This window comes from Amia ocellicauda, chromosome 4, assembly GCF_036373705.1.
Source record: "Amia ocellicauda isolate fAmiCal2 chromosome 4, fAmiCal2.hap1, whole genome shotgun sequence".
Lineage (NCBI taxonomy): Eukaryota > Metazoa > Chordata > Actinopteri > Amiiformes > Amiidae > Amia > Amia ocellicauda.
This window is the reverse complement of record NC_089853.1, coordinates 39,779,448-39,849,277: the sequence shown is the minus strand read 5'-3', so window position 1 is coordinate 39,849,277 and position 69,830 is coordinate 39,779,448. Positions and strand designations below refer to the sequence as shown.

Here is a 69,830-nt window from a genome sequence, read left to right as displayed (position 1 = left end):
TCATACAACTCCCTGTAGAAATCCCGCACCACTGTCTCAACAGCCTCTCTGCCCTCCACCTCTTGCCCCGAGGAGTCGATCATGGAGGACATTGCAGGCCGCCTCTCCCTCGTTTTCTTGAAGAAGAAGCGGCTGCATTTCTCATCGTCCTCCATGATGCGGACCCTGGAAAGGACCTTGATCTTCTCTTGCTCCTCCCGATAGAGGGCGGAGAGACTCAGTTTGACCCGAGCCACCTCCTCAGCTAGGTCGAAGCCTCTGAGCTGTAAAAGACTCAGGCGCTGGAGGCGGGCGTTTAGATGGGAATATCTCGCCCGCCTCTCACGAGCTTTCCGTTTCCCCAGCTGAATGAAGTAGCCCTTGGTCCTTTTCTTCACCATCTCCCACCACTCTATGGGAGAATCAAAAAGGTCCTTCAGGGTCCTCCACTCCTCGAGGCGTCTGCTAAAGGTCTTAATAACACGAGGGTCATCGAGCAGGGAGGTGTTGAGCTTCCAGACCCCAGGCCCCGACTCCCGTGTGCTCGGGATGAGCACCTCTGTCGTCAGGAGCCTGTGGTCTGAAAAGAAGACCGCCTCCGAAGACATGGCGGTCCTCTCCAGTGGCTTACTGAGGAGGACGAGATCTATCCTGGAGAAGGAGGAGCCAGAAGAACTCACCCAGGTGAACAAGGGGACCAGGTCCCGACCTGCGTCGCAGAGTTCAAAGTCCTCCACGAACGCAGCGAGGTCCCTGCTGGATCATTCGTTGCGTGGCTTACTCCGGTCTACATCCCTCAGAGCACAGTTGAAATCACCTGAAATGATAACTGGTAAGGTGCCGATCAGGAGCAGGCGTAGCTGAGGACTCTCTCTCTCTGGCTGGTGGGGGCATAGACATTGACCAGCCTCAATACAGCCCCCTTGTATTTAAAATCGAGGCTGGCCAGTCTGCCCGCCTCTATAACCTTAAATGTTTTAACCTCTATGAAGGGGTTTTTCAGGAGTACGGCAATCCCGTCCGCTCGGGACACATTGGACCCCGACCAGAAAGATTCTCCTAGGGTCCAAGTGTCCCGGAGATCTTTATATTCCTTTTGGAACGGGATGCCGCACTCCTGCAAACAGATAACATCCGCCTTCATTCCAGCCAGAGAGTTTAGAACATCGGTCCTCTTTTTCACCTCAGCAATGCTCCTCACATTTATTGATATAATAATTAATGCCATGATGGCTGTGAGGGCAATTACCCGCTCCGTAACAATCATGTAAAGAAACCTTTCTCTTCCCCACTCCTCTCTTCTCCCTCACCTAGCTTAGCGCTAGCACCCATCATTTCAATCATTTGCCTCACCGCTTGATCCTCTAGGAAGACTATGGGGGGGGCTTGGCTCCCGCCACCCAGTAAGGCTGGCGAAACTCCACTGGGCTCAGGGCCCGTGGTGCTGGAGGTTCTCCCTGGTTCCTTTGTGGCCGAGGCCCGACGAGCAGATGGCAGGGCAGAGGCTTTGTGTACAACTGGGGAGAAAACTGTGTAGACCCCGCTAGTTGTTCTTTTAACTAATGATGGGGGAGGGGGTGGTCTCTCCCTTCCCGGCTGTTTGCCACCGCAGGCCTCCTCCCCCAGCGCCAGTGACCTTGCCATTACGTCCCTAAGGTCTTTATGGGAAAGGACACTGGCGCCGACTCTCGTCTCTTGAGGACCTGCGGCTCTCCCACTACTGCCAGGAGGGCATACCTGACCCCTCCCCTGGGAGAGTCTCAGTTGTGGGGCAGGAGGAATGTTATTTCTAGGGGGCCTCTCATCCACCAGGCTGCCCACTCGGGGCAGTGGAGAAGGCCCACTGCTCTCCTCTCTGGAGTCAGAGTGGGGCGTGTAGAAATTAGAGGGAGAGGTCTCTGCAGCGGGGGAGGAGCTGGCAGGGGGGGGGAGAATCTGCAGAGTGGATACTTTTATTCATCATACCCCCCCACCCATGCTCCTCTTTTCTGCTCTCCTCCTCTTCCCCGCTACCACTGTCCACTCCCCCTCTGCCTCCACTTCTGACCCAGAGTCAGAGAGGGAGCCTATGAGACTCCTGAGGACTGTTTCCTCTCTACCCCCATCTTGGGGTATCACCTTTGGAGGAGCCTCCACTTGATTCTCTCTCTCTCCACCACCCCCGAGGGCCCGCGCCCTATTTGCATAGGAGGAGGGACAATTCCTGAAGAGATGCCCTCCCCCACCGCACAGGTTGCAGGCCCTCTCCTGCTTGCAGGCCCTGGTCAGATGTTCTCCGCCGCAGACCTTGCACTTAACAACAGTGCAGGCTGCGGCTAAATGACCCAGGGCCCCGCAGTTCCTGCATAATTTGGGCATGCCATGGTAGAAGACAAGCCCCCTATTTGCTCCTAGTACCACAGTGCTCGGCAGATGGTGTACTCCGCCAATGGCGGCCACTTCCACCTGCAGGCGCACCTGCCACCGCCGAGCACCGGTCCAGACCCCGTCCTCATCATTAACTCTCCTGCTTTCAGACAGGATCTCGCAGTGTCTCCTCAGCCATACCTCTACATCATACTCTGCCACTGCTTCATTATAAAACTGGATAGTTACTATTTTAATCTCTCTATCAGTCAGGGCATCGACCACAAAGTCACTCAGGGGCATACTATCTTTTTTTTCTCTATATAGATTCCAGAAACTCTCCAGCACTTGAGGGTTCTTAAAACTCACCTCAAACACGTCCCTAGGTCCAGGCAGTTTAACCACGCAGTTCAGCTCAGAAGGGGCAAAGCCCAGGCCCCTCTGCAGCACGGACCTGCTGAACTCCAGCTGGGTGAGGGCCGCGGTCTCGGCTCCAGCCCCACGGCTGAAGCGCACCGCATTATGGCGCCTCACACCGGCGGTTCGCTGGGCCATGCTGCGCTTTCCTACCTGGGAGAAGGGTCAAGGGCAAGTCCACCTGGCTGGGGAGCAGCTTCCACCTCCGGGGCTCTTGCAGGGAGCGGGCCTTGCGGGGAGAAGTCCGGGCCCTGGCTGCAGGAGGCCTCCCTCAGGGACGTTGCCGATCGGCCTGGTCGGTCCCTGGGATCCGAGGCCTCTCCTGGATCCTGGCTGGTGACGTCAGCAGGGAGCAGTCCTGGTCAGGCCGGGCTCCGGGCCGTCTCGTCTGGTCTGGCCTGATGGATCAGCTCCCTGCAAGGAAAAGAAAGAGACTGTCAAATACAGTTCGATGCCCCCTGATGGACAAAGGTTTCTCTCACTATTGGAGGGAAACCCGAGTCCAAGATGTCTAGTCTAGAAAGGTCCTACAATATCTGTGTAAGGCCTCTGGTTTGAAGCCAATTTATTTAGCACTTGGCTCTACATACTGGCCCTGTCAGACTCGTCTCTGGAGTCGGGCTGTGGCCCAGTTAGCTCCTGCAGAGTGCTGAAATCAGCAGTTTCACGCTCAGACCACATTCAGTGTGTTTCAGCTCCACAGCCCAGAAATAACTTTCCTATCTGTCCCAGCTTCCTGTCAGTCCATCAGTCAATCACTCTGTCCATGGTTTAATAAAACACACCATGCCAAGACAGAGTCCTTCAGTCCTCTCATCTCCATCTGATAGTGTCAGACACCAATCACATTGGTTTAATTTTCTCCCCCCCCCCACCTCAGGTGCCGTGTCCAAAGTGCTTGTATTTGGAGAAAGAAAAGGCAGTGCTACAATGTTATCACTCCCACTCTGACATAAGAGCTTCATCGACTAGACAAGTGTCTTTTTGAGACGATGCCCTTCTCTCTCTCTCTCTCTCTCCCTATTGTCTCAGCCTCCTTTCTCTCCTGTATCAGACTAATCTCAGCTAACACTCTCTGTCTCTCCTTCTCTCTCTGTCTATCTCTGGTTCACTGTGTGTGGCTCAGCTCTGTTCTCAGCAGTCTCCCCCCAGGCTGTTCCACTGATGTCAGATCCCTGCCCTCTTGGTCCTTGTTGTGTATCATGGATCATTGTTCGTTTCCCACCAACTTGAACTGCATTTAACAGCCTTCAGTACCCCTTCATTGTTGCTGTAACAGAAATGATAAAAACAATACGGCTTGGTATTCTTGCCAGAGGTGGACCCATCCCTGCTGGAGGAGCTGCCTCCCAGTATTGCAGTATTGCCCACATGTTTCTGTGCAACCCCCCCATTATATATACATCAAGTTGACACATGTGCAGGCAATATGAGAAATGAGAACCAGGCGGCCCCCAGTCCCCCCTCCTCCGTGTCTGAGGCAGGCCTGGTGTCTCGGTGCTGGGCGGCTGTCTCAGGGGCCCATCGCTCATCACTGCAGATGGGCAGAGCAAGGGGTGAGGGTCCGAGGCCACCCCTCTGGGGGGGAGCTCTGGGTAGTATTTTTTATCAGTTTCATCTGGAAGGATCCGTACATTAATATTGTGCGGGTTTTTTTGGGAAAAGTACTAGAAACATAGGTAGTGTAAGAAACCCTACATAGCCTCTGAACCGTACTGTTAACGATGGTAAAACTGATGTGGCTGGGCCTTATTGTTTTGCTCTCTCCCTCCCCCTCTCCTTCTCTCTATCTATCTATCCCTCACTTCCCCTCTCCCCTTCTCTGTGGGCAGGGCGGTGCGGAAGGACTTCATCGTGTCAAAGTACGTGGAGCGCCAGTTCTCACGGCGGAGCGGCAGCTCCCCAGAGGCCCTGCGGCGCAGCCTGCAAGGGGCAGTGAGGAGCCGGGAAGTCTTCGCTCTGCTGCAGCTGTACGCGGAGAGGGTGGACCTCAGCCAACCGCTGCCCAGCCCTGCACAGGTACCACCATGCCACACGGCAGTGCACAAGACAATAAACTGCCAGCCCGCTAACTTTACATTGTGTCTGCACATAGAGCGCATACCTGTTAGAGTGGAGTTAAGAATATGTGGATATAAAATAAGGAACAAATAGGAGTATGTGTAACGAAATACAAAATAAACACCTGCTGTGTGTTGTGAAAGTATTGAACAATGGGTAACGGTGCAGTCCGTTTTAGATTGCATAGCTGTTTGATGATGTCATTGCGTAAATAACTACCTAACTGGTTACATGAATGAATGCATGCTTTGCTGGTAGCTGACTGGTCAAGGTGCTCCCTCCCCCTCCCCCGTCACTGTGTAACCCTGCAGACTCCTGATGTCACTGCTCTCCTCTCCACAGGAGCAAGGGGAGGCAGCCCTTCACCTGGCCGTGCTATTGGCTGATCGAACCTCATTGCACATGGTGGACTTCCTGGTGCATAACTGGTGAGGGTGGGGGGCTGGAAGGGTGTGAGTGTGTGAAGGAGGGAGGGTGTGAGTTTGGGGGGATCAGAGCTTTTCTAGGCAGACGGGAAACCTGAGGAATCGTACCCCCTAATCACAAGCAGGAAGTCTTACAGTGCCAATAAATGAACTGTCCCATCATATACTCTGTAGCTGGTTGTTGTTTTAATTCAGCAGGGATATTCGGCCGTCCTACACTGTAGTGGAAAAACACACAGCCGTAGCGGTCTGTGATGAGCAGAGCTGTACAACTACCCCATGACTCATTCTCTGTGGTTTCATCAGAGCCATTCTGTTGCAAGCTTTGTAGTCTTAAGATGAAATGTGCGCTTTTATTGCCCCTCTCAGACATATTTACACCGATGCCAGCACTGAGTGGAGGCATGAATACAAGACAGAATGTGGAAAAGTGAAATAAAGTGCAGTGAACGCTTTCTGTAATGCCTTCAGACAGTCTGGGCAATTGAAGCAGCTCAAGGGAGAAATATTAACGTTGGAAAACAAAATGTTACACTGGCCCTTGATCTCGTGCTTTCAGCCGTTGGCTCGGTGCTCAAATACTGCATTCCTTCTGTGAAAATATGTGCTGTTTTCTACTGTGGGAAACAGATCTTAGATATCAGGCATCCCCAGGATAATGAAAACGCAACAGCTGCTCTGAAAGCCAATTTTATTATTCTTTTTTTTTGTGTGTGCTGTTTTTCATCTGATGAAGACAGATTACACCGAGGCAGCTGTGTATTGGTTACCTGCCAAACCATATACCGTGATGGTGCGGGGGGGAGGGTCTCGGCTTACTAGGGTCAGGAAGGTTACCCCCCCCCAAGAAAATATTAACAAATCTCGATGGACACGTCCAAGAGTCGAGGAAGTCTGTTTACGTTGGCTGTCCCAGTCATGGCTTCTGTCCACTGTGTTGCAGTTCCAATCTGGACAAGCAGACCGTCCGGGGAAACACTGCCGTGCACTACTGCTGTCTGCACAACAAAACAGAGTGCCTTAAACTGCTGCTGAGAGCCAAGGCCAACACACATCTCAGTGAGTACCTGCACACAGCACCGCCACAGGCCTTAACGCTGTAATTTCCCTCCCCTTGAGCTGCCCTTGCACCTACACGGTCTCAGTGAAGACACACACGGGCAGTGGTGGGTCTCCAGAGATCCCAGTTGGTGGGGAAAAAACTCACTGCCCCCTGCTATCCCTCCATCTGAACTTCCTGTTGAGTTGCGCGACACATCGGCTGTTCAGATTCTCAGCTTGGAGGTTTGATGTACTTGAAGTGAACCTTCCTTTGTCTACCTCATAAAAAAACAAAGAAAAAAGGCAATTGCTGAGCTAAACTCATTTGCTATGCAGCTGAATAGAGAATAGTGATAAAAGTGATAGTTATTGTTAATTGCTGCAAGGAAAGGCTCATTTGTGAAAATAGCCAGATTACTTGTATTTTCCGCGTTGCTTATCAGTGCCGGGCTTTGGGATAATTAAATGCTAAATGACGCGTGCTGCACCACCACCGATGCCTCGTTATCTCCAGTGTGCGATGCGCTCTCCCTGCATAAGCGGGAGATCATCCCGGACTTGCAGAATTCATTCCCATTTCGGTCCCACCAGCGAGCTGCGCGTCTCTGCAGCCGTTCTTGCCCTGGGGGTGACAAATGTAGCACTGCAGTCTTGTGCTCGTTCAAACTGGTCTCTGGTCCGGGCTGGCTATCCTCTGGGTTCACCCCTCAATTTGTTGTTTTTATTATTATTATTATTATTATTATTATTATTATTATTATTATTATTATTATTTTTGTTGTTGTTGTTGTTGTTGTTATTATTATTATTTTGTTTTGATTTGTTTTAAATTATACTCTGTGATCATTTTTGTACAGAAAACGAGGTGGGAGAGACTGGCTTAGACATCGCTCACAGACTGAGACACACTCACTGTGAGGAGCTGGTAAGACACTGCTCAGCTTTCTTTAACCAAGTGTGTGGTTGTTTTTGTAGTTTCTTTCTGGGTGGGGTGGGGTGGGATAGGGTGGGTTTCAGGTCAGATGTAGAGTTGTGACTTTGAGTTATCGCAGGGTGGGCCAGAGTCAATCAATACCAAATACCAGCCTAAGACCTGTGAAGAGAGTTACAACTAGACCAACTGAGCAGTTTAACTGATTCAAATGGGGAATCAAGTGCGGGATAGAAACCTTACGGGCCCTCAAAGACCCGACCCTGCCAGCGATGCATGAGGGCAACTGGGTGACCCTCTCACTCCTGTCGCCCCCTGCCTCTCAGATCCAGCAGGCCCAGAACAACCAGTTCAACATGCACCTGCACGTGGAGTACGAGTGGAGGCTGCGGCAGGAGGACCTGTACGAGAGTGACGACGACCTTGACGAGAAGGTGACCCTGAACCCCCGACACCACAACACATCACAACACGGCTCCCTCATCTCCCTCTCAAATCACGATTTCTCCGCAAATCGATCAATACTATGAAAAACCCTTTACTGCTTTTTCTTTTGTCTTTTCCTTCTGTGCTCAGTGACCCTCAGTCGCACCATCCCCCAGGTGAAAGAATGAACCCCATAAAAGCAACAAAATGTATATTAGCTCTCTAGATGGAGTGAAAAAAGGACAGAGCGATGTAATTGGGATTACAGTAGTGAAGCTAAGTGGCCTTCAACCCCCAGTCCTAGACTATACAACTCTAGCGTGCGCTTCAAACTTTACACAACAAATTCAGCTTCCCGAAGTCTTAACTTGAACCTCCCCCAGCTCATTCCTTCAGTTAAGGTTCTTTAGTGCCTTGAGGTCAGAGTAGCAGTTACAGGGAGACTGCTGCTGTGCTTTAAACTGAAGTGACAAGCCACTGGCTGTGAGGCAGTGATGTGCCGAGTGTGGACTCTGTGCTGACCCTGTGCTCCCCCTCTCCCCCGTGACTGCTCCGGGCAGCTGGGCCCTGTGAAGAAGGAGCGCTCCAGCCGGCCGTTCAGTCTGTACCAGACCCCCAGCTCGGACCGTGCGGACCGGGGGGCCTATGCCGCGGTGGGCCGCCGCCTGGCCGGTCTAGTGCGGGACACCCGCCGCGAGATTTACGCCCTGCCCAACTCCCACACCCGCAGCCTGGACAGCCCCCCGCCTCCCCCGCCACCCTCTTCGCCCGCCCCGCCCCTTCCTCCCCGGCTACGAGGTAAGGCCCGCTCCGCTCACACTCCTCTGCAGAGGTCAGAGGTCAGCTGCTCTGCTCTGATTGATCCTCGCTTTCTTTTTTAGGGCTTCTGTTCTCGTGGGTCTCTATCCATCCATGCTGGTATAATTCCGTAGCTTGCATGTTGGAAGGGTCAGTGTCTGTGCAGCTCACCTCTCTGTCCAGCTCCCCTCTCCCAGAAATCTGTGTTTTCTCCCCTTTCCTCTCACTGCACAGCTGCAGTCACTGCATTAGAGGCAGCACTGCCCATCTCACTCATTTTACATTTTTTTTTCTTTCTGTTCATTTTTTTTGGTGTGGTTTGTTTGCTTGTATGTTTCAGCTCCAAACATGCCCCCACCTCCTCCTCCGGTCAGCCCACCCGACGCTCGGTGCGATGGTATGTCCAGCAAGAAGAGGACCCCTCCTCCACCTCTGGTCATCCGGCACAAGCGCACTCTTTCCGAGCCGTCCCCCCAGGTTCCCCACAGCCCCCACACCCCGCGCCACATCTCCCTCGGTAAGGTGCCCGGCCACCACACACAGGGTCCATTTCTCTCCTCTCCTCTCTGTGATAGGTGGCTGTTTATCTAGACCTGTTCAACCACTTCCCTCTCTCCTCTGTGATTGGTGACTATATTCAGGTGAATTCTCTCCTCAGCTCCCTGAACCAAAGCTAACGCCCACTGCTGTGTAGCTCTTACTTTTCATTGTGCTATTGCACCTTGAGTGTGTATAACATTGCCTTGGGGTACCGGAGACATCTGAGTTACCTGAGAGTGTGTAGTTTCAAAGGTTATAGTGGCTGGGATGGGGAGATTCTGCAGCATGCAAGAGAAAGATCTATAAACATATATATAATAATAAAGCAGAATAAAAACATGAATTTAAAAAAAATGATAACTGGAACAAGGTCTCTGGAGTTTTTCCCAGTAAAAATATAATTTGCTTTCCCTGAAAGGATGAAACACATACTTTTTTTCCTCATTTTTTTCCCCCTCACACTGTTATTCTGCTGCAAATGGGTTTCTGTCAGCCTGGGGTTATTGGGTGATTGGGTTATTGGGGGCAGCGTTTTCATCTCTGTTCATCCTGGCGCTGATAAGGACTGAATCCGCCTGGCCAGGGCCTCTGTGAATTATGCATCTGGGTTTTCACAACCCAGGTTTGGCTTTCACCTTCAGCACCATTCAGCAGCTGCAGATACTTTGTGTTTCATCTCAGTCACTTGTGCTAAGATAATACCCTCCATCCACACTGCAGTAAAACGCTGGGCCAAGCACGCACACTTCCAGTTACCTGACACTTCAAAGGCCGTGCTGTGAAGCCAAGCTACTATGAAAGTCATGTGCCCTTCTGCCAAGTTCAGATTGTGCTGCTTGGCTCAAAGGCATCCGACCTTCATTTTAGACTTCGGTTCCCGTCGGTGTGATGCTAAGGCTGTGATTTCATTGTTTGTTTGTTTTGTTTTGCTTCCAGATTATGGGATGCCTGTCAACTCCAGAGGCTTCGGCGGTCCTGAAAGCTCATTCCAGAAATCTGGGTGAGTTTCCTGTCAGTGAGCTTCTGAAGCTGTCATGACGCTTGGGAGTCATAATAGTTCAAGTCAAGATTTTTTTTCTTCATGGTTGTCACAGATTTGGCATTTCCATGGAGTTTGACCGAGTAGCACTTGATATGGTGTTTTTAAATACATTATTTACTATACTATATTTATTAAAGTACAGGAAGCCACCATTTGCTTTACAGACCCTGCTTGTCATGTGGAATGTAGTCTAGATTACTTCCCCATATTTAACTTAGTTCAGCTATTGTGTAAGATGCTTATTTATTTATTTACCAGAAATGTACCACCAGCTTCAAACTGTGAATCTGCATCTGTTGAAAGTCACTGTGTGGTGCTAGAGAGGTCATGTCCCTGGTCTCTCAATGTAGTGTTTTGTACCTCACTGAATATTGCATTACTGCACAAACGGAAAAGTTACTCACATTGACCTCTTAGAAGCAGTGTCTCGCCAAGAGCAAAAACATTGAATGGAATCATTATTTGTGTAATTAACAAAATGGGGCTGTTTTTCGCTTCTAATACTATTATTTCTGATTGCAAAATATCTGTTTTTAGGATGTTCTGAGCAGTGACTTTGACACATCTAGACACGAGTAATGCATTCACTGCCCTCTGGTGGGAGGTAGTGGTTCCATTCGTGTTCACATGGTACAGAGAAAACAATCCCATTGCTGGGAAACGTGTCTGAACTTCTCTCTAGAATAAAACAGAGTTATCGTTATTAAGAAAGAAAAAGTCTGTCCTATTATCCTTATCCAACCAATTTTAATTTCTTGCACAGTTTTCCTGCACTAAATTCAAGTAGAAAAACTGGAACCTAAAAAGGCTGAAAACCATCAGATTGCAGGACGCCTCAGTGGCCGCGTGTGTCCAGGGCTCGTGACACCTCTGACTCATTAGCAGAGACACAGTAGCACTGCTTCTGCTTCCTGTTCATTAAAAGCAAATGTTCTGTTTCTCCTCAGCTCAGGGTCCCCAAAGTACACTGTGTCTACTCTCAACTGCCTGCCCGAGGTGCCTGAGAAAGGTACGGCACGCCCGACTCTGCATTTATCTACTTGGGTTTTGGGGAAGGGGGAGGGTTGTGTTTGTGGATCCTTATCATGTTTCCACAGCAGAGCTCACTGTAAGGGTCGTAAACAGAAAGATCAGAGCAGCACAGCTTATCAATCAGTCAGTCAAATTCAGATATTTACATACTTCACCCCAACTCCATTATTACTATTATTTCTTAAAGATTGTATAACTTCATTTATAACTTATACAACATTTTATAGAATCACGTAGCGAATGTGTTTTCCTGTGGCTCTGTTCTGTCTCAGCTGATGGTGTCCCTTCGCTGTCTCTGTGCCAGGGATCCACTGTAGGGCCGATGCCGAGGGCCACTCGTCTCAGTGGATCTACCAGACTCCCCAGCCCAGCAGTCGCGGCCCCCCTCCCAGCTCCCCCCCCTACCGCGGCTCTGGCCCTGAGCCCAACGGAGCCTCGCATGTTTCCACCCCCCACCCCCTGCCCAGGAGTGCTCTGGTACGGTCATGGTCTTTGGAGGGGGGATCCCCCCATGCAGGAACCTTGTGTGCTTCTCGGCCCATGGCTTCCCTGTGTGGTGTCATGGGGGGGTTGGGTGCAGTGCTGATTCAGCGAGCTGTGTGTGCGTGTGCTGTTGTGTGTCTGCATGATTTCTTGCATCAGTTTCCCAACCTTTGAAAGCCTAAGTCATCCCTATGTCTGGTAGGCAGGGTGTAGGACTGGTCAAAGGGTGGCATTTGTTTTAAGAGCATTATTTAAAGTGTATCAATGAAGTTACAATTAGGGTTACATTTTGGTCCGGGTCCCAAATCACTTCCATTTTATGGGGCTCAGAGTGCTGCTAGGTCTTACAATGGGGCAGGTAACCTACTGAGACAGTACATTGGTTTTCAGGGAAAGTCTCTCCTTTCTGCACTGCAGTGCTGTATCACAGTTTAAAAAAGGGATTTGACACTTTATTTAGGTGTTAAGCCAATTTGTTGTCCTGTCTTCTATAAACTGAAGATGTGGATGCTTAAGAAAACATACTATCAGAGTTTCAAGTTCCTGTTTACTGACTTGGGTGTAGGTTTCTGAGAAACAAGCCGACTATCTCTAACTGATTATCTAACTAGCATCCTCCCCTGAGCGCACCTACAGCTTCCAATCATAGCCCCTCCAGCTGCGTGGGGCTTCCCCTGGCTGCTGCTCGGTGTTATTTACATGAGCTAATGCTAGTGTTTGCTTTTTTGTTGTTGTTGTCCTGTTTTGCTTAATTTGTTTCAATCCCTTTTTAACGGGTACTTGTGCCTTCCCCAGCCAGGGGTCATATAGCACTGGCTTGCTTGCCCAGTTGTAAAACCCACCAGGACACTGCAGTCCATAAGAAGTCACCATATTGACCTTGGCTTCTGTGCTTCCAGATGAAGCCCCGGGTGCGGAGGGCGAAAGCCATCTACGACTGTGTGGCCGACCATCACGACGAGCTGACCTTCAATGAGGGGGAGGTGCTGGTGGTGCTGGAGGAGGAAGATGCCGATTGGTGGGTAAGTATCCCTCACACCCCGCCACGGTGACCCCTGGCATCAACAGAGAGGCAAGCTGTTTTTTAGACGGCCAGAGGCAAACCATGACCTGATCTGAGCTCTGTTCTAGCCAACTAGCCAAGGTAGCCAACTGCTGTAGCATATTCCACTCAGCAGAGGGCCTCCTTTCCTAAAGACTACAACTTTTTTCTTATTCTTTCTCTACATTCCTCCCAATCCTGTCTTCTGCCATGCTGACTTTGTCCCCTGGTGTGCATTCTTTCCTCTGTGCTTCTCAGACAGATGTTTTCTTAGTGGGCTATCTTATCATTTAAATATCCCTCCCCCCCAAAAAAAGATAAATAAATGACCAGACCAAACGGAGCAAGAGCGTGTGTACAGCGCCGCGCTGACTGTGCTCGGGCCAGGGGGTGGTGAATCATTTGAGAGGAGAAGAAGGCCGCACAGCTGGGAAGCGTTTGGAGCTCCTCTGTTCCTGTCCGCTTTCCCCATGGTCTCTGAACCCCCCCCCCAGCCCCCCGCCTGATTAGAGAGCCGTGTGTGTGTGTTGGTGCGATTATGTGCTTAATGCTAATTCATATTTGAGCAAAGCAGACAAGCAATAATTACATCAGCCATGACTTCGAGTTCTGTAATCAGTCCTGCCAACATGAATACACACATTGTTTGTATCTTGGCAGTAAGATTTCAGTGCTGAAATATCTGTATTTGTTCCCCGTGTTGCAGTGCAGGTCTCTCCGGAGCTTCAGAGCAATAAATCTCCTCTCCTCTCCTTCTTATTTCTGTACTATATAACCTGAGTTTTTCCTGGAAAATCGCTTTGTTCAGAATTCCCTACAGATCAGAGTTCGTCGACTTAAACCATTTCTGGGCAAACAGTGGGCTGATTGCAACAGCAGACTGAGGGGCCATGAGCTAAACATTTTCCAGGAACAAGAGACGACTTAACTTTTTTTGGGGGAAAAAACCCTACTGTAAAATCATGTCATGTCATGTCATGTTCATTCAGTCATTAGTAATGGAAGCTTTAAATTGCCTTTAGAGATGCTTCATTTGACTGCCAAAAGATTTGTGTCTGAAGCAATTCATTGTCTTGTGTTTTGTCAGAACTCATAGTGAAAAAGTCTTGATAGCCACAGAGGCCTTCGTATCAGGAAAATACGCTGCGTTGTATGTCCGCTGTGTGGAGTGTGTTGTGGCGCTGACCGCCTCTCCCACTGTTGTTCCAGATGGGCTACGTGGAGGGGCATCCTTACAAGAAGGGCCTGTTCCCCGCCTCGTTCGTCCAAATCCTGTCTGAATAAACGCTGGCAGAAGACCTGGCCCCGCAGCATGACCTGTGACCTGTGATCCACGTCAGCAGCACGGAAAAACTCTGCTCCTCCCATTTGACATGAAACTTGACACGTGCCCTCTACTCTTTTGTGCTCAGGCACGGAAACCATAACTACACAAAACGTTTTGTTTTTTTTTATGAGGGGGGGGCAGGTTCAGACTTCTAACATTAAAGAGAAAAGGAGAGTTCAAATCAAAGGTACCGTGGGAAACCTCACAACTGGATGAATGCAGTAGTTCTGCTGTGTGTGTGGGGGGTTTCCGCATGTGCCCAGAACATGGCAAAACAGTGGCCGGTGTCTCTCACCCTGCTCCGAGTGATGCATGATTTGGTGTGAGATGGCGTGTTCTACCTTCAGTTCTCTGAGCGAATCCTGTCTGTCCATGACGGATTACCACACCTCTCAAAAACCAGAAAAGGAATCGACGCAACCCGACAAAGACCAGAGACTGGGTGCTGGTCGTGCCGTTGGCGTCTGCAGGAAGTGTGACTAATATGAGGCATCATCATGTCTCGGATCAGTTTGTTTGATTGTCGCATTGTTTAGCTTTAGTCTCGTTTTAGTCTGTTTTTGGGCAGTGGGGGTTGGAGGGTAGTCACGGCCAGAACAGAGTGTTTCTAAGAAATTCCTTTAAATAAGAAAAAAAATAATCATCCATTTTAGAGCGAGCACAACAGTAAGATGCGTGAATGAATAGAGACAGGCCATATCAGGTGACGATATGACGAAGGATCTTGTTACTCAGGTGGGAATCTCCTGACGGTTTAAATATCAGGGTCAATACAGCTGTGCAATATCTTGTTGGCTGTTTATGTGTACAGTGCGTGTGGATGTGGTGTGAGTGTGTACAGTGCGTGTGGATGTGGTGTGAATACAGTTCAGTGTGAGTGCTTTTTAGTAAGATTTTCAGTCCACACTAGGCCTGAGGAACCAGTACCGTTGGCATTGTAGCACAGTCAGCTATTCTAGACCCATCTCTCCCCCTGTGAGTGGCTGAGCCCTCTCTGACAGCACACGCAGGAATTAGTGATGAAATAAAAATAAATAAATTGCACACCGAAAAGCACAAATAATCCAAAAAGAGCAAAACCAATATACAGAACTGTCAGTCAGTCTGTCAGTGTTCAGTCCTTTTCTCCTTCCCAGAACAAGAACCTCTAGACAATCACACTGGTCTCAGGCCCTGGAGAGTTGTAGCATTTTTTTTATTTAAGATGCATATAGAAAATATTGGATTAACTGGGTTATTTTTCTTGTTGTTTTTACATTTGTTTGTTTAATTGCTTCCCCAGTGTTTTCGGCATGTTTCTGTGTGTGTGTGTGTGTGTGTGGCAGAATGATCTACAGTATTTTTGAGGCAGTATTGGTCTTCACTGGGTGTAAAAACACAGGCTGGTTTAATCTAAATACTTGAAACTTTTCACAGATACTGTACGGCATCCCTTCACGATGTCTCGCGCATAAATTATCTGCTTTCCAATATCCCATCTACCTTCTCCACGTACAAACCGTACGTTTATTTTTGTAACTTGTAAACTACTCACATTAGGTAGCAGCTGTCCTGTCTGTGTGTGGTAATTGCTGTAACATGTACATGGAGTATTACAATAATAGACATCACTATTGAGGTTTTGCCATCACTATTTTCTTTACCTGAAAGCAAGAGACAGGAGTTGTATAAAAGTTCATTTCAGTTTGAAATAATTTGGCATTGCAGCAAGTTTTTCTCACCTTGCCTTAATTACTTTCTGTATGTACCTATATTGTTTGTCTGTCTTGTTTATGGTACCTGATATTTTATTTTGAGAGAAAAAAAAACAGCAAAGTATTATATATACCCTGTGCAATTTTACTTTTTTAGATTTCATTTTTTATTTTTGAATGATTTGTATTTTAAGATTGTTTTAATAGCAGAACGCAGTTGTGAAAAATGTAAATTCTTCCTGTATGTGTGTCAATATTATTATTATCATAAAACAGAAATAAACTATTACACCTGCAAAGTTGCCTGCAGACTGAAGTTGATCCCTCAAGGTATAAATACATTCCTCAAATCACTAACCCACTGATTTTATTCTCCATCTCCAACTAAATAACATAAAAAATGTGGTGAGACTCAACGCACATTCAAATCCATTTGAAACTTTCGTACCATATGACAGTCGGTACTCTCTCAACCCGTTTGCATGCTGTCCCATCTCTGTGCACCTGCTCTTTAAAGTGAAAACACACACTCGGGCCGAGTGACAACTCAGAGAGACTTTGCTGTAAAAGACACCGCTGTAGTGTTTAGTGTGTAATGTTTACGTGCATGTGTGCAATGCAAATACCCTCACACATTTGCAAGCTCAATGTATAGCATCGCCCAAAATCCACAGCATTTTTCTAGTGGTGTGTTCTCGCTCTCGGGGCCACTGTGGTTTGTGAGGGAGGCCGATCTGACTTCAGACATTTCCTGCAGCAGCCTTAAATGAGCCTGCAGTATCACACAGGAACTTCTGCACAGTTCACACTAACAGAATAAACACAGAATGTCAGTCCATCTATTATTCTTCATCAGTGGAAAAGTACCATATTTATTCTGATACAAAGACCACAGCAGCAATTTCACAGGAAATCGACCAGATACAAGTTTTTTTCTTTTTAATCCACATCCACACAGGGGTCCTAGTTCACTCTATTGCATTTGCCTCCCACCTGCTCTCGGCTCCAATTCCTGAAGTTTCATTCTGGGTAAGGCTTGCTGGTGCAACACGCAGAGTAATAAATGTGAATCAATAACAACAACCGTAATAATTATATATTTTATTTTTAAAAAGATCATGTGAAAACAGCTGCCTCAGCAAAATCCACTAGTGTATGTGTCTGGCATGACCATTCTTCTTCTGCATTTCCAATTTCCTTCACTTTGGGGACCGTCCCACTATCCTGTCTGGAATAGATCAGTCCTTTAACTTCACTTGTGGTTGACGAATCCAGTGCGGGCCGGCCGGGGTCACCATGTCTGTGACAGTGTGGTTTGACGGAGGCAATGCTACAATTCATCCCAAAAATACCTTGGCGGGGTTTGCTTTCTCGCTCGTTGTCCGGTTTGTGTGCTGCATGCCTGCTCTGCTGCTGTGGAGCTTAATAATGCCCTCCTCGTCCAGCCTCTTAATGAGGGCCGTCTCAAAGTCCGCATTGTGGACTCCAGTTTTCCGGAAGGCCCCGGCGAATCTGTTGTATTCCCAGTAGTGGTTCCAGTTGCCATTCGGATCGGCGCCATAGCCAAACACAGACACCTGTGGGGGGAGAAGGAGGCGGGAGAGTGAGTGGGCAGGCAGATGGCATAGTTTAACACCAACCTCATACGACGCCAGCAGGAGAGAGAGGAGATAGGCTGGGAATTACAACCAGCCCTGTGATAAGTCACAGTGAAGCCCAATTTACACCTCCAGCCCAGCTAGTGAACCGGCTTTCCACATTACAGACAACCAGCCCCGAAAACAGCTGCCTGTCTGTGAGGTTTCTGAGATTTAGGAATCCTTTCGGCTCCCCACACCCCACACCCCAACGCAAACATTCAACACCACAACCCTGGGCAGGCTAGTGGGCTGTTAGGCCAGGTGTCTGAGTGGACCACTCACCTGGTCACAGGTGTGCAGGGCAAAAATGATGGCCAGCATGCCCGTGGACGGGTATCTGCCATGGTACTGCGTCCAGTTGATGTGCACGTACTTAAAGAAGGCTGGGTTCAGCACAAACACCTGTGGGTCAGAGCAGGATTCAGGGCAGGACAGACAGGGACATGCAGTCTTCTGAAGTCAACCCCCCCCACAGCAGACAAACATTTAAATACTACACCACGTGCAAGAGGCAATCCCCGCCGCTGCCTTACCTTGTCCTTGTCTGCCCATATCCGGTCTTTGACTCTCATGTAGGTTCTAGAGAGGAAACAAAGCAAGCTGTAATTTATATTTAGTATCGGCTGGGTTCACATCCACCTTGAAAGCTGGTGTCGCCCCCTATCGCCTCACGCAGGCACAGGCTACGCGTTTGATCAATATAGGCAAGTGAGTGGGCCTGGTTGTGGCAAGAGATGGACAGAGGGACAGACAGACAGGGAGATAGAGGGAGAGAGGGACAGGCGTACCTTTTGATGTTGCCTGTAGACAGCGCACTGGCCAGCCACTGCAGGTCCAGCGGTTTGAAGGGCAGCAGGACCAGGTGCACTCCGGCCTTCAGGTCCACCGCGCTTTCGGGGTACATGAAGTGGTGCGTCGTCTTGCCCCCCACGTCCCTCTCGTACCCACGTGTCTCAGCAGTATTCATCCTGGGGGGGGAACAGACAGAGACTTCAGAATAGGCGAAAGCATGATTGTGCTCTGCAGCTCTGTTCAGGAGAACACACGTGTGGTCACTTAACTCAAGTGCCCGAGCACAGAGTGTTAAGGTGAGTATCCGATGCCACATCAGACCGCATGGTTATTAAAACAACGTTGTTCTTCATGACACATGCAGTTTCTGAAAGCACACACATACCAAATCATCTCCTCACCAATGACCTGACCAACACCACCCAACAGCACCTCTGATTCTGATAGCCCCTTGGCCACAGACACGCCCCCATAGAAAAGATAAAGGCATGTGGTCACACCTACCGTATCACGAAATCATGGGAGTCAATCAGCTGACCATACTGGGACGCCTGCAGGTTCGCAGAGTTTCCGACTACGGCGCATCTACGGCACTGAGTCCAGTGGGGGGGCTGGAGGCCGTTGCTGGATAGAGGAGTGGAGATGACCTTGAACAACTTCCTTATGATGTCGTCCATGTCCACCTCATCCTTAGTAAACTGCAAAGCCTAGTGGGGAAAAAGGGAACAAAAGAACACCATGACTCTATCCCACATCTCATTTATTTTCTGCCACAGAACAACGTTTCCGAAAACAAGAACACACCAGACCGTTTCTTCAGATGTTGTGTCTGCCGTCTGATGGAAGCGTGAAAGAACAGCAGGGGTGGCAGCTGTGGTGCCTACATGTAGGTAATGAAAGTCACAGGGGCTTTAAGGGAATTCTCAGTGGACATGGGGAGCTAGAATATTTTTTTCTAATCCCCTGCAATGACTAACACATTCTGCAAAAAAGACCTACAGCTACAGAAAAAAAGCTGCAGAGTTTAACATGCGTCGGCCATATGGATTCAGTACAGGTATTAGAGTGCACAACGGTCCTGCACACAGCTGCAGTCCCACTTTGTTCATCTGAAATCCATTTCGCAGCAGTTCTGCTAAAGTGAAAAAGCTGCAGACCCTGAGGGCTGGAGCCCCCTGCTGTAATATGTCCCAATACCACACATTCCTCAGTCAACATCCATTAAGAACACGCTTGCTTGCCATTTGTACGTGTATTCAATCATACTTATGAATTTGTTTATATAATTTATATTTGTTTGATTGTCTAGGGGGTGGTTAGGGTTAGGATGATCTCTTACCAGCCACCACTGCAGGATATCGGGGGGGATCCTTCCATCTCTGAGGTAGAGCTGCTGCTGGCTGTCGAAACGCTGGTTGAACCACCCTGACCACCCCGGGTCTGTCACACAGGTGGCACAGCCGCACGTGGCGCCAGTCTTCGATGTGGGGGCCTGTGTGTCTGCCTCCACCAGCCTTGGAAAAACTGCTCTGTCTTTCTGCATGCTGTGAGCAACCAGCGTGAATATCAGGCCTCCGCACAGGACAACAAACAGGAAGATTTTGTTTTTCCACTGCATGGTTTCCTGCTCAGGGTCAGCAGACAGCCCTGTCTACTCTGGCCTGGATTGCTCAGCAGTAACAGAGAAGAACCCCTGGAGAATCCCCACAGAGTTTTGGGTGTTTTTTTTTTTTTTTTCTAGATTCCAGGAGATGCCCCACTCGGTCGCTGTCCCCGACCAGCGAGGAAAATTAACAGATGAGTTTCAAGTTTGTCTGAGGTGTTTCCTTTTGTCTCTCGTAGATTAATAAATAAACAGCAAGTGATTATCATTACCCTGAGTGGCACAGAAAATTATAAAAACAATATATATACAATATTAAAAGAGACCTGGGCTGTGGTGCTACTACGTCCTGCGTAGCTGCATTCCATCACACCACAGTGGTCTGCTGTTTTTTCACGTTTCAAAAGTACAAAAGTAGAATAAAAAGTACAGTAAGCAGCCAAGTCACATTCTGAAGTCCGTATCGGGTTCCAGTGCACGTGCCTCAGGTCTTGAGGAAATTAAACCTGCTATCCCCCAGGCCTCCCGTCAGCTGTGCTCCCCATGGTTCACTCCACAACACTCTGGCGCTGGTTATCATGGGCCACCTGGCTCCTGCAAAACAAATGCAAAAGCAAAACCATGAGCAAGCTGAGGAAACACCACAATATTACGGAGTTGTGATCTTAGGTTTAAAAAAACCAAACAAACAGCAATTTAAACTGATCATATATATGATAAAACACTGCCCTCCACTCCACAGCTGCGAGTGTTGGATGCAGGCTGGGGATCCTGATAGCCGACCACTACTGTGTCCACAGCTGGATTTGTACTCAATCTTTCATTTCAATGGACATTGTTTTTTAATTTCTTAATCAAATAATAGGATCAGGATGGTAAAAAAGAACAACAACAACAACAACAACAACAACAACAACAACAGGCTTGTTTTACAGACGCAATGCTTTCCTCTGTGCAGATCAGTGGGGGTCCGGACACAGTGCATGTATGAGCCCCCCGCTCCGTCAGATTGAGAATCGCACACATACTGCCTGCTGTGTGACAGACCGGGCCCGTGGTGTACCAGACCCCTCTAACGTCTTGTGTGTTTTTCCCTGTCTCCGGTCATCCCTTTATGGGGACAGCCTGATAGGACCTTCTGAATTTGAATCACCTGCCATCTGTCAGCATGCTCCCATTTTATTCATGAAGCATCGGTCAGGCCGAGAGTGAACACGATCCTGTTACCATGCGGGGCGACCACAGGCAAGTCAGCATCTGTCACCCACGGCCCGAAAAATACATCCCTGTGCGTTTCCAGTAGTACAGATCAGTGTAAGAAATACAGAGACATGGTAGCATTCCTGAGAGAAACGAATCCTCAGATGACCTGCTCACAGCCCGCCAATCACTGTATTACAAATTAATAGGCAAATCAGTGCAGGGTCCTGTTATGTATAGATATATATCAATATATATATTGTATGCACAATCATAAGGAAGTCTATGCAGGTCTCTTAAAGCATGAATGAAAAAATAAGTAAACGGATAAATAAAACCAGACAAAGACGGACGCACTTCCACATACCCCCCCAGGCTCCTGTCCCCAGCTGAAATCAATATCCAGCACTTTAGTATATAGACACAGACATATGGAGGAGAACTACTCAGAAGAGCCACACTGCTACTTCGCTAGATTGTTCTGTACATCTGGAGCCAGCCCAACTCCAGAACTGCATTGTCAGCACAAGAGCGGGAGAGAGAGAGAGGGAGGGAGGGGGAGTGTGGGTCAGCAGGAGAGAAGGAGACGAAGGGAGAGGGAGAGGAGGCAGGGAGATCACAAGTTACACAGCACAGCAGCTTCAGCCCCAGTCTCCCTCCACTGGGATGAGTAACAATTCAGTTATCAAGCCCCAGGAATTCCTCAGCAGGAGAACTGGAGGGGTGGAGGGGGAGGGAGAGGGAGAGGCAGAGAGGGTCGTGAGGTCAGCCTGGGAGACTTCCATGGAATCAGCTGACATTCAGCTGATCGGGAGAGGGGAGCTGCTGATTGAGGACGGGCTGCCAGCTGCTGCTGTGCCAGAGCTCTGCTGGGCTACACTGCATCGCCCTCTTGCCGATGCATTCATTATTAATTCGGTCTGCATTCATCACTGCTATTGATTCAACAATGATATGCGAGTGTGTATATACATTACAAACATAAACTAAAGCCCCGAGTTCATCAGGCACAAGTACAAGCACTAAAGCCTTCATGCGATGACCTCACACTAAGTGTCGGCCCAAGGAACCACTGGTATTGTTCTAATAAGCCCCAAGTTCATGCACTGGGTCCAAAACAGTGAAGGATATATACTGCACATACCTCCCAACAGACCCCAACTCTGGACCTGCAGAAGCAAACCCTCGCAGCCTCAATGTGATCAACGGTGTCAATATTTAGATCTGCCCCTGCTCTCCCATTAGCAGGTCCATATGACAAAGGCCCTGCGAGACATGTCTGTCTGTCTCACGTTACCAAAACTGGAAACTGCAATTTGAATCAATCAAGCATTTTTTTAATCAGCGGTGTCTCCACTATGCAGGGAGGACTCCGCTGACACGGCAGCTTTGCAGTTTAAATCGCGCCGTTTGCCCACACCTGGCGTTTGTTTACATAGCAACAAGTAACTCAATTACCTTTGCCTCTGGAGAAATTATACTGCAGCGCGGTTTCACACAGCTCCGTTTTTATAACAACACTTTCTTTCAGTGGCTGTTGAAAATAAAATAAAAACTTCATCAATAATTTAAAAAAGCTTTTTTTGAAATAGCCAATTTACCACTCTGAAATGCCATTAAATTATTCAGGTAGGTATAGGGAAATAATAATATTTTAATAATATAATCATTTTTCTTCTACAGAAATACAATTTGTACTTATTTTTTCCCCACTTATTTTCCTCTTATGTTCTCATTACACCAAGAATTATTAATGCGTGGTATAAAACGCAAAGTCACGCAGTGATTGAGAATGCGCTGGGCATCAATAAACACCCAGCCTGGCAGCATGAGCGGTGAGCCTCTGACCTGTCCTCACAACACACGTTTCATGCGTCCCTTGGGAAAGACCCTGCGCTGCAAACATGCTTCTAAGCCAACACGGTAGGGGATGCGCCTCCGAGTCTGAGGTTTGAGCAGCAATGCGAGGTCACGCCAGTCCAGTGCACTAGCTAGTGTCCAGGTCAGAGGTAGCTGGTCAACAACAGTTCCAGTTCTTCACCCTGAATTTCAAGCACACCTGCCCCACAGTTGTAAAACAGGCATGACTGGACCTTGGAGGAGAGAGCGCGTCAGGTACCCATAGACACGGGCCTTGGCTGAATAACGCTGTCCGAGGTGCAGACAGGTACACAGAAAGCTCACACTTTCCCACAGATCCCTCAAGCCACTCCCCAGACAAACCTTTCAACGACACACAATAACCCCCCCCCAGCCCCAAGCCTGACACAGAGCAGCAGCAACACCACGATGGTGCTGGTAACAAGCCATTCGCTTCTCATTTCCGGTGTTATTTTTACACCCAGCTGCCGTGTTTCCACAGACTGTACTGCACTCCTTCTGTACCTGATAGTGAGAAAACAAGCTGTGTTTGTGCATGTGTGCGCCTGGGTCCCTGTGCTTGTGTCTAATCGTGCCCCTATATGCGGCAGGATTTAAAAAGCTGGTGGTGTGACGAGTCACTTGCTCATGACATTCACACCTGTGAGCATGTGGCACATGTGAAACCGTGCAGAGACCTCATTATCTTCTGGCACTTCAAGGTCACTGCACTTATCCAAACCACAGTGCTCATCCATCTCAATGGCACTAGTTCTTGTGTGTGTGTGTATTACAATTTCAATATTGTAATGCTGTTGTTGTTTGGTAGTCCAGCACTTTTCCATCCACGTGATTCTCCTGGCAGACTTCTTCTGACCTCTTGACCAGGACACAGAGGCTGTCACTCAAAAGCCACAATAACACACCTGGAGGAGGAAACTCCACATACATTCTCCAAAGCCTGAGGTTAACCCAGTGTCAGACACAGCACTCAAAATCAAAAATGAAACAGAGGTGTCAAAGTTGACTTACATATTTATGATTTATTTACACAACAGCTCTAACTGTGCAGTGTAGTGCATCAATGCCCGTTTTTTTTTATTATTGTGTCTTTGGCTTTGGTTTTTCTTTCCACTGTATGAACTGACAAAGCTTTAAAATATAGCAGTCTCACACTCAATGCATGAGACAGGTCTGTTTACAAACTACCAGAGTCTTCCTGAGCCCTGAGGTTTATTTACAAGTGCAAAGAAAATACCAGTTAAGCCTCACACTTTGTTTTTTAGGATAAAGAGCTTTACATCTGCTCTAGATGTTTAAATAAACATTTCAAAAATGTTTTTTTTAAAACAAAGCTAAGGAAATCTCAAAATGCTGGCACAGGAGAAGGGAAATCCGGAGGTTTATTGAAATACTCGAGAAAGAGAGTGCTTCCATTTAACATTTCAGAGAAACTAAGGCATGGGGTGTGGAACCGACACTGAATAAAGGCAGGAAACTATTTTGTTACCAGAACAACTTCTTTCCGTGAAGTGCGTTAGGCAAAACAATATTTCAATTTGTTTCAGTACCAGTTGTAACTGAGCTACTTTAAATAAACAAATTTGTCTCCAGCCTTTTCCCACTTAGTTTCGTGTATCGTAATAATGGGGATGGAGAGCTGGGAATCTCTCACATCCCGGACACTGTGACCCACGTTTCAGTTCAGAAGACATTCCCAGTATTAGGAAAGGAAACATGTTCATCGCTTTAACTTACTGTAATATATTTGTATTAAGACAAACGTCCTCAGTCCGGAATAATTAACCTGAAGGAACTTGAAAACCTCGTAACAGTTATTATCATTATTATTAGTCTGGTTGCTCGTTTTTCATTTGCCTTGTTAGTGTTAGTAGTGACTGTAGAGTGCAGGAGCGCTCATGGCTTTAAAGAAAAAACAATCCTCCCAACTCTACTGCACAACACACACACATCACCTCTGCTTTTTACATGTTATTCCATATATGAAATGAAATAAAAAGCACAGGTGATGATTTGTATACCACGTCCCTCATTGTGGATTGTGGATTATTTTGCGTTTTTGCGCTTTTGGTACCGTGTCGGTTCGGCTACGTACAAAGAGCGTAAGGGATAAGACAACAATTAAAAGTTACATATGTTTCATTCTTTTATACTTTATTCATGTCTGCCTTTCGCTCCCTCTCCCTCTTTCTTTCTTACTTTGTCTCTCTCTCCCCCTCCTCCCCCCCCTCTATAAATAACAACGCAGCTCCCTTATCTCTAGATCTTAAATAAGACATGTTTTCCAACACAGCTCAAAACAAACCCAGTAGAAGTCATAAACCAGTACTCACACTGGGACTGGGAGTTCAGGGCAGCCGGGACGCAAGTGAGGCGCTGCGACGGCACCGTCCGACCGACAACCCGCCTCCACGCCTAGTATTTACCAGCGCGGCGTGAGTGCGACGCGGTATGAGAGACAGCCCCCCACCTCTGTAGCGGCAATCACGTTAATTGTGCGTGGAGGAGAGATCCGTGTGCTTTGTTTCTGCTGGTTGTACTGTGGCTCCCCTTGTCCGGTTATGTAGGCTACACGCTGTGGTTGTATTTTTTAATTGAGTAATTACATTAATTAAAGGGGAATGGAATGTTCTCGCGCGATGCGTTCTGTAGCTGGGGGGGGGGGCTCTATGGGCACTATATTGTCCTCGTCCAGTTACCGGACATTTGCTCCTGAAAAAGCAGCCCCCCCCCCTCCACTCCGTAACGTCTCTGACTGCAGGAGAGGGGCGTCGTGCGAACATCTGGATTGCATTTCAAGCTCTCAATTCTGCAGAGAAACCGGACGCCCTCTGCAAAACGACTTACTTTTGAAACTTGCTTGCCTTCTCACTTTCGTGCAACATATAGGCTGAAAGGGGGAAGGGAAGCAAGTTTGAAAACTAGCCAGCATAATCTGTTAGCCTTGCAAATTAATTCGTATTAAATGCATATTGATCGATTCTTTTTAATGCTTCCTATTTTGTAGACTTTTCTTTGATCGTTTTCCAGGTCTCGAACTATAAATAACGCACCTATTTTTGCTGGTGGCTCAGCACCTTTGCTGAGTCTCTCCGTCACCTCCAAATTATTTTATTGCCATTATACAATAGACATCTTATTGATTGACTGTGGTCCTGGGGATTCCTTACTCATCGGAGTTCTTACAGATGTTTACAAGAAAATTGGTAACAAGTTGTCCAACTTATTCGTTCACTGACAGAGCACTGCGCTGGATGAAAAAACAGAAGTGCAACAGATCTAAGGTTTTGGGGAAGTGCTGATCTTTGAATATGTGCTTTAACATTGTACAAATTATGATGTCATATCAAAAACCTGGGGAAAACAAACCCAACATCACATCATGTGAACTGAAACTGAAAAGTGCTCTTGTAAGGACTTTTTAGACCCTTTTCTATGTGCAATCTCTGAAGAGCAGCTTCAAAACATTTAGCAAGAGGCCAGCAGTGTGCCCCAATAAACCACCAAATGTTCTCCAAAGATAAACCGCAGCTGCCTTCACAGCCCAGGTGAAAATGCCCTGTAAAACAATGCAAATGAAATCTCACTCCAGAGTGAAAAGAAAGAAGTTAGCAGTGCAATTATGTTTTTTTTTCTGTTTCTGTCTCACTTTTGATTGCCTAAGATTCCAGGCCTACATAGGTCAGTCACACCATTAACTTTTAAAATTCTTTTACGCTGATGCGGATGTTGACCTTGAGATTCTGTCATTTAATTAATGCAAAAAGAAAGAAATGGACCGCTAGCTGCATAGGAAATCTGTAATTGATCAACAGCAAGTCTGACACTCCTGGAATGCCCTGAAACGCGATCCCCTACAGGGCAGAGGAAGCTGTATTCGCACAGACACAGTTCACCACACAACACAGCGACAGGCCTGGAACTGGGAGACATGTGTGGCAAAGACATGAGTGCAAAGACATATATTTTAAAAGCGACAGAATTTCATATGCAGTGGTGCAGTATAACTCTGGGACATGTTTACATTGTTGTTTTTGGTCAGGTTCTTGGAAAGTATGTTTGTTTGTTTGGATCTGTGTGGTGGCGGTTGGACTGTGGTTCAGTTTGTAATTTGGTGTTTACGATTTTAGCATGAGAAAAAAGTTGCAGGAAGTAGCCACTGGTCCCCAGTTCTGAGCTGCACTGGGAAGGTGCTTTAACCGCTGCTGACCTAGTTCACCGCCTTGGGAAGGTCAAGGGAGCTCTGCCCACGCTGAGAACCAGAGAATAATCCCAGCAGCTCCCTAGCATGAAAGCAGGACTGAGGTGGTGTCTCCCAGCCATCCCAAAACAAACAAATGGCTGCCAGCTGGACTTAATTACATTCTTTGTACTCAGACTTTCACAGGAAAGCACTTAGGAGCTCAATGCAAGCAAGTGGGCAAACAGCTCAGCTAGATAAGTCAAGGCAAGGCTCTGCTGATCTAAAAGATGTGGGGTTATGCTTTGCTTTAAAATAACAAAACAACAAACAGAGTTTTCCTCTGTTTTGCCCCTCATTTGGTCAGGCTTGTGTTAACATTCCGAAGAGCGCTCTGTTCGTTAAAACCTAACGGTGACAGGATTATTCATCAACTAAAACCACTCCCATAGTGTAGGAAGGCTCCATAGGCTTGCAGACACTACCAGGTTTCCCGCCGTTCACTCCTAGTAGGAACAGCCTCCAGGAAAAGGTGAACTGCATGTACTCCAACTTGCTACAGCATCCCGTGATGAGAAAACAAAGGACTGAGGCAAAGTGCACTTTTGTGGGGATGCACATTAGACAATGTTAAGAGACGATTTAAATCGAGTGTAATGTTTTCAAACCACATCTTGTGTCGGCCAGGAAGATGATTTTCATTTGAATTATTGTTTTTAAAACATGTACAAGTTTCTATATTTATATTAGTTTTGCGGGGGGGAAGGGGCTGAATGTACCCAAAGTGACCCAGTTAAGCCCACGTACTATATATGCCCACTTGCTCTTAAAATGTAATTGTTTTTGTGATATTGACTTAAAAGGAAGAGCGCCCTTGAAAAGCCTATTAGCACATGGCTTGAAAGCAGAATAATTATTTAATTTCTTCTACCAACAATAATAAACATGGTCTAAGTTGTAAAAAATAATACATTTTATTAATATAAAGATTATACATGTTTACATTAACTCTATAAAAAATATTGAGGTTCATTTCCCATGGATCACTGTTGTTCTTAATAAGCCCATTAAGCCCAGAACCCATTGTACCTCATATTCTCAGAATACATCCTTTTCATTCATGAACTACTTACCTTATTTTCATTATGGGGACAAAATGGGTAGGCATCCCAAGTATAGGGATTCAATAACATGATGGAAGCTTGCTGCGAATTTTGTGCGGATCACGGATGGACAGAGAAGAATAATTTAGTATTGTTAGAGTACAGTATTTTGAGTGCTGTTTTTGCCAAAGATCTCTGACATGGGACTGCCAAGAGTTACATTTCTTGACGGTCATGCCTTAGATATTTCCCTGGCACTTGCGACCAAGGCCAGAAAAAATCTACCACAAGTGTTTAGATGAGAGATTCATCTTTGATTTAATACTCACTTTATTGCGAAGCAATTCACATATCTATAAGAAAACATGTAAAACTCGGTGGGCTTAATTGGGTCACTTCCTCTAACACTTTTTTGGAATTTGTTTCCCTTTTTCTAAAAGCAGGAGTGAAACCAAGAATGAGGCTGTCTTTGTAAGTACCAATGGTGGGGGATTATGATCAACGAGGGGATTTTCACTCCAGCACTGTGTTGATACAGTATTAAAGCACCTTATTTTTTTTAATTGTTGTTTCGCAATACTGGAATTTCTCCTGCTCCCAAAACATAGAGCACCTGTTGCAACATTTCCAGACATGTCATGTTTACAACTCAAATGTCTCTCACGGTTTTATCTTGTGCGGTCTGTTTTGAATACCAAACGCTGGGTCTGTTTGTCTGTTTGTGTTGTTTCTGCATGATTGTTTTTAACTGTAAATACTTGTTTTAGTTTATTATGAGGAGGTGACACATTTTATCCAAAATCATCCTCCCAGTGCAGTGTGCATATGTCTGTGACTTTCCATTGTGTGAGGGTTAGCAAATTATTACATTTATATTACTGTGAATCATTTGAGTATGCTCTCTCTCCCTCTCCCTCTCTCTCTCTCTCTCTCCCCTCTGAATGTAATCTTAGCAATTGCACTGCAGCCTCAAAACTCACACACATGTAATCTCTGGCAAAATGCAAATCCGCAAGCAAATTAATGTAGCTAGGTTAATCTATCGGAGAGTCAGGCTTTCTGTACTCAGAACTGCTCTCGTTCAGAGCATAAAGAAAGTCAAAGAAAGAGTGTCAATAGCAGTCAGTAGTTTGCTTGTTTGTTTGTTCTTTTTTTTTGGGGGGGGGAATCAAACGTTTTTCCGGGGTCTACTCTATCTGCTGTATATAGGGAAAATAATATATCTGCAAAAACTCAATTTAAAAAAACGCTTTGGTTGCAGTGAAGCAGGATCACTTGCAATGCTGTGAGAGAAAGATCCGAGCCATGTCTACTGGAGATATATTCACATGCATACTTCAAATTTAGATGGTGTTATTTATAGTTGGCTTATTTCCTGCAGATCATACGAGTGTGTATGTGGGGTCATGGTCTAGAGACTCAACACCTCACACACACACAGCCACGGTAATCTTCACAGCAGGATTATTTTCGATCGCTATCACTGTAAAACCCTGAGTTTACTTTTTAGGCAGGAAAAGGAGAAAGTGAGAGAGCGAGAGAGAGAGATCTGTTGTGGGAAATGTGAGCCATCACACACAGGAAAGGGCGTGTTCGAAGCCTAAGTAACCGAATCCCTGTCAGTCAGTCTTTTCTCTATGAGTCTCAGAGTCTTACTCTTGTTGGAACATGAGAGAGAGAAAGAGAGAGACTGAGTCAGTGAAAAGTAAAGAGATACATATATATATATAGATAGATAGATAGATAGATAGATAGAGAGAGATAGTTTCCCAAGAGAGGGAGAACCCCTATGGGACCTGAAGCAGTAGCTGTTTGAGAGAAGCAGCAGGGGAGAGAGAGTTTCTGTACCTCACAACCAGAATGACCGGTCCTTCAGATGGTGGAGCCATAGCCAGTTCCCCGGCTGTTGTGCTAAGGAGTGCTGGAGGAGGGTGTCTTCATTTTGGGGAGTTTTTTTTTTTTTTGAAGAGATTGCAGAGAGTGTGATTTTGTGCCTTCTGGCTGAGGAGGTGACTCATATACAGACAGATTGCACAGATGACTGGATTTCAAAACACACACATATACGCACACACCAGTGACTGTAACAATTGTGCTCTTGTTTTGGTTGTCTATTCACAAGCTGTGTCATTGGACACATGGTGAACACTCTGCTCGGAAGGTGTGCAGGGAGCAGGAAGACTCCTTAAGCACTGGCAAATCCACACAGAGATCTGATCAATAGTTATGTAATAGTTGTGCCAAAGCCATATTTCAATGGTTTGTTCAACGCCTGAAATACATAACCAGGGTATATGATATGTGTGTCCATTAGTGTAGAAGGAGAGAAACAACTGAGATGCACATCCAGGGACATTTAATCCCAGCCACCTGTGAGAGCCTGGCTGCCCCCCTTTGTTATTTTTATCTAAGCAGAGGGATGGTCTGTGTTGTAGAAAAACAGGCAGGGGTTGATCATTTGCGTCAGTAATTTCAGTTTCACTCTCACATGGGCTAATTAGCTCCCTGTTGATTATCAATCAGTAGAAGGGCACACAATGCATTTCGGATGCTTATAAATCAAAGCCTGCCAACTGATGCGTGACAGTCATGTTTCGCAATAAAAGGTAGCTCTGCTTTATGATGGAAAGTAAAATCAACAAAATGGCAGTCTGGGGAGATATCTTGCATACAGTGTGATGTGTACATATTACATGCGGTATTAGATACATTATATAATGTAATTAGTATTATATAAACTGAACAAAGGTTCTTTTAGTATTTGTTTATTCATTGCTGTTTTTGTTTTTGTAGTTGTCATTGTTGTTGTACTAACCAAGGAAGCCTGTTAGATCATTTACATGGCCTGCATTTGGCTTTTTTGTTTGGGCTGAGCCAAGCTTCGAAAAGGCACCTGAGCCCTGCGGGTGTGTATTCCATGAGTTTTCTGTGTTTGGAAAAGTTTCACAGTTTCTGTGTTTGGTGTACACATGGAAAGTTTAGAGGAGTGTAAATAGAAATGATCATGCTGACGAGATGGACACCTCTTCTGGTAAGACTGTCACGGCCTGACAGGCACAGAGCTGTGGGCTGTAGTCAGTAAGCAGAGTAAGGGGTGGGGGAGGAGTTTGCTGCACTGAATTTAAGCACACGGCCTTTCTGTTGGAAGAGTAATTAGCTGACAATTGTGTCCCCTAAGCCAAACCAGGAAAAGGTCATAGGCTGGCCACCAGGGCTGCTGCAGGGTCACTTACCAACCAAGAGATCCTTGACCTCCTGTTGGAGCACAAGGATGTTTGCAGTCTTGCGCTGGGACATTGGGAGGGGGATTAGTGAGTGAGTGCCAGAGTCAGGGTTTGAACCAGAAGCTTCCTGGTAATGAGAGCTCTGTCTTAGCCACTCAAACCCCTTGCCTCCTGCTGAATGCCTGAATGCTCCCCATGCCACTGTGCACACAGTCGCTAAATGACTGTCATTTCTTGATGACACCCTACACCATGGCACAGCTCGTTTCACCTGTGGCTAGAGACCTCCACCACAGAACCCCCAGGCCCTTCCAGTGTCCTGCTGTCCTGGAGTCTCTCTCTCCCATAGAGATGGTGTGTGTGTGTGTGTGTGTGTGTGTTTGTTTCCATGCCTGGGGCTGTGCGCTCCTCACATGACCAGGCTCTGGTTAATTCTCCAAGGCTGCGGAAAAAACTATTATCGGCGCTTAATGCATCCCAGCAGCTCGGTGACATCACAGTTTCTGTAGGGAGCGCCCACTGATCCACCGCTACCGGGACTATGCCAGCATTTCAGAGTCTTAATCACTCATGCTGCTTAACTCCCATCTCTCTGCAAAAGGACGGAGGCACAGATGAGGAGTTATTCAATCACCTTGATTGGTGCCAGGGACACAATGGCCTCAGGATTGAGCTGCCATGACTTGCAGATGAGTTTCACGTCCTCCCCAACTGGTCATGCGCTGTTTCAGTGGGATATATGGTGAAAGAGTTTTGTTGCAGGGCTGGTTTGGGAGCATGTTTGTAGTTTTGCATTTTTGTATCATTTAATCTTGGGATCAGGTTTCATGTGAGGCTGTGAATCAGTGAGAAACCACAAACCACAGCAAGTACCTATATGTGTGAGTGCATAAGTGTTTGAGTTTCCCTTCCTGAACTTTAAAAGTTTTAAAAGAGCCCCAAACACAGACATGGTTCCATCTCGAGTGACTTGATTTTATATATATATATATATATATATATATATATATATATATATATATATATATATATATATATATATATATATATATATACAGCTCTGGAAAAAATTAAGAGACCACTTAACATTGATTTCTGAACTTGGAGAGGTCTCTTAATTTTTTCCAAAAATCTGCTTATCTATTCTGCTAACAAAATAGAATCTTTGTGGGTTAAACTTTTGAACAAGAGATCTGGAGGATTAGTGGTAGGAGTGTGTTACAGACAACCCAACTCAGATATTCAGAAAGATGTTGCATTTTACAATGTAATGAAGGATGTGGCTGTTATAATGGGGGATTTTAAATATCCCAAATATAGACTGGGAAAGCCCAGTTGGGACTACAGAAGCAGAGATAGAAATGGTTGAGATGGTAAATGACTGCTTTCTAACTCAATTTGTCAGGGAAACAACCAGAGAGAGCGCATGCATTGACTTGATCTTTTCAAATGACCAAGATAGAGTCAGGGGGACAGTAGTTAGAGAACCAATGGCAAATTGTGATCACAATATGGTTAGCTTTGAGGCATTCTTTCAAAAAACAAGGACCAAGTCTAAAACAATGATTTACAGTTTTAGAAAAGTAAACCTTGAAGGTATGAGGCGGCACTTAGAAGAGGCAGACTGGAGCACACTGGATACAGATTCAGTTGAAAATGGATGGTTATATTTCAAAAATATACCTTTAGAGGCTCGGGATAAATTTATACCAAAACTTAGCAAATTAAGGACCAAAACAATATCAAAATAAATAAAATGTCGTATAGCGCATGAAAATTAGATACAAAGTACAAAATACAAAGAATATATAGAACTGCAAAGAGATATTAAGAGAGGGTCAGGAAAAGCAAAGAGGAAATAAAGAGAAACATAGCTCTCGGAGCTAAAACTAATGCAAAGAGCTTTTTTCAATACTACAACAGCAAAAGGTCAATAAAGATAAACAGATAAAATCTTAAAAGTATCTTAGAAAACAAACAAGTATTTGAGTATATGTGTATTTACAGAGGTTTTTACTAAAGAAAAAGCAGATAACATGCCACAGGTTAACAACCAGTCAAACCCTAAGAGAGATCAGGATAAATGAGGAGGAGGCACTGAAGGGACTAGCAGAATTAAAAACAAATACATCACCTGGGCCAGATGGTATATTGCCAACAGTACTTAAAGAAATGAGGGAAATTATTTATAGTCCGCTAACTAAAATATTCTAAATGACACTTAGAACAGGGGATGTGCCCACTGACTGGACGACAGCAAATGTCATACCAATCCACAAGAAAGAGGACAAAACTGAGCCAGGAAATTACAGACCAATCAGTCTCACCTGCATCACCTGTACAATTCTGTAAAAAATGATTAGACAGAAAATAGAGGAGCATCTTAATGAAAACCATATTCTTGGTGATAGTTGTGGGGGGAAAATATAGAAATCCTATACTGTGTTTGTCCTTTGTGTGTTGTTACTCATATCTTGTTTAGGAGACTACGTGGGGACTTGATTCAAGTCTTCAGAATCATGAAAGGCATCGACCACATCAAACCAGAGGAGCTTTTCCAGATCAGCAGGGGGACACACACCCGGGGAATGGAATTTGTATTCAAGACAGAAAACAGGAGACACTTCTTCACACAGAGAGGCGTCACAATCTGAACAAACTCCCCAGCGATGTGGTAGATGCTACAATTTGGGAACATTTAAAAACAGACTGGATAGGATCCTTGAATCACTTAGTTATTAATGGACACGAAATGAGCACGATGTGTCAAATGGCCTTTTCTTCCTCTTGTGAAGTCACAGCCATTGTTTTGTTTTGTTGTGATATTTCCTTGGACATCCAGTCCAATTCTCTTCTCTTTCCTGGTCTGTTGCTGTGCTGTGCTTTGGACTATTTTATGTGTTGCATCTTTCATTGCTTCATAGTTTTAGGTCAGGATTTTTTTCGGTGTATTTCTTTATCAAATTTTGGTGTTTGTACCTTTTATAATCGCCTAGCGTATTAAAGTCAGTTTTAACAGATTTGTGAAAGGGTGTCTTCATGTTCTCAGTTGATCTAGTTTTTCTGTGCAGACTGTGTGCCATGCATGCCTATATAATGTTTGTTCTATTTACTGGTAGGAAGATATAAAACTAAATCCTTTGTTCTAGCCTGAGTGTGTGATGCTCTTTGAATCATTTGAGCCTGCTGTGGGTGTGCTAGAGGTCCATGCCTCTGGAAGGGTGTGGTGCAGTCGGTTCACATTTTGAAGAGCTGGAGACGAGATGGGGCCAGCGCACCTGTGGCACTACTGTCACATGCCCACTGGGTAATACCTGATGAATGGGCTCTGTGTGAGAAAGAAGCTCTTGAGAATTTGCATTGTGCAATTGCATGCCTGACTAATCTTCTGGAAAGGCAACAGCGTACAGGATACAACCTGCAGCATCACGGCAGGCTGGGCAGGGAGCTGGAGCTCAGCCTTGATCTGGCACCAACCAGCCATAACCTGAACCCTCTGACAAGAGCAACTGCCCTGACACAGTCCAGGTGTTCACAGCTCCCAGCAGCTCCTGTTGACCCCCTGGTTGAAAATGACAATATGAAAGTGCTTCATTTTTGACCAGTGGTCTGCCAGGGTTCAACTGTCTAGCATGACATATTGTAACACAAGGGCAGCAGTGTGGAGAAATGATCAGGGCTCAGGACTATACGTGGAGGATTGTAGGTTCAGTCCCAGGTGGGGGACACAGCTGTTGTACCCTTGAGCAAGGTGCTGTTACTCTATTGCTCCAATACAAACCCACCTGTATAAATGGGTAATTGTATGTGAACAATACTGAGATGTATTGTAACAATTGTAAGTTGCCCTGGATAAGGGCATCTGCTACGAAATCTAATAACAAGGGTAACAGTCCAGGTTTTATGGCATAATACACACAAAAAGGCTTCAATTCTGTAGCTGCAGGCTGTAAATAAGAGGGCCCTGTGAATCTTAATGTATGGGCTTTCATGTGTATTAGCTTTGATTCAGAAGTGTTCAGAGGAGTGTTCATTGTGATGATTCATTTAGCAAAAATACCCTTTGTATTGTTTTTGTTTTCTGTCTTTAGAAAATGTGTAAAGTGATGTCATATGTTTGACATTTGCACAACGTCACTTCCAGGACACATACACTACTGTTAAAAAGTTTGGGGTCACTTAGAAATGTGCTTGTTTTATATGAAAACATATATGAAATTAGTTTGAATAGGAAATATAGTCATTGACAAGGTTAGAAATAATGGTTTTTAATTGAAATAATAATTGTGTCCTTCAAACTTTGCTTTCTTCAAAGAATCCTCCATTTGCAGCAATTAAAGCCTTGCAGACCTTTGGCATTCTAGTTGTCAATTTGTTGAGGTAATCTGAAGAGATTTCACACCATTCTTCACCCCAAGCACCTCCCACAAGTTGGATTGGCTTCATGGGCACTTCTTACATACCATACGGTCAAGCTACTCCCACAACAGCTCAACAGGGTTGAGATCCGGTGACTGTGCTGGCCTCTCCTTATAGACAGAATACCAACTGACTGCTTCTTCCCTAAATAGTTCTTGCATAGTTTGGAGCTGTGCTTTGGGTCATTGTCCTGTTGTAGGAGGAAACTGGCTCCAATCCAGCGCCGTCCACAGGGTATGGCATGGCATTGCAAAATGGAGTGATAGCCTTCCTTCTTCAAGATCCCATTTACCCTGTACAAATCTCCCACTTTACCACCACCAAAGCACCCCCAGACCATCACACTGCCTCCACCATGCTTGACAGATGGCATCAAGCACTCCTCCAGCATCTTCATTTGGATCTTCTTCTTTGTGATCTGAACATGTCAGACTTAGATTCGTCTGTCCATAACACTTTTTTCCAATCTTCCTCTGTCCAGTGTCTGTGTTCTTTTGTGCATCTTAATCTTTTCTTTTCTTGTCCAGTGAGATTTGGCTTTTTCTTTGCAACTCTGCATCCCGGAGTCGCCTCTTCACTGTTGATGTTGAGACGGGTGTTTTGCTGGTACTATTTAATGAAGCTGCCAGCTGAGGACCTGTGAGGCATCTGTTTCTCAAACTAGACACTCTAATGTATTTGTCCTCTTGCTCAGTTGTGCACCGGGGCCTCCCACTCCTCTTTCTATTCTGGTTAGACAGACTGGCCAGTCTGCACTGTTCTGTGAAGGGAGTACACAGCATTGTACGAGATCTTCAGTTTCTTGGCAATTTCTCACATGGAATAGCCTTCATTTCTCAGACCATGAAGAGACTGACGAGTTTCAGAAGAAAGTTCTTCGTTTCTGGCCATTTTGAGCCTGTCATCAAACCCACAATTGCTGATGCTCCAGATACTCAACTAGTCTAAAGAAGGCCAGTTTTATTGCTTCTTTTATCAGCACAAGAGTTTTCAGCTGTGTTAACATCATTGCAAAAGGGTTTTCTAATGATCAATTAGCCTTTTAAAATGATAAACTTGGATTAGCAAACACAACGTGCCATTGGAACACAGGGCTGATGGTGGCTGATAATGGGCCTCTGTACGCCTATGTAGATATTCCATTACAAATCAGCCGTTTCCAGATACAATAGTCATTTACAACATTAACAATGTCTACACTGTATTTCAATTTGATGTTATTTTAATGGCCCCAAACTTATTTTTTGTATTTTTGCAACATAGACATGTTGAAATAAAAATCAGCAAAGAACACATTGTTTTCCTTCATGTTTTTATACTGCATGTGGTAGAGAATTGTGGAAGTTCTGCCAAGATCTTTTTTTTTTTTTTTAATAATGTCACCAGCATATAAAAATATCAGTTAACAATACATCTTTCTATTTATTGCCTTGCCTATTTATGTATTTGTATATTCATTTGGTTAATTAACGCCTTCAGTTATTTTACTGGTCAGATCTTTGACTTTTAAAAGTCCACCCCCACACATGGTATAAGAGCAGGCCCTGGACGGGCACTCCCCCACTGCACTCCAGCACAGGCACTCATTTAATCTCCTCCTGTCAGCCTGCCTGCCCGTGTCCTGCCCTTCTCCTCTGCTAGAAGGCACAGTTTCAAAAACAAACCACGCAGAAAAAAACACAACCCACCTGGATGTGAGACGTTAACAAAAACAATGCAAAACTCTTTGGGTACATGAAAGTGCCTGTATTGCAAGTCTACCCGGGGCCAAGTATATCAGATCTATAAATCTGTAGGCATTGTCTTCAGCTAACCTTGCTGTATGGAGGTGAATCTGTCTGCCAAACAAGCGGAGAAACAAAAGTATATTTTTCCCTGTATGAATTCTCTCCAAGTATTTTCACATTCCTAATCGTGGATTGAATCTGAAATCCTGAAGTCACTCCCCAGTACCTACTCAGCCGTCCATTTAAGTGATTTGTGGGGATCCGGAGGTTATTAGGTCAGTAATGAAAAATACACACGTTGCCCTATGACTATTAACTTGACTTGATTCTCGCAGTGTGCGGCGAGCTGTGACATATTGTGTGCGTTTTGTCTCCACCGTGCGGACAGCCGCGGAACCGCACGCAGATGCTGGTCAACCCAGTGGCCGAAACATCGCGAGACTTGCACGTGATTAGCATGTGTTGAGTGACGACACCTCCCGACTGCGCATGCCTGGGTGGTTCTTGTTGTGTTGTAGTCGCTGCTAGGAAGCTGCATCGCCGCTCGGAGAGAAGCTGCGGGCTCTTCACAGACATGGTAAAGATGGTTTCTCTGAGCGGCTGGCATCGCTGTGTCAGTGTGGCGATGAAGCGCACTGAGGGGGTCTGTGTGCGGCCGCTTCCCCTGGGCGTTGGTTTGCATCTCCTGTGCGGCAGCGGCTGCGCTGTTGTGGCCGCAGGGGTCGGCCTGGCCCTAACTGTGTGTGTAAACGGATGCGCCCGTCTTCATTTTGAAACACGAGTTATTAATTGTACAAGCAGATTTTGAAATGTCAGTGTTATAGTGTTTGTAATAAGCCCGTTTGCGATTTCCTTGTGTGAACTCGGCCCTGGTTGGCTGCTGGGCGCACCCCCGTGCTATAGTAACGCTAACACATGACGTCACGGTGTCCCTCAGGGGTTGAATGCCGGGGAGGCGAAGGATTTATATTCAAATAACAGTATGTTTCTAAATGCAAGTATTATTTAGGACTCGCCGCAGTGTTAGATTGCACTCTCTTCAGATGCACTGGATATGTATCGGCATTTTGCATACATTGAAGTGCTTGAATCATCCATCTAGAAACCTGTTACGTTGCTGGTTTAGGGACAGACTTCTTGCCTGAGATTTTCCCAGTATCAGGAATGTATTTTCTTGAATGTGCTATTGCCAGGAACTTCCCTCGAAGACCACTGACTCAGATCTCTCCCTCTCTCTCTCTCCCTCTGTCTGCAGGCTGAGGTGGAGGAAACCTTGAAGAGAATCCAGGGGCAGAAAGGAGTCCAGGGAATCATCATAGTTAATGCAGAAGGTACTCCTCTACACAGATGCTCACAAACCCATTGTAGTCTCTGTGTGAATGAGGGGACCCTCACCAGTTTAAACCGATTATACATCTAAAGCACACTGTAATGTAGTGTAGCTACTGTCTCCTGTCTCACCTAGCTGTGTAGCTTCACCATCACTTATATCAATATAAATCCCCTGGCAGGAGTCTGACTGTAGAGTGGTGGTCTCTTCTCCACTTTATTTGTTGTTTTTATGAGCTTGCTTGGTGGAGTTTGTTTTGCCAAAGTGTTTTCTTTTGTTACTGAAAACCAGTTTTTCAGGGCCTTTTGTAACCACCAAAGCACAGCATTAAACACTGGAAACATAAAATGCGCACACAAGACATGGGTTAAGAAAAAGTATAATTAAATCAACAACAAAAAAGGAAATGAACACACAAGCGCACATACAGATGAAAGGGAAAGTGCAGTCCTCCAGTCTGGCCTGATTTTCAAGCAATTCGTTTGTAATTAAAATGGTGGGGGGTTGGGGGATCAGCGTTGAGACAAAGGGAGAGGGGATTACAGGTACCTCATTTCTCACGCTGAGCCCTGACCTGCAGGAATCCCCATCAAGTCGACGCTGGACAACTCCACCACGGTGCAGTACGCCGGGCAGATGCACCAGCTGGTCACCAAAGCGCGCAGCACGGTGCGAGACATTGACCCACAGAACGACCTCACCTTCCTGCGCATCCGCTCCAAGAAGAACGAGATCATGGTCGCCCCAGGTAACTCGGAGCGCCCGGCCGATGAGTGCATGAGCGAGGGAGGGAGGAATTGGATAAGGGAGTGAACTCAGGGCTGTGGACGCTGAGCAGGCGGTCCTGGGTTAGGTGAGAGACATTGCTGTTGTACCCCTGAGCATGGTACAGTACCCAGAATGCTCCAGTAAAATCCCAGCTGTATAAATGGGTAATTGTATATAAAAATAATGGGATGTATTGCAACAATTTTAAGTGATGATAATAATGGCTGCAACACCATGTAAATCTGCCAGAGATTAAAAATGTCAGTGTAGTTCTGGAGATTTGTTTACACTTTTATCTCCCCCTGTTAGGCATCCACTGATGGACTCTCAGGGTGTAGAAATAGTTAATTGACTCCAGTGTACAACTCCAGTGACGATATTGACTGTTGGTATGAAGGTTGTGATCAATTTTCACAGGGGGGGGCTTTGAAAATGTCAAATGTCAATTATGACTTTGTGTTTTTCCTTTTTACAGATAAAGAGTATTTCCTCATTGTTGTCCAGAACCCAGCAGACTGAGAAGAATCTATTTTTGGGTTGTAATTATTATCTATTATTTGAGTTCAATATTTTTTTAATTTAATGGCCAAATGTGTTCTCTGCTAAATTATTTTGATGTAAAGCTTTTGCATTTCTGCAGCAAGAAAAAACGAACTATACAGTAATTCAGTGATCTGTGCATTACTTTGGAGAAACACACTCACTCACTCACAACAGCAGAACAGAGTTGCACTGGTGGAAGAGGAGGAATTACACAACTGGAGGGATGGAGCATGGAGGAGTCCATTGTGTATTGTGGTGCCAAGACCGACACTGGACATCTGGACCTCTTCTGTCCTGAGAAGGCTGTCTACAGCAAGAACCCCCACCCGGCCTCCCCTCAACAGCTGGTGCCAGAGCTGAGCAGTGAGGTTCAGCCTAGTTATTTAATTATTATTCTTTAACAGTTGTATTAATTGACAAGCTTTGGATAAAGGTTCCTCTGACCCCCAAGAGGGAGCTGAAATACATTTTATTTTAGTCAGTTTGTTTGTTTTGAGCTCCTCTGCGCTGTTCTGAAACCCCACACCTGTGTTGTGCACTAAACTCAACACCATGACAGACCTCTGAGCTGCTGCTTGCTCCTTGCTCTTTTACCTTGTCAAAGATGTGTTCAAGGCGCTGTATGATATGCATTAAAGCTCCAACCAGTTGCACAAGTGAGGGGAAAAACATTGTTGTGATTCTTTAATTGTTTAGTCTCCTCCGGGTGTCTCCAGTTTTCGTCTCCAAAACCCACTCCAGCATTCCAGCAGCCCTGGGTGGCCGTGCTGGCATCAAAGGGGCTCAAGGGTTAATGCCGCTGACGCTCAGCTCCTGGGAACCAGGTTGAATCTGGCCTTGCTCTGCCTGGGCAGAGTTAGCTCTGGTCTCTTCCCCAGGGTTCCCATGGTCATGGAAAATCCTGGAAAATTCACGGCACGAAGTGGTCTGCGCCAGATATTATGTACACAGCGAGCAAGTCTTGGCAGAGTCTGTGTGAAGTGCGTCTATGCTAAGCACAACTCCTGTAACCAAATTCAAATTCAAAAAGCTTTATGGGCATGACAAGGTTACATGTGTTTTGCCAAAGCAAGTACAGGGGGTTCTACTGAAAAACATAGAACAGTGCAGTGGACAATAATACTGTATACATACAATACACACAAGTTTACAGACATGACATTAATATACATCGAACACAACATTTACAAAACAATTCTGCATGAATTGGTACTATATATGTATACATGGTATACAGTGTCTTTTATAATGTCTCTTAGTTTGTGGCAGGTAAGCACATAGTCGGCAGCCAGCTCTGCTGTATGTTCATCCTCTCCTAACAGGATTTTTATTTTGCCTTCATCACTGAGCTCTTGGATCCTGTGACCTGGGCTGAGAGTTTCGGGAGGTGCGCGTCCCTGGCTGTGGAGTATTTGGTTCAGTGCAGCAGGAAGTGCGTCTCGTCCTCCACCTCCCCCTGCTCACACTGTACACAGTCTCTCCTCTCTGGGCTTCCAGGTCTGCCTGTGTCACCCTGTTTCTATTTCCAGGCTGTGGGCACTGAGTCTGTACTGGCTCAGGGTTTGTCTCTGTTTGGGGTCCTTCACGCTCACCAGGTACGGTGGCAGGCTGTAGTCCCTCTGTAGAGAGCGGTAACACTGCAGTTTTTGCTGCTGTTCAGTTTCTGTGTGCCAGCGCTCCAGGTATTGTGCTCTCATCTTATTGGTGATGATGTTGATCCTGGTGCCCGCTGTCTGCCCACTGGGGCTGGTGTGGCTCTGCTCAGTGAGGGGCCGTGCCAGGGTACGAATGGTGCACTGTTTATTGCCATGCTCCTGGCTCTGCAGTGCTGTGTGGCAGTAGGAGTGAGGGTGGCTGTTGTTGAGGTGGACCCAGTACTTCAGTGCCCTCTGCACAGTGAGCAGCAGGGGGAGGCGGCCCAGTTCAGCTCTGCATGCGTTATTGGCTGCGCTCCTGTGCAGCTGGTGCAGGTGTCTGCAGAACTGCAGGTGCAGGCTGCTGTCCCACGTGCTGTGATCAGGGTAAGTTACTGGCCCCCGCACTTCACTACCGTACAGGAGGAATGGAGACAATATACTGTCAAAGATTTTAAGCCAGATCATCACAGGGGGATTTAAGTTGTACAGTCGTTTTTTTATTGCATAAAAAGCCCTGCGTGCCTTTTCTTTCAGTGCATTTACAGCTGCATTGAAGCTCCCTGATGCACTAATGTCCAGACCAAGGTATGTGTAATTGGTTGTGTGCTGAACTGTGTTGCCATTTAGAAAGAATTGAAATTGCTGTGCCTGGTTCTTGGCTTTTTTCTGGAACACCATGATTCTGGTCTTGTCCAGGTTGGTTTTCAGGGCCCAGTCCTGGCAGTACTGCTCTAGTATGGTCAGGCTCTGCTGCAGCCCCTGCTGTGTGGGTGAAAGCAGGACCAGGTCATCAGCATACAGCAGTAGTTTGACAGTGGAGTGGTGCAGAGTGAGGCCTGGGGCTGAGGACTGCTCCTGCACTGAAGCCAGCTCATTAATATAGATATTAAAGAGCGTAGGACTCAGGCTGCAGCCCTGTCGCACTCCGCGACCCTGGTGGAAGAACTCTGTCCTTTTGTGGCCGACCTTCACACTGCACTGGTTTCCTGGTACATGTTTATGATTATGTCATAGGTTTTCCCTCCTATGCCACTCTCCAGCAGTCTGAGGAACAGTCCGGGGTGCCAGATGGAGGCTTTTTTGAAGTCGATGAAGCAAGCGAAGACTTTCCCCTTGTTGATGTACGTTTGTTGAGGAGGCTGAGCAGAGTGTAGATGTGGTCGGTGGTGTGGTTTTTGGGAAGAAAGCTGATCTGGCCTCAGGAAGCTCAGGATTCTGATGGATGCTGCAGAAAACCTTCCCCAGGCTGCTGCTCACACACATCCCTCTGTAGTTGGGAAGCCACTCTTGTGGATGAGGGTGATGAGCCATTGGTTCCACAGAGTAGGGAAGCAGCCAGCACTCAGCACCAGGTTGTACAGCTTCAGCAGCTCATTGGGGATACAATCTGCCCCATTTACTTTTTTAGATTTCAGGGATTTTATTATTTATTTTAGTTCCTGCAGGGTAATGGGGGTGTCCAGGGGTTTTTGATTGTCTTTGATAATGTTTTCTAAATCCTTTAATTTCGTTAGGGTCAAATTTTGTTCTGGTGTTAGAGTTTGCTCTGGTATTTCTTGGTATAGATTTTCAAAGTAATTTTTCAAAATTTTGCCATTTTGAATTGCCAATTCTCTGTTTTGCTTATTGTAATTTAACTGGTTCCAAGTTTCCCAGAAGGTGTTTTGATCAATTGATTCTTCATTTTTTTCCATTTTTTTTGTGATATAATTGTCTCTCTTCTTTCTCAGGGTATATTTGTAGTGTTTCAGTGTGTGGTGGTAGTGATGCCGTAGTGCAGTGTTATCTGTGCTTCTGGTTGGAAAGAGATCGCAGTTCCTTTCTGATTTCTTTGCATTCAGCATCAAACCATTTTTCTTTTGACTGTCCCTTTTTATTCTGTTTTTTATTTTTTATTTTTTCTTAGGTTAGACTTGGTGGCTAGGATTTCAAATATGTCATTTAGTTCTCTTATTGCAAAATTTACTCTGCTGTGTCCACTTGTAGGAGGCAGTGAGGTTGAAGAGGTTGGAGGCGGTCTGCTGGCTGGGCTGTGGCTGGTCTGTCCTCTTTATGTACAGCAGTGTTTGACAGTGGTCAGACAGGAGGGTTTGCTGCTTGACTGTAAATGCATTAAAATTGTTTTGGTCCATGTCAGTAATTGCTTAGACCACTACACTAGTGCCAAGTGCTGAGTTATAAGTGTATCTTCTTAAGGAGTCCCCCCTGATCCGGCCATTGATGATTTACAGCCCCAGGCCTCAACAGCTCTTTGCCACTCTTGTTGAATATGAATTGAAATCCATTCTCTAAATGGTCATTAATATACACCAATCAGCCATGACATTATGACCACTGACAGGTGAAGTGAATAACACTGATAATCTCGTTATCATGGCACCTGTCAGTGGATGGGATATATTAGGCAGCAAGTGAACATTTTGTCCTCAAAGTTGATGTGTTAGAAGCAGGAAAAATGGGCAAGCGTAAGGATCTGAGCGACTTTGACAAGGGCCAAATTGTGATGGCTAGACGACTGGGTCAGAGCATCTCCAAAACTGCAGCTCTTGTGGGGTGTTCCCGGTCTGCAGTGGTCAGTACCTATCAAAAGTGGTCCAAGGAAGGAAAAGCGGTGAACCAGGGACAGGGTCATGGGCGGCCAAGGCTCATTAATGCACGTGGGGAGCGAAGGCTGGCCCGTGTGGTCCGATCCAACAGACGAGCTACTGTAGCTCAAATTGCTGGAAAAGTGAATGCTGGTTCTGATAGTAAGGTGTCAGGACACACAGTGCATCGCAGTTTGTTGCGTATGGGGCTGCGTAGCCGCAGACCAGTCAGGGTGCCCATGCTGACCCCTGTCCACTGCTGAAAGCGCCTACAATGGGCACGTGAGCATCAGAACTGGACCACGGAGCAATGGAGGAAGGTGGCCTGGTCTGATGAACCACGAGTTCAAGGTGTTGACTTGGCCTCCAAATTCCCCAGATCTCAATCCAATCGAGCACCTGTGGGATGTGCTGGACAAACAAGTCCGATCCATAGAGGCCCCACATCGCAACTTACAGGACTTAAAGGATCTGCTGCTAACGTCTTGGTGCCAGATACCACAGCACACCTTCAGAGGTCTAGTGGAGTCCATGCCTTGACGGGTCAGGGCTGTTTTGGCGGCAAAAGGGGGACCTACACGATATTAGGCAGGTGGTCATAATGTTATGGCTGATCAGTTGGTGTATATATATATATATATATAACACTAAAACCGGGTGAAAATCGGTGCAAAACAAGTATCGAGTTTAATAAGGTAAGGAAAAAAGGTTTTACTACAGCCTATATCAGTGTATCGCAACCCAGGTCCTGACAAACCACTGTGTCTTCTAATGTTAACTCATCTGCGCTCTCAGCTCTCAGTTATTTAAGCAAACCTACAAATTAAGTGATTAATTAGACATTTCCTGTTATTTTCAGCTTTCATGTCTTGGTTGATAATTGCATTTAAGGTTTCAATTAAACAAGTTAGAGCTCTGTTAGAACAAAAACCAACAGACACAGGGGTTCCCAGGACCAGTGTTGAGAGCCCCTGTCTACATTAAATGCTCCAACTTTTTGAAGTGTCCGTTGCTTTTAAAATAAGTAGCCAAATGTATGGTATGCATATTTAAAATCAAGTAAATAATAACAATACACATTGTTCTATTCAACAAATTAAATGTTATTTCAAAACCACAAACAAGTTCTACAGAAGTTACCAATATACAGTTTATCCCAAACCTCACTTTTGCTGAGTTTCTTGTGCTGTTTGCGCTGTCCTCAATGCCACAATGCTGACCAACCTCCGTGCGTGAGCCAATCATAGAGCGCCATATTAAACACATGACCTCAGCAGGCATCTGTGTGAGCTGTACACTGCAGAACAGCTTTGATGTGAGTGCTAAAGTAGTGTCGTAATATCAAACAAGCTTGTGGAGTAGTGTTTATTATTATTTATAATTATTAAACAATTATTACAGATAAGAAACTGAAAATAATATTGAGTGAGTTTAAAATGGGTATGAATCAGTAAAACAAAACAGTCGGCTAAAATACTTCTTTAGCAGCGTACAGGAAAGCATTACCGTAGGCCCCTACTTAACCAACCATATCGCAATGTTTGAATGTAGTTTTTGTTTTAAACTAATTTATCTGATTTATAGTAGTTTATATTCAAGCCAGTTCAGAATTACTGCTACAATTATTAAAATACAGATTGTTAATGTTGTTTTGTATATTAACATTTATACTACCTATACATTGATCAGACAGTACTAGGTTTCATTTTGCATTTACATCTTTGTGTGCTCTTTATTAGTTGATGGTAGCATGTTTTATTAAAGTGGGTGGATTGGATGGCTGTAAGGGGAGGAGGAAAGCTGATTATGTGGTTCTTTCCTATTGTGTTGATCAATATCCTAATTATTTTCTGTGTACATTTCCAACTTTCCAGCATTTTTGTTATAAACAAATAAATAATTTATTCATGGAAAATCAGAAAATGATAATGGAAAAGTCATGGGAAAAAAAAACTGATTTGCGTGGGGAAGCATGCCTCCCACATGGTTGATTGACTGTGCTACACGTATGTGCGTGTGCATGGTGTGCCCTGTGTCTGCCAAGTTAGGCACCAGCTCACTGTGACCCTGTCCTGCATGATGCAGTTACTGAATATGAAGATAACCATGCCCTGTTTCTTTCCTTCCCACCAATGCAAGTAATTGGTCTGTGCCTGTTAATAAATGTACCTATACGGCACAATCATTTCCATTTACAATTGATATGATACAAGCTTTGTTAATGAACTGGTAGTGCAGTTTATTTAGAAGCTTGGTTATTATTCAGGCACGCCTAGGAGAGAGTATTTGGGAAATCCCTCAAACAGTCTCTCGGAAAACAGGTGTTTTTAAGGCAATTGATTTAAGCACCTCTTTGGTTACAGCTTTCATAACATCTCACAGGTGCCAATAATTATAATAATTGAAGATGGCATTATTTGTTTCTACTGTAATGCAATCATCAGGAAGTTAAATTGTCTTTCATTCTGTCTAGCAACAGCAACTTATCTATAACACATTTCTGCAAAACCTTAAATTACAGTGTCATCCAATATTAGGTTTAACTCCTCAGGTTTATCAGCATGGAAAAGTACAGGGACAATGCACAGAGCATACCATAACACCTAAATAGTATTTGTAATAATACTGGGCTCTTCACGATATATATATCTATTAAATATTTAAAAATATATTACACTGAAGGTTAGAGAATCTGAATGCCCTGTCAGTGTTAGTATCAATTACATTAAAGATGTTCGTATGTCGATTTGTTTGAATATCCCGCAATTCTTTCGTGATAATTTCATGACGATACGCACGCATCCGCTGGGTGGCGCTATATCACCGCTTTACACTCTCCGCTGCAGAGCCCAGGATTTTAAAGCCTCGCCAGAAAAAACATGAACGCTAATGTTTTCTTGATGAAACGCTACTATTTGACGAATCAAATAAAGAACCTGTACTCCACCGATAGTTTCTGCTTTGTCTTTTCGTCTTCCTTCATGTCGGTTCAGTGCATACAGCAATAGGGTGTAGTGTTTGTAAGGGGTTTGCTAGCGCTTAGATGTATAGCTACAAGAATAACAAATCAAAACATTGTAACCAACATCACGAACGAGGACATGTTTTCTTCGTGTATTTATTTACCCATAAAACTAACATGTAACAATCCCTTACAAATAAAAAGCCACTGCCCCGTGTGAGGATCGAACTCACGACCTTCAGATTATGAGACTGACGCGCTACCTACTGCGCTAACGAGGCGCCGGTTTTGGGAAATGACCCGTTACTCTGTTGCCCCTCACCTCACATCCGAACCTTGACACTGATTCGAAGGAGGTTCTAGAATCTAGAATCGAATCCCGACCCAGTTATCATTCTAAAAGTTGTCATCTAGGGTATAAGTGCCTGCACCTGATATTCTAAAACCTAAGTACATGTATTACTATTTTCATAATCAGAGAATTTATAAAGACATTTTGCTGGATGACTTGGGAACATTTTCTGCCATCTCCATTGTATATTATTATTATTATTATTATTATTATTATTATTATTATTATTATTACATTGTTAAACATATTGTTATACTTGATACATATATTAATGACCATTTAGAGAATGGATTTCAATTCATATTCAGACGCTGCTTTTTTCACCGGGCAGAAGACGGCAGCTTTACTGTGGCACCTGCGCACAATGTAAACAGCAACAGCAATAAACTAGTTCTGCATTGTTTAAAATAGGGTATCTGTTTGCTTCAGAAAAAATATATATTTTGTATTTATTTTTCAAAAATACACTGGATATCATTTTTCCACACACACACAAATGTCTGGAACTGGCCGAAACGTACCTGTTCACCGCAGAGAACAACAAACGTGTAAAGTACAACAACAATATAGGCCTATACAAATTCACACGCATTGAAAAAAGCTTAACCCACGCCAGGATAAGCGGTTTCGAAGATGGATGGATGGATGAAAAAAGTTTATTCGGCTAGAAATTTAATAAATGATAGGCTAATGTCTATTGGTGGCGATAGAGGCTGCGATTGGCTGATTTTCGGTCAATTCTTATTATACAGTCTGTGATTGGCTGATTTTCGGTCAATACTTATTATACAGTCTGTGATTGGCTGACACTAGGTACTTTTTTGGTAGCGATACAGCCCGTGATTGGCTAATTATCGGCCAATTCTTGGTGATACAGGCTGCGATTGGTTAATTTCTGGTCAATTGTTGGTAGCGATAGAGGCAGCGATTGGCAGAAATCGATTGAATGCCGATACCCATATGATTTTAAGATTGGATACTTAGGGAATAAATGTCTTTTCCCGATAAACTGATATCTATACGCTTATGTATGATTATTTTCATATAGCAAGTCAGAGAAACTATAGACAAATGCTGTCAACGCTTTCTTGCGTTGGCTCGGCGGGGATGTGCTGTCATGTCCGCTGTGTAAGTATAGACAGCAGCTTCACTGCGACACCTCCGTGTGAACCGCAATCGCTAACACGATACCCTCGCAGTGGCTGTGCAAATGGCGTAGACCAGGCTTGTTGATTTACACTGGCAAGGGCGGCGACAGAGCATTAGGCCGTGTGCAGAAAACAACCAAATTATCCGCAACGCAGTCAAGATGCGACACTTATCCATCTTGCGATAAAAAAGTAATGTCGGAAGATTTTAAAAACAGACATTGAAATGAATCTCCCTTGGTCGCAGTTTTAACATTTAGGCATGTTATAGTTGTACACTATACATGACGTTATTTTATTTTTCAGTGTCGGCTAAGATTCCCCGGTACACACGTTGCGGAATAGAGACCCCTTCCCTTTAAGGTGCGCGGGTGACGTCACTGTGGGTGTATTGCATTGTCCCGAGCGCTGCCTGGGTGCAGCGAGATCCAGCCTCTTGCAAAACAGCAGCGCCCACACAGCCAAACAAAGGCCAGCAGAGCCGTCTCCACATCGGGCGCATATTCCCAGACAGCCATGCCTTCCGACAGACCTTTTAAACAAAGGAGGACGTTTGGTAAGTGTCGTGTGCGGGGCTTTGTGCTTCTGTTACGGCAGGGCCGCTGTCGTGTGGCCGCAGTGTGCTGACCGCAGGGGCCGTGACAGCCCGTCCAGAGGCCCGGTCCGGTTCGGGCCCAGCTCGGGTGTTTTCGGTTAAATTGCGAGCTTTATAAACACTCATCTCTGTGTTTTTTCTGTTGTTTGGGACAAAATTAATTGAACAATAAGGAATGGGATGAAAAAACAGGCCTGTATTGATCGTAGTTAATAATAATATTATTACCTGTACCTGAATTAAAAGAACAAAGTAGCATCACAAATAATGATATCAGTGTTGTCTCTATCTCTCTCTCGCTATATATATATATATGGGTAGATTGATATATTCATGTATATCTTACCGTTTAATACATACACGATTGATCATTTGTTTTAAAGTTGATTATTGTATCATCTGCTATATGTTGTGTTGAAGGAGAGCGGTGGGTCGGTCAGGGCGGTGTTGTTCTGCCAGTAAACATGCATACATGCTCTGTATGCTTCAAGAAAAATGACGCCGACAACCAGTTCGTCATTTCCCTAAACTGCCAATGCATGACGTTAGAGACATGAATGATGAGTGAGAAGCCAGTGCTGGCCTGACGGAGCAGGGTGATGACATGGACGGTGGCCCCAGAGGGTCCCAGTCGTGTTATTGATCGACCGTCTGATTGTCACCAACACGTTAAGAATTGCACAGTTTTTTGATATCTTGTGAGGAATCAGAAGTCCAGTTCAGCAGGGAAACACAACCTGACATGCTGGCGCTGCTGGACAAGTGTCAGGTTGACCAGATTGATCTAAATCCACCTATTCTAATATATTGTCAAATAAGCAAAGCATTCTTTATAGATCATACAAATTATGAAGGGATTCCAGGCGGGATTGTTTTTATTTTCACATTGCAGTGCTAGGGAAGCTTTTCTATTTGTTTTTATTAATTTTTTTGAGCATTTGAGAGGGGAGGGGGGGAATACATAAAAAAGACTAATGTCCTTGACCATTCTCTTTACATAAAACATAAAATAAAAATCATAACGGTTAAGCTGACTTTATCAACAAAAGCAGCCAACCACAAGAAGCCGCTGTCCTCCAAATTACTGTATTGCTTAATCGGTGCAAATAAAGACTGGAGGGTAGGAGGCAGGTAACTCCATTGCAGCAGCATTGCATTGTGGTCTGGTACACAGCCGCAGAGAAGATAAGCTGCCTGGTACTTGGGACCATCCTTAGTATGCCTCTCAACTGAAAGCAGATAACATGCAAATACCCTGGGACAAAGGGGTCTTGTCTGGCCTTTTGCAAATCAATTTAGTTTACTTTCAATCCAGTAGGAACAAGAAGAGGAAGAGGGGGAAGATGTACATAAAACATTTTGTTTGGCTTTGATATTTTAAAGAGGTTTTCATTCGGCTATTACTGCTTAATAAAATAACAACCAAAACCACAACAAGGCCTCGACTCCTTCCAGTGCATCGGTGTCTCAGTGGGCCGAGTCAGAGCCCTGGGCTAGTGAGGCGAGATGTGCTGCTTATCCAGGCGTGGAGTGCACTTTAGTAAGGTATGGTTTGCACTGTTCTTTAGGGGGTGCAGTGCCCTGATCTAGGCGTCCCCCAATCCTGACTGTATGTAGGTCTTCAGGCACTGGTTTCTGGTGGGCTCTCAACTATTGCCAGTTTAGCTTGCTCTCCCACTGCCCGTGATAGCATCAGTGACTTGGAGAGAGGTGGGAGGCCAGCTCACCGGGGCAGATCTTGCAGAGTGCTGCCCTACTCCTGGGAACTGGGAGGAACAGGAAACCTTTCCCCTCTTATCATAGGGGAGGTCTCTCCACAGCTGCACCGTCTCCTCCTGTACGGCACTGTGATGCTCTGCTCAAGTGCTGGCACCACTGCCTGATTGTGCACAGATGACAGAGGTATACAGTTAAACACACACACATGCATCAGACATAAATAAATGTACATAAATGGATGCATTGCCATTGTCGTTCAGCTGGTGTGTCTGAATGTGTCTGATGCGAGGAGGAGCCTGGATGTCTTTCGGTGCAGGGAGGTTCTCCATGCAGGCTTTCGGCACACAACTGCACAGCCTGCAGCCGCCAGTGCTGTGATCAGATCAGCCAGGGCGTCATGAGGAGCAGCGGGCTGACAGTTATTGTGTCGCCCAGGTGGTGCTGAATGAAGATTACAGTAGAGCCAGATATGCAAAACAAGCCGTCAGTCGCCCCGCTTTGATATTTATGTTTTTTTTGTTTCCTCTCCCTGTCCCCTCGTTGAGTATGTGTAGAAGCCTGTCAGCACAGGGGGGAAGGTATCGCTGGGCTGCTGGTGTGAGAGAGAGAGCCTGCAGCTTGATGACAAAAATGTGGCGGTATGAATGTGCTCCTACTTTTCTCATGAGTCAGGCCTCTCATGTCCAGAGCCAGAGCCAGGGACAGAGGGGAAGGAAGGGGAGCAGGTATGAAAGAGTGAGTGAGACAGGGATGTGCCGGGTTGTACAGGTGTGCCAGGTGGTGGTGGTGTTGTATTTAGTCAGGCCTTGTACAGACTGCAGGCCACTGCAACTGCTGAAGAATTAATTGCTTAGGATTTGGTGGTGCCTGTGTCTCTAAGCGGGATCCAGGTGGAGCCGCACCCCCAGCAGCTCTCCCCGCTCTCTCAGAACCAGGATTGGGGGCCCGCCTGTCTAGAAACTGCACTGAAAGCTGAAGCAGTTTAATGGCATATGGCCGAGGGGTCCAGTGATGGTGACATGGCTGGCTGGGGTGGTCCGAGCCGGGAGATCCGAGGAGCCCAGTGTGAGTGTTGGTCGTGGAGGCGGTGGCAGCAACTCTGTTCCCACAGACTCCTACACACTGTCAGTCTTCAGTCTTGAAGCTCGCTCTGCCGATTGAAGCTGGAGGCGGTCGTTCTCTGATGGAGGCCCTGGCCGCAAGCGCTTTCAGATCATGTGAGCAATGTGCATAGCTGCTGGTGTGTGGGAGTGTGTCTGAGTGTGTCACAGTGTCGGTGTCATTTACAGTGAGAGTGTGAGTGTGTTGCAGTTGATTACATCATGAAAAAAACAGTGATTCACCTCCAGCGTGTCATCAAGTAAGCCTCCAGAGAGGGAGGGTCTGTCAGCCCCTGGGGAAACCCCTAAGCTGTCCTCAGCTGAGGCCTGCTTGGTTTATACTCCTGGCAGGGGGCAAAAGCATCAGGCCACAGCTCTCCTCTGCCCCATGGAAAAGGGTGGATGGCATGAGAGAAACTGAGATGTTGGCAGGGCATACATTGAATTACTTAAATTTGATTTAGCTAATAGTTAAACCCCATACGTTTAAAAACAAAACTAAAGCATGACAAGGCAACTACTGTAGACTACAATAGTTTCATAAGTAATTCAGTGTGTTGTGCCCCTCAATGTTGTTTTGTCCCTCCACTTAAGCAAGTGAAGCATCTGCGCACACTCCTGTCCTAAATGGACATTTTTTGTGTGCCGGGAGCCACTTGATTAGTTAATCTGCTTAACCCGTGGCCACGGTCTGTTGGCCCTTTACGACTGTAGCCTGTGTTTGTTTTGGTAGAGGTCTCTGGTCACGCTGTCACTCAGCTGACTGGTGTAAGTAACTAGAGGACAAGGACGTGGCTGCCATTGGTCAGGTCAACAGGAAGCGGGGTCACAACTTTGTAGTGGGGAGGGGCTCGCTGGCTGTTGTTGTGCAGAGGCATGCACAGCATTACTGCCCTAATGTAACACAGCTGCTGTGGCTGCCGGTCTCTCATTTCAAGATCTGCCTCCGGCTTGCTTTTCCCGACCCTCTGCCTCCCCTCCCCCCTCTGTTGTCTGTCACAATGTTTTTTTTTTTAAATCCCACACAGTGTCAACCCCCATCCGTCCATATTGTTTATGTGCCGGATCTCAGTGCCTCTGTGGTACTACATGCTGGAGAATGCGTGGCAGTTTTGTGGCAGTTCACATTGTAGAGGGTCCTGTTTGGAGCAGCAATAATAATCAACTCTACAGGCCCGGGGACTGTAGGGGGGTAACCATGCCTGCTGCGATGCTGCCCAGCTACCACAGGAGGGGGATCGGTGGGGCTGCTGAGCAGTGTGGGCCTGCAATAATGATAATCACAGTAATAACAATGATAATAATATGATCATGGTGCCATGTCTGTGGTGAGCGCTGTTCTCAATGGTGTCTCTCCTATTCCTCTTCCTCTTCCCAGCCGAGCGCTGTAAGGAGGTGCAGCAGATCCGGGAGCAGCACCCCAACAAAATCCCGGTAAGGCTCTTCAATCCCAGTTTTCCTGACTATTTTAGACGCGTCTGTTCCCTGCCTCAGACCCCTATCCACAGACTCCCCCTGCAGGGCTGTGCTGTTGATGCTCTGGCAAGCGCATCCTAAAATAACTTTGCATAAACGTTCGATCTTTGTTAGTTTGCAAGTGTTTTTTTGTTGTTTTTTTCTCGCTTATTTTTCTTTCTTCCTCTCTCTCTGTGCATAAGATAGCTTTTCAGTGCGTCTAATGCAGGATCCTGTAGGCAGATAGGAGTTATGTCTGTGTATATGCATGTGTGTCTGGTGTTTGTGGATAGCTCCGATCTAGCCCTGCACTGCACAACACATTCCTGTCTGAGGATATTAATGAAGGCACTCTTTTTAACCAGAGCAGCACTGCTATGCTGATGGCCCAGAATGCAGAAACAAATTAATCTGTTCACCCCCTTCCCCCTCCCCAGCTTATCGAGTATTTCCTGTATAAACCCCATCCCCTGTTGAAAGAGATAACTATCTGAGTTTAAAACACATCTGTATATGAAAGCCCCCCCCCCTCTGCACGCTGCCCCTGAGCTCTCTCTCTCTGGGGGTGTACATCTTGTCCAGGCCCTTCCCTGTCTCCCCAGTCTGCCTAGCGACACTGCAGCACACATAGTCCATAGCAGATTGTTCTGAGGGAGATGTGGTTAACATTGAACACTTTCTCTTTCTGTCTCCCCATCTCTCTTTTTCTCTCTCTCTCTGTCCCTGGGCTGCCAAATAAAAATAATTAGCACATAGCAGCCCCCTCCCCCTCTCCCATCCTGTGTAGCCCTGATACCGTTCAAGCCAATGACCGAAATCAGCACCGTTTTGTTATTGTTGGGTTGATTCCAGAATCTCGGATTTGCACTGGACCGGAGAAGGCATTTTTCTCATTGACCCGTTTGTTTATTTGTTTTTCATTCGGCTGTTTGACCAGAAATAATTGTTTCCATCCTTCTAAGCTGCCAAGAGATGTGAAACAATACACAGAACAGAACAGTTTTCATCTTAAAGAGAAGCTAGCCTGCTGTGTGGACACACCTTGTGACAAAGATAAAAAAAGACACACACAACAAAATAATTGGATACTGAGTCAGAGGGACACAACCCAACCAAAAAATTAAGAATAATTTATAAAATATAGCTTTTTTGTTTATTTTCACACCATGCCAGACTAACATCAAGGGCAGGAGACTGTAGAAGCCTGCTGAGGCCCTGTCTGACAAAGGCAGCAGATTATGGCTCTGGGACTCACGCTGACCAACGCAGTGGCTGGAGGGTCTGAGGGTCAGACGGCCTGTGCTGCAGGGATTCGGCCTGTTGGGCATCATTAGCGGGGGTTAATGGGCCCTTTAAGGTGGGGCGTGAGTGTGTGGGGTGCCATTGGACCTCCAGCTGGCAGGGTGGGATTTATGCCAATATTCTGCTGCTTTGTCTTAATCTCTCTTGCTCTGATCACTCCTCAGTGCTCTCTCCTCCCCACCGCCTGCCTCAGTTTTGAAGGGTGTGTTCATTTTAGTTTTATTTTGTTTCTGGTTGTGTTGTGGTATGAGACGGTATTCACCCCCACACACACACACCATCAGACCACAGAGTAGGCCCTGATTCTGAAGTCAGTGCTGAATAAAGCCGCCTGAATGCCATGTGTGAGAGAGCTGTGATTTTGAACCCATGTTATGTTTGTCGCCCCCTGCAGGTGATCATTGAGAGGTACAAGGGAGAGAAGCAGCTGCCTGTTCTGGACAAAACCAAGTTCCTGGTCCCTGATCATGTCAACATGAGCGAGCTGGTCAAGATCATCAGGTGAGCCCAGCCGGCCTCTGTCCTGCGATATGAGCGTCTGCACGCACTCCTGTCCAATTTGTCACTGTCACCAGCAGTGGATTTGTGGTGCCTTTCAGTCTGCAGTGTGCCACCTTCTCTCTACACCCCCCCGGCAGCCTGACAATAAGCAGTTCTGAGTAAGTGACACGACGGTGATGCAGGGTGAACAGAATGCCCCCCAGCAGCCCTGACACAAAGCCCACTTCTCCAGTATTTATAGCAACAGTGCCTCAGCCTACTTGTAGACAGCAGGAAATGCGTGATGCTGAGGCCAAGATGCAACTCCTCCGGATGCTTATTTTAAGACGTTCTGTGAGGTCTGAAAAAACAGTGCCAGACCTCACAGAGAGAGGAAAAAAAAAAGCATGCAGGCCCTCTACCCCCACAGGTTCTCATCCCTGTCACTGGGGAGCAGAGACCAGGACAGCACCAGGTGGACGAGGTTTGCTCATGGAATAGTTTCGTTCCTCACTCCCAACTCTGACAATCCCTGTTGTGGCATTTGAAATGGCCGGAGCACTGCACTGTATACAGTTAGGGGAAAAAAGTATTTGATCCCCTGCTGATTTGCCCACTGACAAAGAAATGATCAGTCTATAATTTTAATGGTAGGTGTATTTTAACAGTTAGAGACAGAATAACAACAAAAAAATCCAGAAAAACGCATTTCAAAAAAGTTATAAATTGATTTGCATGTTAATGAGTGAAATAAGTATTTGACCCCTTCGACTTAGTACTTGGTGGCAAAACCCTTGTTGGCAATCACAGAGGTCAGACGTTTCTTGTAGTTGGCCACCAGGTTTGCACACATCTCAGGAGGGATTTTGTCCCACTCCTCTTTGCAGATCCTCTCCAAGTCATTCAGGTTTCGAGGCTGACGTTTGGCAACTCGAACCTTCAGCTCCCTCCACAGATTTTCTATGGGATTAAGGTCTGGAGACTGGCTAGGCCACTCCAGGACCTTAATGTGCTTCTTCTTGAGCCACTCCTTTGTTGCCTTGGCTGTGTGTTTTGGGTCATTGTCATGCTGGAATACCATCCACGACCCATTTTCAATGCCCTGGCTGAGGGAATAAGGTTCTCACCCAAGATTTGACGGTACATGGCCCCGTCCATCGTCCCTTTGATGCGGTGCAGTTGTCCTGTCCCCTTAGCAGAAAAACACCCCCAAAGCATAATGTTTCCACCTCCATGTTTGACGGTGGGGATGGTCTTCTTGGGGTCATTCCTCCTCCTCCAAACACGGCAAGTTGAGTTGATGCCAAAGAGCTCGAATTTGGTCTCATCTGACCACAACACTTTCACCCAGTTCTCCTCTGAATCATTCAGATGTTCACTGGCAAACTTCAGACAGGCCTGTACATGTGCTTTCTTGAGTAGGGGGACCTTGCGGGCGCTGCAGGATTTCAGTCCTTCATGGCATAGTGTGTTACCAATTGTTTTCTTGGTGACTATGGTCCAGCTGCCTTGAGATCATTAACAAGATCCTCCCGTGTAGTTCTGGGCTGATTCCTCACCATTCTCATGATCATTGAAACTCCACGAGGCGAGATCTTGCATGGAGCCCCAGACCGAGGGAGACTGACAGTTATTTTGTGTTTCTTCCATTTGCGAATAATCGCACCAACTGTTGTCACCTTCTTACCAAGCTGCTTGGCGATGGTCTTGTAGCCCATTCCAGCCTTGTGTAGGTCTACAGTCTTGTCCCTGACATCCTTGGACAGCTCTTTGGTCTTGGCCATGGTGGAGAGTTTGGAATCTGATTGATTGATTGCTTCTGTGGACAGGTGTCTTTTATACAGGTAACGAGCTGAGATTAGGAGCACTCCCTTTAAGAGAGTGCTCCTAATCTCAGCTCGTTACCTGTATAAAAGACACCTGGGAGCCAGAAATCTTGCTGATTGATAGGGGATCAAATACTTATTTCCCTCATTAACATGCAAATCAATGTATAACTTTTTTGAAATGCGTTTTTCTGGATTTTGTTGTTGTTATTCTGTCTCTCACTGTTAAAATACACCTACCATTAAAATTATAGACTGATCATTTCTTTGTCAGTGGGCAAATATTTTTTTCCCCTCACTGTACACTCTAGGACTGGGGGGCGGTGGTAATGCTCTATGCCCATTACCCTGAATTTCTGACACCTTATCTTTCCCCCTCCCTCACGCTCTCTCCATCAGGCGCCGGCTGCAGTTGAACCCCACACAGGCCTTCTTCCTGCTGGTGAACCAGCACAGCATGGTGAGCGTGTCGACAGCCATCGCCGAGACCTATGAGCAGGAGAAGGACGAGGACGGCTTCCTCTACATGGTGTACGCCTCGCAGGAGACCTTCGGGCGCTAGAGAGATGGGGAGGTGGGAGGATTGTCATCTGTGCAGAGAGAGGGAGACCGAGAGAAGGGGTGCCGCAAAACGCTGGAGAACAGTCACTCCTTCTTCTCCTCCTTTCTCTCTCTCTCTCTCTCTCTCTCATGCACGTAGGAATCTGTCCTAATCCCCTGCGTATTAAACTGCAAACACAGCAGCTGTGTCTCTTCCTGCACGTGTCCGCCGTGTGGTTTAAGGCTCTTGTGTGACTTACTCTTGAAGTTTTTTTTTGTGGTCATGTCCTCTGCCTTCCTCTTCTCCACCTCGCATCGCCCTGTCCTGGCTGTCCCATCCTTCTTCTCTCCTGTAGTAGTTGTGCTAAACTGTGCACCATTGCCAAAATATCCCTTGGCCTTCAACCACTCATCTGGTTGCTGGGGTCGGGCCTATGTGTTGAAGAGGAAGGACTCTGCTGCTTCCACCCACTGTGGTTCACACTTGGTTAGTCATTCTTTTTGTGTTTCATTACTTATTAATTTCTGTCTCCTGATGTTCAGAAGCACAGTTGGCCAAGATGCTGTGTTTCTGCCCACTGCTCTTGCTCCAGCAGCAATTTATTCTTCCCGACAGCAGGAGTTCCCAGCTCTGTTCATGGGGCCTGCTGTGCTGCTGGGTTTTGTTGCACCTGAGCTTAATTACTTAATTGAAACCTTAATTGAACTTGTCCCCGTAACCTGGGCGCTCGGTCCAGCGGGAGAAGACAACAAACAGGGCAGTTAGAACACCCTTCTGATCGTCTTCCACTGAGTCATGTGTTTAATTTAATTTTTCCCCCACATTCAAGTAAATAAGTAACTTATTCTAGCAGGATGATCTCTATGTAAAAAAAAAATATATATACATATATATAAATGGGAAGTTTGAAAGATTCTTGCTTTGCAAACCCCCATATCAGTGTACCCCAAGGACTGGTGTGTCACCTCTGTGTGTTGTGATGGTGGGGGGGCAGGAGGGGCCACTACTGTAAAACCTTAAGTGTTCTTCAGTTTCTGTGATACTGTAGCACCAGTCCCACCTCTCTGCCTCGGGCTCCATCGCAGTGGGATGTCTCGGGAGGGAGGGGGGTGCTGGTCTGTGTTGCCTAGCATACTCTGTCCCGACGTCTCTCTTGTTCAAGTGCAATGGCCAGCTTTTACTGCAGGGGAGAGCAAGAGAAGTCCAGGGTGGGGGGAACTGTGGAAGTCTCATCCATTAGTGAACTGCTCTTTTACATAGGAATAGACAAGCTTTTTTGCACTTTAAAAAAAAAAAAAGATATAAAAAAAATTAAAAGACTTAGGATCTAAGTACTGTTTTAAATGTGTATATAATATAATGGATTGTGTGTAACCAGGTCTCTTCTAGAACACTATATTCTGTGTGTATGTGTGTGTTGCTGGTGTGTGTAATGGAGCGAATGGGGTTGTGATGCAGTATATATCGCGCACGCAGTTTCGGCCTGTATGCTTGTTCATGTGGTTTTGTTTCTTTCTTTGTTTCTTAAAAATGTATATCTTTTTAGATTTCTTTTCCATACCAAAATAAATCATCAATGAACTGAATTGTGTCTCTCTGTGGGGCTTAGGGAGGGGTGGTGTGGAAGCTCGTATTACTTGTATAAACGTGCATTTACCAGATATAAAGTAAGGTTGTCTGGTCTGGCGTCTGTTATTGAGTTACACACAAGGAAATATCAATATACACATACATTATATATATATACAGACACACGGACAGCTATAAACATATGTAATGAATGTATATGCTTACATATATTTACATGCATGTATTTATACTATATATACATATAAATGCTTAGATGTGTGTGTGTGTATATATATATATATATATATATATATATATATATATATATATATATATATATATATATATAGCCCATATTATGCCAGATAGTATGTGTGTATACATGTATATAAACGTATGCATGTACATACTAACACTTAATGCTGGGAAGGAAGTAATATGGGGAAGTTTCCCTATAGCTCTTTAGAACAACCCAGCACTTGGCGATTTAATATTTAAAACGTGAGGAAATATTTTGTGGAACTGTCTCATACAGGTAGTTCCTTCTGCTGCCATTAGATGGCAGTGCATTGCATTACAATGTTTATGTTCTTGATTTCTTTTGCTGTGGCTGTGAGGGAAAACAAAAGCCTGCAGGCAAAGGGGGTGGGAAACTCGCAGCACAGACCACACAGCCGTGGACAATTTGGCAGCTCGATTCCCACGCACCACGTTTGGAGTTCCATATAGTACAATTGTGCAGTTTTTAAAACATTACAATTAACATGTCAAAATCACAGCAAATTAAGGAGGAGTCAATAACTGTCCTTGAATTGCCCTTAACACATATTTGAAAGAAAAAATGTGCTCACTTGCAATTCTTTAAAAGTACAGATATTGTAATCTTACTGTAGTACTGCAGTATTATGTAGGTCATATTAATATCTCGGTATGAATTACATAGTTATTTCTTCACTGTAGCCAACAGCAACTCAGCACCAGAACCAATTATCTTGAGACACAACATTTAAATTATTTTAAGTAACTGCCAATCCCATAACTTTAGGTTTTGCTATTATTTTCATGATGTCTCCAGGATGATTTTAAAACACAGAAGCGCTTTTGTTTAAATACAATTAAAATAAATGAAAGTCTGCAAACTAGCATCAGTGCAGCTTAGGGAACACCCTTAAACCATTACCCTCCGAGGTGCCCATGCAGTTAAACTCCTGCAACTTACCTCCAGGCTTTATGGTCCAACTTCTTAACCTTATCTGCTTAAGAACGATTAGTCCTCCACACTGACACTTGCTGAATTCCTTGGCATACATTAAGACACAGAATATAAATTTGAATCGCACAGAATCCCAAAATGAATGCAACATAAAATATATACACTGACAGACATGCCTGCAGAGATACTAGATTACACACTCACTCACACTCACTCACACTCCAGTAGTCACACTAGCAGAACTGATAATGGCAGATCTGTTGTCACAAACGACACCGCGACAAACACACAACAGAAAAACGGATTCAAGGTTCCTCATTTAATAAATCAAACAGCTCTAAATCAGAAAATACCCAGAATAGCTTTCAAACAGAATCACACAGGCGAGTGCGGTGCGGGCGAGGGGTGTGCACAAGTGCCAGAGTCCTAAACGTCTTTGTTTTTCTCTCCTACCGGTCAAACCAGTTCTTCTGCATCCCTTTCCCACTGCAAACTGCTCTACACACTGGACCCATAACACACACACATTTAAAGCTTTAAAGTTATTCTTAAATACACATCATTCATTTTAAATCCTGGGAAGAAACAAAAGAGAAGCTTAAGTTATTCCTTTAAGTCATGAATATGTTTCGTACTGAAGTGCATTGTGTGTTTTTGGTTTCTTTATCAAAGTTCGACTGGTCGCACTGCACAGCAGTGAGGAGCCCCGCCGCCAGGAGTAACATCACTGCAGCTCTTTACTGCCCAGCAGCCTCCTCAGAAACTTTTATCCTGAATGACATTGGGCCTTATTATAATAATAAACACAATTAAAACTTATTTTGTGTGGTGTACAACCTGACCTTATAAAGCAACTCGAGTTGGGGCCCACTGTGAACGCACACAATGAAATAAACAGCAATGACTTCACACACTGGCCGAGGGGACAGGGAGCGTCACTGGGTTTCCACAGGCTAATGCACACACCCCGCCGCACCCTGTCTCCCCACAGAGCTTCATTAACAACCAGTTAGTGCAGCGCCTCAGCCAGGCTTGCTTCCGTCCTGCGATGCGAGTCCTTCACAAGCATTCTGCATTCAAGTGTAGAAGGAAAGATTTGATTGTAAACATGAATCATCCTCAATGGTTTTTTTTCTTGTTTTGTGCACAATCATCTAAATCAGTCTTTTTTTTTTTCAAGTTTATTCTGCCCAGTCTGGCATTAAATAGACTCTTCAGGCTCCTCTGTGGACACACAGTTGATCGGCACACAAAGACGTTTCTCAGTTCCCCCCTCCATCTCTCCCCCTGCTGCTCTGACACTAATCCTCGAGGGCCCGTGTTCAAACACCTGCAGGGACAATCCGGCTAAAAATAGCCAGGGGAAGGAGGAGAGCGGTGGCTTTCACAGGCACAAGGAGGCCGCAGACACACCAAGAAACACCCCCGCAGTGAGCGTCCACAGCCTCGTCTCTCCGGTGAAGGGGCTCGTCTCAGGTGCGAGTCTGTCTGCTGACGGATGGGACACAACATTTAAAATAATAAAATGTTTTTAAAGTAATAATTTTTAAGAAACAAGCAAGAGCACGTCACTGCTGGTAATGCCGTGGAGGGGGGTGGGGCGAGAGGAGACCCTTCAGCAGCTCAGCAAGGACGGAAGGCAGGAAGGAAAAACTGGGGGAGGGCGGGGTGAGGGGGTGGTCAGGAGTCCTCTCGGTCCCTCAGGGGCTGGAGGCCGGGGGCTTGAACAGGCCGGTCTTGCGGAAGTGTCTGACGAGGAGCGGCACACACACCAGCGTGATGCTGATGCGCACCGGGGCAAAGAGCTTGTGGGCGGCGTAGGCCAGGACAAAGGTGCTGGTGCCGGCCGCCATCCTGGACTGGACCACCGCCTCACTGAAGCCCAGCTTGAAGAGCAGCGCTGTCATGTTCACCCCACTGCAGAGACACAAGCAGGAGGCCATCTTAGAGTCACAATAACACTTTCCAACAACCCACCCCACCTCTCTCTCAGCTTCCCTTCCTCAAACCTAAAACCAACAGCCAATGTAACCTAAAACCTGCATCACCTGGGCATTCGATAGCTTGTTGCTCTGCAGCCATGACAGCAGGATCAGTACTGGGGTTCTGTGTGGAGGTGAATGATGTAAGAGACAGCAGAGAGATTTCTGGTTTCCGGTGTCAGAAAGGTTGAAATTCAACTTGAACAGAGAAAGGCGAACCGAACTGAAAACGACTTCTGGGGTCACCGGCAGTTTAATCCCACATTCATTGAAAAATGTTATTGATGCTTTCAAGCCACAACACACAACAGGAGTACGCCAGACAGCAGCCCCAAGAGTGACCATGAGGGATGGAAGCCAGTCTTCCACCACACAATTAAATACAGACTAGATAAGAGGGAACTGTGCACTTCCTCAAACCTGCTTATAAACACTGAAACTCCTCTAAAGGAATCCATCTGCACATGTCATACACAGCTGTGTCTAAAAATGTCAAGTCTCACAAGTCTTGTCTGTGTCATGGAAATATGCTTCCCACTCAAAATCAAATCTGCCTGGGGTGGCGCAACCCTGAGTACAACAGCAGGGCAAAGGTGACTTCTGTCTGTTAGCAAGTTAGTTCACAGATTATCAGGGCTTTACTTAATGTTTATTGTTCCCAGAATACAGAGATGACATGTAAGGAAGCAACTGCATTTGGAGCGCAGGGAGCCACCAGCTCTTTGTTTACAGTCGTACAAAGGAGATTGTTGATCTGAAACCACAGGGAGAACAGGTGAGCAGCTCTCTACCACCGAGCGTCAGAAAGAATAGTGAGCTCTTCTAGATGAACGTGTGTCTCAAATTGTCTATACAACATTCAGTCAAGTATACTGTTAGATGTGATACCAGGTTCTCAGTCCCCACCCAGCCACACCCCAAGTCTCTGCTCTGGCACACACCCACTGAGTAGTGGCTTATCCACTCAGGTACCACCACATTGAGAAATCATAAGAATGTCAAGAGTGTCCAGCAGCCAATCACATCATCTGTCCCAGCTGGCCATCTCTGCCTGCTTCGAACAGTTCCACACATTCAGCGAGACACGTTTTGAAGGATTTCAGAAATTCAAATTTCTTGCAAAACTGGCCTACATTTGCTTACAGCGGCATGTGGGCGGCACATCACTGCAAAAACAAAATCAAAAGTTACGCAACAGGGCTTTGAGGCAAGATCTCAGCTGACCATGAACACAAAAGGCGGTTTACAGTTTGACAACCTGTTGCGTGGAAAACAAGGAGGAAACAAAAGGAGCAGCACTTCAACAAGAGACTTTTGCTGCAGAGGGGGACAGGGAGGGACGCGTCGACCAACGAAAACCTTCTTCTGTTTATTAAATCAGGCAACAGCCAAGACCAAAAAGCTTGAAACACACTAATGACACTAAGGCCTCCACGTGACTGAGCCTCCATTAGCATGCACCATTATTTCCCTCCGCGTTGCTAGGAGACAGGGCTCTCATGCAAGTTACTGTCAATGCTACCCAGCTACATCACCAGCCATTACCCATGCAGTCATCTTCCAGGAGCAGCAGGGAGAGCGTCTGAGAGAGAGGTACAGGGCGAGGGCAGAGAGTACTGTGTGTGCAGGGAGAACACACTGTGGGCAGAATACTAAGATGAGGTCGCTATTCTGCACAGAACTCAGTATTCAGTGTACAAAGGAATCAGAGATTATGGAGGTGAAATACACCAAAACAACAGCTACTGTCCCACTGGGGAATGGATGCTGCACTTGTTTTGTCGGTTGTTTAATAGTTTTCTGCTGCTGCGTTGTTTCCACACACAAACTAATGAATCCATCATCCTTGCATCAGGCGCCACGGACACATGGCCTGCAGGGGTCAACAAGCACTCTGTTTAGACATCCGATACTCCACTTACCCCACTGTCTCGGGTTGCTAGGCTGTAGAGCATTCACTCACATACATACAGACAAACACACACACACGCTTTGTCTCTCTCTCTCTCGGTCTATCTATCCCCAACTGAACTCTGTTAACCGGTCTCTGCCACCAGGCTGCGGTGTGTCGCAGGCCAGGGCACTGCAGTGACCCCGGGCAGGGACCCAGATAGCCGGCCCGTGGAGCTGCCCACGAACACGGGACAAACAATGGAGCCCCAGTGAGGCGAAGAAAAGGCCGGGCAAGCAGAAGCTGAGAGAACAGGCTGGTGGTCACAATGGCAGCCTGGCGCTCTGCCACTCGACATCTTCACGGGTCTGCTGGCTGCGCATACCCACCTTACAACCCCCCCTTTTGATACGAAGAACAATACGACTGGACGCAGATTTCACTCCCATCAGCGCGGTGCCAGAATACAAACAGGGCGAGACGGCTCAGGAGCACGATGCAACCTAGCATATAAAAGCCTGTTTTATTGGCTCATTTTATGGATTGATTGTTAAACTGCTTTAGCCTTGCCGCAGCCTGCTGCTCCTATGAGCCACCAGACACCTGTCACCAGGCTGTGCAAGGGGGGGCACTGCCAGCTTCACTCACCTGGAGATGGCCAGGTAGAAAATTCCCAAAGACATGAGGGATATTCCCACATGGAACGTGACGCCCACCGCTCCGTACTCCTTGAACACCTTCCTCAGCTGCTGGGCCTTGCTGGGCTTGACCTCCTGGCTCGTCCCCTGGCTCGAGGACACACCTGCAGACTGAGAAGGTGTGTGGGGGGGGGGGGTTTAGTCCTCGCACTTCCCAATTAGAGAAACAATAAGCAGCAGACAGAGAGTCAGGCAGCTATGTGTAATAAGAATGCAGAGTACAGCCCCAGGACACCGGCTATTTATGCAGTTACAAAAATATAAACACCCTATTAAAATGAGAATGATAATAGTTCAAGAATACAGCTTTGGGTGTCAGAACTGTTCAAGCAAATCTCCTCGATCCCGAGGTCTGACTTTAGCTCCAGTCAGTCATCGGTTAATAGTTAAAAGTACAGCAACAGCTATCATGTATCGGTTTGTTAACAAGCAATCCCAAAATTGAGTCACAGAAGTAACAGGAAGAGTGACACAGAGACAGAGGGCAAACTGCTGTACTTTTCCTCCTCTGACAGGAAAGCCAAAGTCAACAAAAGAAAAAAAGAACATCAACAAAACAAAAAAAAAACATACACAAACTACAGAAAACACAAAAGTGTCAGATTTCACTATGGAAAACAGTGGCAGCTGAGCAGGGCTGTTTGTGTGAGATAACAGAGGAGGCAGCAGGGGTGTGTAAGAAGACCGTGCAAAGCCAACTCTCCTTCTATTGGCAAACAGTTTCCCCAAGTAATTTAATGAGGACCGGGTGGGGGAGCGGCGGAGAAAAAATGATAAACAAACAAGAGAAGGGGGGAAAGGAGAAAAAGGAAGAGAAACATAAGGGACTGGGGGACTGAATGAATTTCGGAAAAGGACAGAAGAAAAGACAGGAAGAAAAGACAAAAGGTCGTTTGGAGGGTTTGACACAGGAAATAACTCGGCTCTGAATGTTGGGGCTAATTTTAGTAAGCCACGACCCTTCAGCTGACCGGATGCAGTGGCACCCTTCCCGTGGATCAGCCCTGAATGTCCCGCCCAGCCATCTGTGCATCGCTGACACTGGAACCTCAGTGTGCCGAAGGTGGAGAGGAGAGTTTGGGTATTTCTCCTCATTTGGAAGGAAAATAAATAAATGGCGGGGGGGGATGTTAGCTCAGCCAACAGCCAACAATAAACAAAAGCCACGAGAGAGGAGGGCTTTGTTTGCCGGAGTGCAAACATCAGCTCCCTGAGTAAGCAGTCGTGTGTCAGGTCATGAGAGAGACTGCGCCAGACCAACTGGGTGGATCAGTGCTGTTCCTGTCTGGCACAGATAACAACTCTCCCCCCTTCCATTCGCATTAGTTTATCGCCACTATCACTGGCACCATCACCAGCAACTGCGCAGCGTGACGGTCCATCATCAGAAACAGACGTTTTGTTTTCGTTTTTAAACACAGGCGCAGAGGATACAGCGACTGTGGCACGTGTGTGTGTGTGTGTGTGTGTGTTTTCGGGGACGGGGGGGTTGTCAGGGTAGGATTACATCGAGCTGGAACCGGGAGTACAAACTATGAATATAAACCTAAGAATAAACCCGGTTGTGGCAGCACATGACAGAATCCACACACAGAGCTCCGTGGGACAGGGTACACAGGTGGCCAAGAAGCAGTGGAGCTGGTATTATGAATCCTCGGTCTCCATTTGTCAGTCTAATGCAGTCCCCCCCCCAATAAAGTTACCAGCACAACATGATCCTGCACCTGGTTCTGGCTGATATACAGTAGCCTGAAGCTTGTATAACCAGGTGCTGTATAGTGTATAATTGTATAATCTACATCCTGTATAGGGGGGGGGGTAATGGATCATCAAGGTGGACAGCTGATAGGGGGAAAGGGAGGTGGTGATCCCATGTGTGGTAGAGGACACTCAGAAGGGGCTTTCCTTCTCTTGGCAACAAAGAGAAGGGCAGTAGCATCCCAGACCCCTTAAATTGGGAAAAAATGTCTCACACCTAAACGTAGGCAAACACAAAGGACAGGCAAGTGGTTGAATGCGCTCCATATTGTGCTGGGTGATTTGTCACAGAGCCTTCACCCCATTCCTCAGCCCGTTCACCCGTTCAACAGTGGTGTTAACAGCCGCCATTTTGAGAGGATACAGGGTTGCTCGCATAGGCAACATCTGTTACTTAAGTAAGGAGTTACGGGGAGCACACGCATGAGGAAACTAAGATGAAATGGGTGCGAAAACCACAGCGGCGCAGAACATCGTTTTTTCATCTTGAAGACTTCCCTGAATACAGGCACACAATCAACTGCTAAGGTTGCATTTTCTTGCCTTTGATTTACTTGGGCTCTTCTGACAGTTTATAAAAAAAAAAAAAAAAGTAAAATGAAACCTTGCTGATTTAGCAGAACAGCTCCAAAATAAATTCGCCCAAGGACAGAATGAGGGTGTGCGCCTGGTATTGGCCCTGCAGGGTGGCACTAACCTGTTTGTGTGGCCAGAAGAAATGTCTAAACAAAAACAGAAAATATTGTGAATATGTGTGTGTAAAACCAGGGCCAAGTGGTCTAAATTCTGGCCTCCGTTTGGGGCCTAAACTCTAAACCTTAAGAGAGTCACACAAAATGGTAATTTGGTAAGAACAGTTTTGTTTCCGTGGGTAGGGTTAGTGTCATGAAGTAATACCCAAATATATAGGGACAAGCCACTACAGATTTCACACACATGCCCACCAACAAACTGTAGTCAGTTGTTCACATTTTGCCATTACTAATCGTTGCCAAAGTGTGTGTTGTAGGCGGTGTGAGACTGATAGTATAGCTCAGAGAACAAAGCGGGGGAAGTGTGTATAGTGCACAGTGGGAATATTTGGGGACGGTGCTGCCTCTAGGGGCTGTACCTCCAGCGAGGTGAGGCAGCCCATGAAGAGCAGGGAGAAGCGTGTCATGCCAGGCGGGCACCCCGCGGCTCATGGTGGAAAGCCTGGGCGGAGGGAGGGACAGAAAGAGTGAGCAGGCGGCTCCGGGTGAGGGACTAGACTCGCCGTTTGCGCCCTTGTGGCACAGAGCTGTCCATCATGAGGGGAAATTGCAACATGCAACAGATACAGTTTTGCATCACAGAAACAACTTGTTCATAAGACACACAAAACTCCCGCGATGCTTTCATCGCTTCTGGGCCATTAAACACAAAGGCTTGGTCTGCATCGTTAGCCCTGGAGTGTGTTGCAGCGCAGTCATGCCCAGTTACATAACGATAAGGACGCAGCTTTTCTTCATCATTGTAAAAAGCATTTATACAGATCGATGCACAAGCTAATATATATATAGTCGTGATATGAGGCATCAGCCATTTCTTAACTGCATGCATACAGGGAAAAGTTATATAATCGTTCTATTATAGCTAGCAGAAGCGTGACCTAGCTTCAGATATCAAAACTGTCAGTGTACTTGCACACAAATAAACACAAATACTTGTTTATAAGTAATAGCGGGGGGATACTCGTATTACCTCACTGGATTTGGAAGTCAGGTCGAGGTGGTCGGCTCCTGTCTGCGGTTTCTCGCCGGCGTCTGGCGCTGCTCCGGCCTTGGCTTGCCCCCTGCCCGCAGGAGACAGCAGATAGAAACGCCTCGCTGCCCAGAACAGCACCGGGTCCAGCGCGCCCTGCCTGTGGACCGCCAGGAGGCTGCCCCCTGCCCCCCAGAGAGCCGCCCGACTGCTGTCTGGGTGCGGGCTGTGTCCCCATCGCCCACTTGTTGTATTGCGAGTCCACCGCACCGGGGCTGGGGCCACTGTCCCCGTCGCAGACCAACTCTGCCCCCAGTGTGGCACGCAGTCCATGGTTTTGCAAGCCCCCCAGCCGCTGTGATCCACTGAGGTCGGGCGCTTTAGGAGCACGTTGCCCCGGCTTGCTCCCGCAGCGCCTCCGGTCACAGACTGCAGGTTGTGGAGGTCAGATTCCCCCAGCCAAACCAGATCAGAGCAGGTATCGCCCCGGGCCCAGGTGGGACTCCTCTGCCCTGCCCCGGCCGCAACTTGTACACCTCTAGTGAACTTCCAGCCTCTGGCGAGCAGGCTCGCTTCCCGTGCCGCGGCGTGCAGCAGCATTGTCCCTGTCCGGCCCGTCTGCTCTTTGCAATGCGTTGCCGACGGCGAATGAATAAACGCCTGCTTATGTTGTGCGCGGTGCACAGAGCCGTTCCCCGCTCAACGCCGGCGCTGCCGCTTTGCACGGATTTCCACACGCAATGATCCCGCACAGCTCGCGCCCCAGCCCGCCGCTCTCCCGGCCGCGTGACGAGCCTGTTTACTGTGTGATGTTGCCGCCAGCCAATGGGGTGACAGGACACGCCCCCCCCATGGATAAGTTCGGCAAGAAAAACAAAAACAATCAAGAAGACGGCGGTGTCGGTCCAGTGTGCGCCACGGTCTGTACCGCGATATGCGTGCTTGCACTTATAATTGAATTGAATTGCATGTAGCATTTCGCGTATACGGACTGTAGATGTATGCAAGGAGAGACTTATTCATTCATATCAAACCAAATGCAATCATTTAGAATAGAACTGTTTTTACTATTAATTCATTGGCGTGATACCTTTCATTGTAGTATGCACGTCTGTCCTCTGCAGGCGCGGTGACTGTGTTGTAGCTGAGGATGGTTGTTATCCTGGCTCATCTCTCACGGGCAGCTGATAAACGTAATCAGTCATAAAAACCTTCACCTCAAAAACCGAGTCGTGTCGTAACAGCCCTGCCGTGGATGCGTCTCAGCTGCCAGGGCGTGTGTGTGTGTGTGTGTGTGAGCT

At 46.2% G+C, this 69,830-nt stretch overlaps 5 protein-coding genes and 1 non-coding gene across 6 annotated transcripts in view; 3 read left to right on the top strand and 3 right to left on the bottom strand.

Moving 5' to 3' along the window:
- unm_sa1614 (un-named sa1614) overlaps positions 1–15,883 on the top strand; it is a 56,745-nt gene extending 40,862 nt beyond the window's left edge. The window contains exons 17-28 of the mRNA XM_066702158.1: positions 4,575–4,761; positions 5,146–5,231; positions 6,172–6,287; positions 7,127–7,194; positions 7,527–7,634; positions 8,187–8,424; positions 8,765–8,941; positions 9,901–9,964; positions 10,954–11,015; positions 11,343–11,515; positions 12,421–12,543; positions 13,773–15,883. Coding sequence (XP_066558255.1) covers positions 4,575–4,761; positions 5,146–5,231; positions 6,172–6,287; positions 7,127–7,194; positions 7,527–7,634; positions 8,187–8,424; positions 8,765–8,941; positions 9,901–9,964; positions 10,954–11,015; positions 11,343–11,515; positions 12,421–12,543; positions 13,773–13,847 — 1,477 coding nt within the window. The 3' untranslated portion in view covers positions 13,848–15,883. The remainder of the gene's footprint in view (positions 1–4,574; positions 4,762–5,145; positions 5,232–6,171; positions 6,288–7,126; positions 7,195–7,526; positions 7,635–8,186; positions 8,425–8,764; positions 8,942–9,900; positions 9,965–10,953; positions 11,016–11,342; positions 11,516–12,420; positions 12,544–13,772) is intronic.
- A 787-nt stretch (positions 15,884–16,670) lies between these two features.
- Positions 16,671–25,342, bottom strand: st3gal8 (ST3 beta-galactoside alpha-2,3-sialyltransferase 8). The gene is made up of 7 exons (XM_066702157.1): positions 25,034–25,342; positions 19,356–20,213; positions 18,521–18,723; positions 18,013–18,192; positions 17,758–17,803; positions 17,507–17,626; positions 16,671–17,161 (listed from the first exon to the last, which is right to left on the bottom strand). The coding sequence occupies exons 2-7, from the start codon at positions 19,632–19,634 to the stop codon at positions 16,922–16,924; spliced, it is 1,068 nt and encodes a 355-aa protein (XP_066558254.1). The 5' UTR covers positions 19,635–20,213; positions 25,034–25,342; the 3' UTR covers positions 16,671–16,921.
- A 12,477-nt stretch (positions 25,343–37,819) lies between these two features.
- Positions 37,820–40,652, top strand: dynlrb1 (dynein, light chain, roadblock-type 1). The gene is made up of 4 exons (XM_066702156.1): positions 37,820–37,930; positions 38,609–38,684; positions 39,264–39,431; positions 39,927–40,652. The coding sequence occupies exons 1-4, from the start codon at positions 37,928–37,930 to the stop codon at positions 39,968–39,970; spliced, it is 291 nt and encodes a 96-aa protein (XP_066558253.1). The 5' UTR covers positions 37,820–37,927; the 3' UTR covers positions 39,971–40,652.
- A 6,734-nt stretch (positions 40,653–47,386) lies between these two features.
- On the bottom strand, positions 47,387–47,459 carry trnam-cau (transfer RNA methionine (anticodon CAU)). Its single transcript has one exon. It is a non-coding gene; the product is annotated as a tRNA-Met (tRNA).
- Positions 47,460–48,570: 1,111 nt separating this feature from the next.
- map1lc3a (microtubule-associated protein 1 light chain 3 alpha) lies at positions 48,571–59,282 on the top strand. The gene is made up of 5 exons (XM_066702155.1): positions 48,571–48,658; positions 48,985–49,234; positions 53,471–53,526; positions 55,244–55,350; positions 57,555–59,282. Exons 2-5 carry the CDS (start codon positions 49,195–49,197, stop codon positions 57,715–57,717), a joined length of 366 nt encoding a protein of 121 aa, XP_066558252.1. The 5' UTR covers positions 48,571–48,658; positions 48,985–49,194; the 3' UTR covers positions 57,718–59,282.
- Positions 59,283–60,782: 1,500 nt separating this feature from the next.
- On the bottom strand, positions 60,783–69,624 carry fam210b (family with sequence similarity 210 member B). Its single transcript, XM_066702153.1, has 3 exons — positions 68,530–69,624; positions 65,000–65,160; positions 60,783–62,395 (listed from the first exon to the last, which is right to left on the bottom strand). The coding sequence occupies exons 1-3, from the start codon at positions 69,127–69,129 to the stop codon at positions 62,179–62,181; spliced, it is 978 nt and encodes a 325-aa protein (XP_066558250.1). The 5' UTR covers positions 69,130–69,624; the 3' UTR covers positions 60,783–62,178.
- Positions 69,625–69,830: the final 206 nt, after the last annotated feature.

Excerpts from the sequence above, each read along its gene's own strand:
- map1lc3a (XM_066702155.1), top strand. The coding sequence starts at position 49,195 with ATGCCTTCCGACAGACCTTTTAAACAAAGGAGGACGTTTG. Across the intron at positions 49,235-53,470 it reads TAAACAAAGGAGGACGTTTG|CCGAGCGCTGTAAGGAGGTG; the intron begins GTAAGTGTCGTG and ends TCCTCTTCCCAG. Across the intron at positions 55,351-57,554 it reads GAGCTGGTCAAGATCATCAG|GCGCCGGCTGCAGTTGAACC; the intron begins GTGAGCCCAGCC and ends TCTCTCCATCAG.
- dynlrb1 (XM_066702156.1), top strand. Across the intron at positions 38,685-39,263 it reads CATCATAGTTAATGCAGAAG|GAATCCCCATCAAGTCGACG; the intron begins GTACTCCTCTAC and ends CCTGACCTGCAG. Across the intron at positions 39,432-39,926 it reads CGAGATCATGGTCGCCCCAG|ATAAAGAGTATTTCCTCATT; the intron begins GTAACTCGGAGC and ends TCCTTTTTACAG.
- st3gal8 (XM_066702157.1), bottom strand. The coding sequence starts at position 19,634 with ATGCAGTGGAAAAACAAAATCTTCCTGTTTGTTGTCCTGTGCGGAGGC. Across the intron at positions 18,724-19,355 it reads ATATCCTGCAGTGGTGGCTG|GCTTTGCAGTTTACTAAGGA; the intron begins GTAAGAGATCAT and ends TTTCCCCACTAG. Across the intron at positions 17,804-18,012 it reads TCTACAGGCAACATCAAAAG|AACCTACATGAGAGTCAAAG; the intron begins GTACGCCTGTCC and ends TTTCCTCTCTAG.
- fam210b (XM_066702153.1), bottom strand. The coding sequence starts at position 69,129 with ATGCTGCTGCACGCCGCGGCACGGGAAGCGAGCCTGCTCGCCAGAGGC. Across the intron at positions 65,161-68,529 it reads TGACTTCCAAATCCAGTGAG|TCTGCAGGTGTGTCCTCGAG; the intron begins GTAATACGAGTA and ends ACACCTTCTCAG. Across the intron at positions 62,396-64,999 it reads TTCTACCTGGCCATCTCCAG|TGGGGTGAACATGACAGCGC; the intron begins GTGAGTGAAGCT and ends GTGTCTCTGCAG.